Source organism: Chlorocebus sabaeus, chromosome 18 (assembly GCF_047675955.1).
Source record: "Chlorocebus sabaeus isolate Y175 chromosome 18, mChlSab1.0.hap1, whole genome shotgun sequence".
Taxonomy (NCBI): Eukaryota; Metazoa; Chordata; class Mammalia; order Primates; family Cercopithecidae; genus Chlorocebus; species Chlorocebus sabaeus.
The window spans coordinates 32140230-32204315 of record NC_132921.1 but is presented as its reverse complement, the minus strand read 5'-3'; the positions used below and the strand labels follow the sequence as shown (position 1 = coordinate 32204315).

The following is a 64086-nucleotide window of genomic DNA, read 5'->3' as shown; positions in this document are numbered from 1 at the left end:
AAACATTAAATGGGAAACTTCATAAATAAACAATTCATAAGTTTTAAAAAAACTTTCATTATAGTATAATTGTTCTATTTTATTATTAGTTATGGTTGTTAATCTCTTACAGTGCCTAATTAATATATAAACTTTATCATCCATATATATGTGTGTAGAAAAAACATAGAATATATAGGGTTCAGTATTATCCAAGGTTTCAGGCTCCCACGAAACGTCTTGGAACATATCTGCCTTGGATAAGAGGGGGACTACTGCATTTAACCCCCTTTTTAAGAACCCACTTTTCAGATGAACAGTGTAGAAAAGAATAATTTTCATATGATTTGAAGATACAACCGTAAATTTTTTTAGTCTTTAGGGATAGCTTTTGTGCATGAAAAATAATCTTCAGAATCTACTTTGGTATTTAAAGCTAATTATTACAGAAACAAATTCAAAGCCCTAGTTTTCCCTATGTTTTTAAGTTCAATTTAGAAATAATATTCAATTTATAAATCTTTCAAATTTCACAATAATTTTAAGAAGATTTGTATAACTTAATTCCTTAGAATATTTTATCTGTATTTATAAACCCAACATAATAAATTCCCTTTTTAAAATAATTCAGTTGTCTAGCTAGCCAACTTTCCCAAGTACTAAAGTGATTCTTACAAATCTACTAAATCAAGTTTATAAATACGATGAAGTTCTTTTAAATGTGCCAATGCTATTTATAGACTAAGATTCTCTTGCAGTTTTCAGCTTAAAATTTAAATTGATTGCTCGGGACTGTAATTAGCCACTTTCTCCAAATACTTTTGGACACCTGATAACGGTTTGGCTGTGTCCCCACCAAAATCTCATCTTAAATTCCCACATGTTGTGGGAGGGACCCAGTGGGAGGTAATTGAATCATGAGAGCAAGTCTCTCTCGTGCTGTTCTCATCACAGTGAATAAGATTCATGAGATCTGATGGTTTTAAAAAGAGGAGTTTCTCTGCACAAGCTCATCCTTTCTTTGCCTGCCACCATCCACATAAGATGTGACTTGCTCCTTGCCTTCTGATTGTGAGGCTTCCTCAGTCATGTGGAACTGTAAGTCCATTAAACCTCTTTCTGTAAATTACCCAGTCTCAGGTATGTCTTTAACAGCAGCGTGAAAATGGACTAATACACCACCACTTGGGTCCTACCTCACACCCTCACAGCCTACCTTTTGCTTTAATCATTCCTGTAGTAACCACAGGTGAGGCCTGACAGCACCTCTCAGCTTCAGTCTCTTGCTTTGTACCTGTGTAATTCTCAGACATTCAGATGCCATGGCAAAGGGTTCCTTGGGAACTGCTCTATGTTCATAGACACACACACACACAGAGAGGGAGAGACAGGAGGGAGGAGGAGAGAGAGAGAGAGAAAGAGAGAGAGAGAGAAAGAGAAAGAGAGAGAGAGAGAGAGAGAGAGAGACTGACCCCAGAAGTGTATGGGATATGACACCTTGTAGGGGAAATTCAGTGAGAGAAATGAAGCCAGTGGATAAAGGTTCTCCTCTAACATTTTTCTGACAAACAAACCTGAGGTTTATTCCACATGGTTCCTCAGAAGTGTCCAAAAGGATGGAGCATCAGTTGCCCGTAGCAATGACCAAGTCATTTATGCACCCAGTTTTATTGTTTTACTCCTGTTCCCTATATACCTTATCAGATAAACTACCTGCCCCTGAGCTTCCTCTCAGTTCTGCTTTCCAAGGTGAATGCTGGCTAAGACAAATGCTAATGCGCACAAATCATTCCCAGATTTTACACAATAGTCATACTAGGGGTTTGATTTGCTTCATAATCTCTGTTCTCAATTCTAAATCTCCCCAGGGTTAAAAGATTCGCCAGAGCTGCCGTAACAAAGTACCACACCTGGGTGGCTTCAAACAACTGAAATGTATTCTCTCAGCATTCTAGAGGCTGAAAGTCTTAATCAAGGTGTCAGTAGAGCCACGCTCCCTCGAGACTCTGGGTACAATGCTTCCTTGCCCCGCCCTGGCTCTGGTGATGGCCCACAATCCTTAGCGTCCCTTGGCTTGCAGCTGCGTCACTCCAGTCTCTGCCTCCATCTTCACATGGCTTTCTCCCTATGTGCGTCTTCACATCAACTTCCTTCTGTGTATGTTGGCTTCCAAATTTCCCGTTTTTATAAAGATACCACACGTACTGGATTGGGGCCTACTCTAATGACTTCATCTTAACTTGGTTCTCTGCAAAGACTTTATTTCCAAATAAGGTCACATTCTGCAGTACTGGGGATGAGGACTTCAGTGTATCTCTCTTTAGGGGGACACATAATGCCACAGTGCCCACTAAGGAAGCAATTAAGTAATTCTAATCGATTAGAGGGATTTCAAGCAAATTTTCCGGTTTTCTGTCAGCTGGGCCATTTTGCAAATTGGCTAGAGATTTTGACAGGATTTGAGATCAGAAAATGTGAAACGCCAGCCACCGTGGCTCACACCTACAATCCCAGCATCTTGGGAGGCTGAAGAGCGGGGATAGGATTACTTGAGCCCAAGAGCTGGAGACCAGCCTGGGTAAGATGGTGAGAGCCTATCTACAAACAAACAAACCAAAAAAATTAAAACTAGCTGGGCATAGTAGCATGCACCTGTAGTCCCAGCTACTCAGGAGGCTTAGGTGGAAGGATCCGTTGAGCACAGGAGATCAAGGCTGCAGTAAGCTATGATTGTGCCACTGCACTTCAGCCTCGGAAACAAAGCAAGACTCCATCTCTTTAAAAAAAAAAAAAAAAAAAAAAAAAAAGTTGAAAGAAAGAAAAGAAAAGAAAAACGGTGACAGAGCCATCTTCCGCAGTTACCGCACCAGTGGAAATCTAAGTTCGTGCCTTCCAGTGGAATTGTGGAAACAGAGATTACAAACTACAAAATCATGAATTAGCTTTGGCTAGAAAATGCGGAGAAAAGCAGAGTTTCCAAGGCCTGGTTAGCAACTGCTCAGGAACAACCCTAAAAAAATGAGAGACTGTTGATACAGGTGCCTTGAAAAAATAAGTCCTGATGTAGCCATTAAATCGTATTAGGTAGAAAAGGAAAATAAAGTGCATATTTACACAACTGTGAACAAAAACGTAAGCTAATTCTATCCACAGTCTGTATCTTGTCCTCAGAGTTGAAATCTCGTCTAGTTTGCTAGAAAGTCCAATAATCTTTGTTGTAAGATTTAAAGGTTTATTTTTGTAGTTCCAAAGATTTTGGCTTATAATCTTAAGACTAATATGTTTGCTTTATGTAAATACATTACAGAGGACGTTTATTGTAGAAAACAGTGTTTGTTCACTTGAAGTTCTAAGCTACATTTGTCATAGGAAGTTGATTTTTCCCAATAATCTTGGTGACAAATTAACTCACTGTGACATCACTTGTCTGGCTCAAATTAACTCACATAAAATGAAAAAACTAGCTTTCTTAACATTAGGAACAGAGATAAAGGAATATTACTTCTTACAATATGCATTTATTAGTAAAGTAGTGCTAACAGATTAACCTGAAGTACACCTGAGAGATGATCCTGAATTCAGATTATTTGACAGATGATGAAGTTGCTTGAATTCAAGTTACATATTACCTTGTTCTTAAGTCTAATGATTCTGTATCTAACCTAAAACCAGGATGGCAGACATTTGATGGGATTTGACTATCTATTCACCTGATGCTACTATGAATTCTTTTCATATACTCCCTACAATCTATGAATCCATTTAAATCCATGAAAATGACATTTGCTTGGATTCTGCAGCTCTTCCTGGCTTCATCTGGCTTGATAGTCAGAACTTCCAAGGTCTTATGAATGACAGGAGAGAGGTCAACTTCACAAAGACATATGGGGTGGACAACCACATTCACTGTTGCCATAAGAAACTTCCTGGTGAAAAATAAGCAATGAACAAAGAAGGCTGATCCTTCCAGTGCATAGTTAAAACCCTTTAAAGAGAATCAGTGGATCTTTAGCAAACATTATACATTCTAGCCTTTTTCATATTAAGAGGAAAACATAAATTATATCCAAATAAGTGATAATAAATGCATCAGAAAACTCCATGCTTCCAGAACACTTTGCACCAAAGGCTCCTCTCTGAGGTCTTGGGAAGGAATGAGGCAAAGAAGCTGCATATTAGATTCCAACTGATTGGTGCAAATGACTGCTAAATTAGTGTGAATTATCAGGGCTGTTCCATCTGGCCATCCCACCAAAGTACTGCCTGTACTGCAGAACTGCCAGAGAAGGCCTCCCGGCCTCTATTTTATTCTTCAACAACAAAATACAAAGTACCTCTTAGTTTCGGACATGAATCCAGACTAGTCAAAAGATCAAGCAGAGGGGCCGGGCACAGTGGCTCACACCAGTAATCCCATCACTTTAGGAGGCCAAGGTGGGCTGATCACTTGGGCTCAGGAGTTCAAGATCAGCCTGGACAACATGGTAAGAGCCCATCTCTACAAAAAATACAAAAATCATCCAGGAGTGGTGGCACAGAACTGTAGTCCCAACTACTTGGGAGGTTGAGGTGGGAGAATCGCTTGCGCCCAGGAGGCAAAGGTTGCAGTGAGCCAAGGTCAAAACACTACGCTCTAGTGTGGGTGACAGGGCAGGACTCTGTCTTTAAAAAAAAAAAAAAAAAAAAAAAAAAATCAAGCAGGGACAAAAAGTGGGCACTTACAAGACACAGAAAAACCACAAAGAAATGCTGGGGCTAGATGGAGGAGGGGGGATCTGAGCTATAAACTGGTCAATGAAGATGAATGATCTATCTTGATTTCTTTGAAACAAGGCAGGGTCTAAACGAAAAAATGGATACAGATGAAAGCACAGGGAGGTGAAGGGGAGCTGCTGCTTCTCCCTGGGGTCTTTCTGTTCCCCCAGCTTGGTCATTTGCCTCATCTTTTCCCATCCTGCCTTGCCAGTGCATGGAGCCCACAGCCCCTCCCTGTAAGGGCTATCTGGAGGCAAAGAGGCTGGATTGGGAGTTCTCTGTGGCTTGGGAGTGGGAACCAAACTCTTGGGTCTGGCACAGACTATCTAGTTGGTTCTGGAAGCTTCTCAGAGCACCTGGGCTTTATTTCCTGAACCAACCAGAGGTCCTCCAGGACTTTAAAGTCAGGTAGCACTCAACTTACCTCCCAATAGGGGAGTACAGCTCTCAGGCTACCCAAGGTACCCTACTCCCAACCCTTCCCACTTCTGGTGGCAGCTCTGGACACAATAGAACTGCCCCTTCGCTATCACATCCTAATTTTGCTTCTTCTGGCACATCTAAATTTTCCTTCTGCTCTCTTTTGGATCTGCTACTGATAGCCAGACATAGGCTCAAGGCTGCTATGATCTGAATGTTTTATCTCCTCTAATTCATATGTTGAAATCTAATCCCCAAGGTGATGATAGTAAGAGGATCAGCCTTTGGGAGGTGATTAGGTCATGAGAGCTCTGTCCTCATGAGTGGGATTATTGCCCTGAATAAAATAAGTCCAAGGGAGGGGTGTGTGTGTGTGTGTGTTTACCCCTTCTACCATGTCTACCATGTGAGGATACAGCAGAAGGTGCCATCCATGACGAACAGGACCCTCACAAAACACTGAATCTGCTTGCACCTTGATCTTGGACTTCGTATACTCCAGAACTCTAAGCAATCAATTCCTGTCATTTATAAATTACTCAGTCTAAGGTATTTTGTTAGAGAAGCCTAAATGAACTCAGAAAGGCTAACGCATTATCCACTTTCAGGACTCATTCAAGTTACTTGCTAGACATTGTAGGAGTTACAATCTTTCCTGCATTCTTTTTTTTTTTTTTTTTTTTTTTGAGACGAAGTCTCGATTCCTTAAGGATGACATTTGTTGGGCAGAATTGAAACTGAGCGGCAAACTTAATGTCATTTAACAGTGCCCTGTTCTAACATTTGTGGGTCACAGGGATGTGCGAGTTAACCTAGATAGTAGAACAGTGGCTATGACAGTGAAACTCTTGTAAAGAATGCATGAAAAGGGTGGGTGCAGGGGCTCACACCTATAATCCCAGTGCTTTGGGAGGCCAAGGCAGGCAGATCACTTGAGGTCAGGAGTTCGAGATCAGCCTGGCCAACATGGTGAAACCCCATCTCTATTAAAATTACAAAAATTAGCCGGGAGTGGTGGTGTGTGCCTGTAATCCCAGCTACTGGGGCGGCTGAGGCAGGAGAATCGCTTGAACCTGGGAGGCAGAGGTTGCAGTGAGCCAAGATCACACCACCGTACTCTAGCCTGGGCCACAGAGTGGGACTCCATACAAAAAAAAAAAAAAAACAGAAAAAGACAACACATTAGAATCTATTACTCTATGTTTATTATTGAGCTAAGTAATGTTCTCTGATTACATTTCCTTTCTTATAGTTTGTTTTTCCTGGAGTTAATAATTGTCTTTTTTTATTCCAATCATTTTCTTAAACTTATGGTTTTAAGACTTCCCACTACCTCCAACAGCTCTGTAAAATATCTTTCAATCAAAACTTATATACTGTCAGCCTGTCAAGTCTTCTGTCAGTTCCATTTCCCCTTGAGTTTCCCCCACAGAGTCCCTATTCTCTGGTCCACTCAGAACCAACATTCCTGACTCCCTAGACCTACTTTACTCTTGTCATGCACACCTTCACCCTTCTTCTCTCTCTGGAGCTAGATCCCAGGTTTACTGGATCACATCTGATTTGTTATACTTGCTAATTTTGATGAACTATCCTCCAAGAGCCTCCTGAGAGTGTGTGTGGAGGTGTATCAGGATGGAATGGTTTATGCTTCAGTGGCACACAACCTCAAGATCTTAGCAACTTTAATACTAAAGGTTTATTTCTCACTCCATGACATGATCACTGGGGATTACCAGCCAGAAGCAATGTTCCACATCTCCTCACTACAGAATCTAAGCTACCCAAAGAGTCATCATCACAAGCATTGTAGCTCACTGAGACCGATGAAAGGAAATAGCATAGTGAAGCTTCCACCTGGAGGTATCCCATGTCATTTCTGCTTATATTTGATATGGCCACACCAAGTCAAAGAGGAAAAAGGAGAATGGAAATACTTGTTGAATAGCACTAATGACTATTGCTGGAGACTAATTTTAAAAAATATTTTTCATGGCCAGGTGCAGGGACTCATGACTGTAATCCCAGCACTTTGGGAGGCAGAGGCAGGCAGATCACTTGAGATCAGGAGTTCGAGACCAGCCTGGCCAACATGGTGAAATCCCATCCTACTAAAATACAAAAATAAGCCGGGCATGGTGACACATATCTGTAATCCCAGCTACTTAGGAGGCTGAGGCACAAGAATTGCTTGAACCCAGGAAGTGGAGGTTGCAGAGAACTGAGATTGCACCACTGGGTGACAGAGCGAAACTCCGTCTCAAAAAAAAAAAATTCATATCTAAAATGTCTTGATTGTGTTTCATACTCAATTAATAATGTCTGGGAATAGAATTCAAGATTAGAAACATTTTTCTCCCAGAATTTTGAACAGAAAGCCTCCCGTGTCCCTTAGCTTCCAATGTTGCTGCTGGGAAGCCTCATCATGCCAGGCTCTTTCCTGAGGCCTTTGTATCTGACCTCTTCTCCCTGTTGTTGTTGTTTCCATATTTTTTCTCTTTCGCTTTCTAATAGATTTTAGGATTACATTTTTATTTCTGCTGTCATAAGATTTCACAATGACATGCCCTGATACGGATTTTTTTTTTCCCATTTATTGTGCTAGGTATTTTTAATCTGACACTTATGTACTTCCTTTCTGGTCAATATTCATGTACTAGTTGATAAGTTCCTTCTAAGTGTTTTCTCTTTTGTCGCTTTCTAGAGTGGCAAATAGATGTCAGCCGCCTGGAATAGTAATTTATTTTATCTCTACTTTCCTATTGTTCTTTTTGGGGTTATTCCTTCTAGGACATTTTTCAACTTTATCATCCCATCGCTTTACCTATGCACATAGTTTAATTTTTATTTCCATGAGCTTTTCCTTAACTGATTCTTCCTGCCATGCTGCATTCCACACCCTTTTCTTTTCATTCTAGCTCCTCACCGTCTAGTGTGTCTTGGTATATGACCCCATGACAATGTCATGGCTCTCTATAGTGTTCCTAGGGATTTGGGTACCTGGATGTAGGTTAAACTCCATTCCACCCTGACCCAGCCCCAGCTCTTCCTGGTTAGGATTAAGTTCCAGCCTAACTTCTCACATCTCCTATTTTTCAGCCTTTTAAGTTGTTCCACATTCAAGAAAATTGGAGTCAGAGGCACACTTAGCCAAAATTCACAATCACTATAAGGAGAACAGACAGAGGTAAAACAAAAAACAAAAACAAACCAAAAAAAAAAAAAAAACCTAATTCTTTAAAACACACATTTATTTTTGCCTGTCTTGAAAAAATTTAATGTTCCTGACTGTAAATTGAATCATACAAGTATTTATTTAATATCCAGCCCAGTTTTGTGTACTGAGGATATAGCAATAAAAAAAAAAAAAAAAATACACAAAGTTCCTGCTCTTCATTCTAATGAGGAGAGACAGATAATAAGCAAAATGTAATGTGCAGGAGGTGACAAATATTAGACAAAAATAAAGAAGACTGTGGGGCCAACAGTGCTGGCAACTGGAGATGGGAAGTGCTGCATTTTTTAAGACAGTCTTTCTGATCCATTCTCTTAATTGTCAGCTGTATGCTAAGTCCCTCCCTGTATTAGTTTGTTCTCACACTGATACAAAGAACTACTTTAGATTGGGTAATTTATGAATAAAATAGGTTTAATTGACTCACAGTTCCACAGCTGTAGAGTAATCATGGTTGGGAGGCCTCAGGAAACTTACGATCATGGCACAAGGCACATCTTCATATGGCAGCAGGAGAGACAGAAAGCAAAGGGGGAAGTACCACGCACTTTTAAACCATCAGATCTTGTGAGAACTCACTATCATGGAAACGGCAAGGAGGAAATCTGCCCCCATGATCCAATCACCTCCCACCAGGTCCCTCCCCCAACACTGGGAATAACAATTCACCATGAGATTTGGGCAGGGACACAGAGCCAAACCATGTCATTCCACACCAGCCGCTCCCAAATCTCATGTCTTTCTCACATTTCAAAACACACAATCATGTCTTCCCAATAGTCCCCCAAAGTGTTAAGTCAATCCAGCATTAACTCAAATGTCTGGGTCCAAAGTCTCATCTGAGACATGGTTCAAGTTCCTTTCACTTATGACCCTGTAAAACCAAAAACAAATTAGTTACTTCCAAGATACAACAGAGGTACAGGCATTGAGTAAATGATCCCATTCCAAATGGGAGAAATTGGCCAAAACAAAGGGGCTACAGGTCCCATGTAAGTCCGAAACTCAGCAGGGCAGTCATTAAATCTTAAAGCTCCAAAATGATCTCACCTTTATCCCAGTTCCTAAGAAGTTCCACATCTCCATCTGAGACTACCTCAACCTGGACTTCACTGTCTGTATCGCTATCAGTATTTTAAGCAAAGCCGTTCAACAAGTCTCTAGGAAGTTCTGAATTTTCCCACATCTTTCTATCTTCTTCTGAGCCCTCCAAACTGTACCAACCTCTGTCCATTACCCAATTCCAAAGCTGCTTCCACATTTCCAGGTATCTTTATAGCAATGCCCCCACTTCTCTGATACTAATTTTCTGTATTAGTTCATTCTCACACTACTATAAAGAACACCTAAGACTGGGTAACTTATGAAGAAAAGAGCTTTAATTGACTCACAGTTCCACAGGCTATCCAGGAAGCACGGTTGGGAGGCCTCAGGAAACTTACAGTCATGGTGGAAGGGTGAAGGGGAAGCAAGCACATCTTCACATGGCGGCAGGAGAGACAGAATGTGAAGGAGAAAGTCCCACACACTTTTAAACATCAGATCTCATGAGATGTCATTATCACAGGAACAACAAGGGAGAAATCTTCCCTCACAATTCAATCACCCCATCCCCACCAGGAACCTCCCCCAACATTGGGAATTACAATTCAATATGAGATTTTGGGAACACAGAGCCAAATCATATCATTCCCCAAAAGAAAGCACCTAAAGGTTCAACCAGTTGATTCATCCACCTCCAAATCCAGCATCTCTGAAAGATGAATAATTCCCCAATAGGTTTTGGCTAAAGAGGTCAGTGATTGAAAGCTGGAGAGTAAGTCAAGTATCTGAGCATGCCCAGCATGCTCATGTGAGGAAAACAGGATAATGACAATTCAAACTCCAGTTTGGGAAAGGAATAATGGACAACCACACATGGCAGTCACTGGAATAGAAATAGCAGGAACTCCTGCTATGGTTTGACTGTGCCCCCAAAATTCATGTGTTGGAAACTTAATCACCAATGTAGCAGTTATAGAAGATGAAGTTTTCTGAAAGGTGTTTAAGTCATGAGGCCTCTGCCTTCATGAATGGATTAATGCTGCTATAAAAAGGGCTTGCAGGAGTAGGCTTGCTCTCTTCTGTTCTTCTGCCATGCAAGGACACAAAGTTCATCCCTTTTTGCACTTCTGGTTTCTATTATGTGACAGTGTAGCAAAACGGTTCTCACTAGACACCAAATGCCAGTACCTTGATCTTAGACTTCTCAGCCTCCAGAACTCCAGGTTTAACATCCTATTCTCTGTAAGCAACTTAAAGATTGACCTAGGAATTATCTGCTAAGTCTGTAATATTTTTGGCAATAAAGCTTCCTTTGAATTTAATAGGCTTCAGGGGCCAAGGCACATACTTCCCAGAGTCTGAGAGCCACCTCCCTGGGACCACTCCCACTGACAGCAACCCCATCCCCCAACCCCAGCATCGGGGCTGCAGTGTGTGTGCACATACACTGAAGACAGACTCTCCCAGTCCACCATCATGGCTGCCACCACCACCTGAATGTGCCACTAGGGAGCCTGGGAATTGCCCCACCCTGCCCACCACAGCCTGTGCCCATGCACCCCACTAGAAGGCCAGATGACAGGCCCAGTTGGCCTAGCACCAGCCATCCCCACCTTTTGCCCAACCGTGATGCCCAGAAGCCTGAGGATCATCATGTCCCACCCCCCCAGAGTGCTGGCATCTATGCACTCCTCCCAGGGGCCAGAAGACAGGCCCATCCAGCCTGTTGCTACCATCACCACCATCACCCACCCATATGCACCACATGGGAACCTTGGGGCTGGCCTGCACAGCCCATCACAGCCACTGCTAACAACAGCACATGCTGCTTTGGAGCCCAAGGATTGTCCCACTGCCATTGCTCATCCCACACATCCTATCCAGAGGCCTAAGGAATAACTTACCTGCCCAGTCTAGCACTGCCATAGCCAGCACCTGAGCAAGCCACCTGGAGGCCTAAGAATCAGCCCCCCTGGACCTGCTAACACCAGTGTTAGCAGTGTTAACACCATGTACCCAGAATTCTTTACTAGTTTTAATCTTGTGCTCTAGCACTAGTCCTGGTAATTTGTTTTCCAGCAGTTTCCCTTAGCGTTGGTGTTCTGTCCACCTCGGTAGCCCTCAGTTTCATGGCATTCCACTTTTGAATAATGCATACTTGTAAGCTGGGGTGACCAGGCTAGGAAATGATGATCCTTACTGAGACAGCCAGGTGTGAGCGGGTCCCTGCAGAAACTCCAACCAGCCAGACCACTAAGGAAGAGCCTCAGGAAGTTCACGCCCTCTGCAGGGGGGAGGAGCCTGGCCCCTCCTCTTCCTGTGTGGAACTTGGGGTTCAAGAAGCACTCTAGTGGAGGGACTCTGACCTTGCCAGAGTCCCTGTTTCCCCACTTTTTCCCTTTTTACCCAATAAAACCCTGTTTTACTCACCCTTTAAGCCATCTGCGAGCCTAAGTCTTCATGGCCATGGGATGGACAAGAACCTCCCGTCTTCAGCTGAACTAAGGAGAATCCTGCAACATTTTTGGTGTGCAACGTGCGGGATCCAGAAGCAGTGACTGAAATGGGGACTCAAAACCTCTCACTATTGCTTCTACGCCTTTTCATCCTTGGACTTCTGAGGGTAGGGGGAAACCATGCCTCCACTCCCACCAGCCCCCACCCCCGTCGCTCCTGGACCTTTTCATGGCCTTTTCCTTCCTTTCTCAGGACCCACCAGGGAGCTCACCATGGCTCCCCCTCCCTGCTGGGGCTGGATGCATGGCCTAAGGGTCCTGCACAGCTGGCTCTCTGGTTCCCAGGAACGTGCATCCTTCCCCTTCCCTGGCCAAGGGGTTTAACAATATCGGACAGTAATTAAGCTTAAACTTGTCTCCTGGCCAGGCGCAGTGGCTCACGCCTGTAATCCCAGCACTTTGGGAGGCCAAGGCGGGCGGATCACGAGGTCAGGAGATAGAGACCATCCTGGCTAACACGGGGAAACCGTCTCTACTAAAAATCCAAAAAAAAAAAACATTAGCCGGGCGGGGTGGCCGGCGCCTGTAGTCCCAGCTACTCGGGAGGCTGAGGCAGAATAGCATGAACCCAGGAGGCGGAGCTTGCAGTGAGCGGAGATCGCGCCACTGCACTCCAGCCTGGGCGACAAGCGAGACTCCGTCTCAAAAAAAAAAAGAGTAAGACATTCTTCCCCAGGCATTTTTAAACTTTTTCTTTTCTTTCCCTTTCTCTACCCAGTCAGCAAATTAACTTTTGAAGTTTTTTTTTTTTTCTTTTAGAAGATGTTTTACTAGGCTAGGAACCCCTCCACCTCCTCACCACCGAGGCCCCACAGCCCCTCAACTATCACTGTATTATCTGCAAAGTTTTAGCTGTGAAATCAAGCCTCCATCTTGTTTTCTGTCCTGAGGGCATAGCTGGTAACCACTCTCAGGTTCAATAGCTGCATGTTTTTCTACCCCTGTCTCTTAAAGGCCCCCAGCCAGTGACAGGGTTCTCTTATACCTGTGTGTACTGTGTATGATGTCTGTAAAAAGAGCTCTAATTAATTTGGCGTAAAGAAGGACAGCGCTTGGATCAAATACTTTCTTAAGGCAAGGTAAAAGCTGTAGTACCTTTCAGTTCAGGTGACTTTAACCTTTAGGGAATAAAAACAGCCCTAAAGACTATTGGTAAAATGCAGGTCAGATGCAAAGTTTGTTAAGTATTTTGAGGTTACAAACTGCTTTTTGGGTTTTGAGAACTATTTGACTTGCCAGCTTCACAATTGGTAAGGCCTGGGGACATATGGACCTAAGCAAGCCCTTGACTAAGAAGGCAAACCTTGGCTGCAGTTAGCACACAAAGCAACTTACCAAGTTTTACCTTAAAGTTAAAAATTAGGAGGGGTTACCATTATAACTTGTAATTGTGGACTACTGGAAATAGATTTAGAATCAAGGGGTGTAAAAACAATAAAATGTGGGGGGTTTTTTTGTTGTTGTTGTTGTTTTGGAAAAGATTATAAGGCATGGAAATGTAAACTTTGGCCTAGGGTTAAAGGATCATTTTGAGTTAATAGGAAAAGCTGAAGGTTCAAAGAAGTGGTAGAAGAATTGTGGAAATTAATCAAGTGTTTTAAACCTCAAACATTTAACAGCCTTCCCAAAATCAAACTTCAATTTCAAAATTGTCTTCCCTGGCACCTAGCTTTTCAGATACTTAAGAGGGTGCCTGAAGTGTCCAGAAAAGAGAGGTAAACAGGATTATTTGACATGTTTAGGTACATGGGATCAATCTTCTTTAGTTTATATATTAGTGAATAATGCTAATATGTGTTCCAAAATTGTATGAGATTGCTAAAATTCAAATGTCTGAGTATATGCTATCAATTATAACTAAGATTGTTATGTTACCTTATTGTAAACCACAGAAGATAACCAAACTTCTTTGTCATTTGTGTTTCTAACTGTAACTGCCCTGGACATTTCGCTATTCACAGACAGTTGTTGTCTTGTTTTAAGCCTTTTCAAAAGGTGGTTCATAATAAGCTGTAGGACTTTGACAGGTGCTTTCAAATACAGGCTTCTGATAATTGGCTATTGTGACTTTGGAATACAGGAAAATGTACAGTACTCATGAGCTGAAATGCTCACGAATATCAAGCAAAACAAGAGTTAACTAAATGGACTGAACTCAGGAAGCTGAAGCAACCTTTTTGACTTTTGCTTGGAATGTTGCTGATCCTTGTTTTGTTTTTCAGAGTCAAGGAAATTTATTTTGAGCTATTTACAGCCTTTAATAATTAAGCAAGGTATAATCCTATGATCAAAATTTGGAGCATGTTTGTTTCTCTCTGCCTGGTTCCTCCAGAACTTAGAACCTATCTGTGAGTATTCTTAACCTGTGACAATATAGGTGTTTGCATCAGTGCGATAAGAATTCATTTTTCTTTTGCAACAGGACAGAATTGGAGAAAATGGTTATTTTACCAAGGCTTTGACTGGAAGGGTATGCTTCCCTTTAAGGAGTTAACCTCAAATTGCAGAGCCAATAAAAGCCCCACGGGAAAACTGGCCTCATACCCTCATCTTCACAGTCCTGGTACAGGGTTCCTGACCTGTGGTCAGTAAAGAATGTCACTTTCTAACAGGTCTAGGAGCTCCAAGTTTATCTTGGGACCTTAAGAGGAGAGGACCACCCAACTCAGAGGTATTTGAGGATACAAACCCACGGCTGGGCTGGGTTTTAAAAGATCTTTTTTAAGATTCCTTGGGGAACAGAGTTCCATCAAAGCCACTCTGAAGGCCTATGCAGAAATAATTATTCTTGCTGTACTTTATGCAAATAATCAAGCCAAGTATAAGACTGAAGTCTATTTTGGAAACCACTCAGTCCTATCATAATTTTTTTTTAAACAAACATGAAGACCAAAGAGAGAGAAATCATGTTCCAGAGCTTATCAAACTTATTGTACATCTGTCATTAAATTCTAAACTCATTAGCTGTGTTTAAGTTTTTGCCTACATTTTAGACTAACCCTGCTTGTTCCTGTGAACCTACCGGCAATCTCTGGTTGCAGGTCAGAAAGAACAAGAGGGATGGGTAATGTAAAAATATGGATCAATATTCTAGTTCCGAGCAATTATTCTGCAAATCCTGCCAGGTGGGAATAAATAGGATCACTTGGAGGTTCCTTTTTGGGAAAGTAAGACCAAGGGAACTAACCAAAGCCAAGCACCATATACCCAAATCCTAGCAAACATTAACTATAGCTACTAGTTATCTGGGTATGTCACAAGACATCCTTTCCTCTCCCTTGTTGGAGGAGGACTCAGTTCCACAGTTTCACCTTGGCATTTGGCTTATGATAAGGAGCCCATACAGCCCCTGCTGAGATATATTTTTTGTCCTAGACTTAATTCCAAGCTTCAGGTCAAAGGCCTAGAAAAGAAAACTGGATCTGAGGGATCCAGAGACAAATAACAAGAGAAGTTAAAAGGTACAGTGCAGGTGAGCATGGCTGATTCCTGCCGATTAAGCCAACCCCAAGCTTCCTGTTTCATGGATAAAGGCCACATTAACATCCATAGCATAAATGAGATCTAGGGAACTCCAAGGCTACTGACATGACAGTAGTAGGCTTAGGTGAGAGCGGATAATTCCTATTCTCTAGGTCTTCCCTGCTTCATGGGTACAAACCGTTTTGGCACTCATGGCGGGACCTGCCAAGGTTACTGGGACTCGGGAATGCAAGGATGGAACAGGGAAAGAGGACACTCTTCCCTGTCTCCCTCATGTACCCCAGGTATCTGCTAGGAAGAGAAGGGAATCAGGGATGCCTGCTCTCCTCTTTCTAGATGGGTAGCCATTCATCTTCAGTCTGTACCCCTTTCAATTGCATCCTGAACACTTGAGGCTCCTTTAAAAAAAACACCTTCTTTTTCCTTTCATCTCTTTAGTTCTCTCTTCGCTGATAGGTAATTGTGTTTCTGTACTATGGAACACTCCCCTCGGATGCATCCTCCAAGGAAGTTGGAAGACAGGAAATATTTATAACCCTGGAGCCAAATGAAAAAAACAATTTCTGTGCTAATCAGATTGACACAAGGTCTCAAGAAAGACGATTTAATTATGTTCTATTCATAAGACCTTGTTGTATTTTCCTGCAGCTCAAAGCAAAAAGATAAGAACTCTTGCTAGCTTCATTCCAGAACCATTGTTTACCCATCTAATATATAAGATCTGATATTTTATAAATGTCAGAATTTGTAAAACATAATTTAGATAATTGTGGAAAATCAAAATGTGGCTTGTGCAGAGGATAGTATATTCATTTTCTATTGCTGTGTAGCAAATTACTACAAATTTAGCAACTTAAAACATCATCCATTTATTATTTCACAATTTCTATATGTCAGGAGTCCAGGCATAGCTTAACTAGTCTTCTGCTTAGGGACAGAAGGCTGCACCCAGTGTGTTAGCCCGGCTGCCTCCTCATCTAGAGGCTTGAGTGGGAAAGAATCTGCTTCCAAACTCATTCTTGTTGCTGGCAGAATTCATTTCCTTGGACCCTATGACTGAAGTTCCAGGGTTTTTGTGTGCTATCTGCTGGAGGCCACCATCAGATCCTAGAAGTCCCCTGCAGTTCCTAGAGACTACCTACAGTTCTTTTTTTCTATGACATGGCCACTTACTTCATCAATCCAGCAATAAGAATGTCTCTAACACCTTTGTCATATTCTGTTGGCTAAAAGCAAGTCACATGTTCTGCCCACACATAAGAGAAGTGCACATTAGATTGAAAGACCGGACTGTCAGGAGGTAGGAAAACCAGGCTTGAATCACAGACTTTCTAGCTATATGTTCTTGGGCAAGTAGCTGAACTTCTAACCTCAGTTTACCTATGTATGAAATGGGCTAATTGTCATATTTTAATTAGTATGTTTTCAACTGCAGGCAAATGACCAATTAAACACAGTAATGAGAAATTCATTTTCTTTCTTTCTTTTCTTTTTTTTTTTTTTTTTTTTTTTTTTTTGAGGCAGAGTCTCACTCTGTCACCCAGGCTGGAGTGCAGTGGTGCGATCTCAGCTCTGCCTCCTAGTTTCAAGCGATTCTCCTGCCTCAGCTTCCAGAGTAGCTGGGACTACAGGTACCCACCACCACACGTGGCTGATTTTTGTATTTTTAGTACAGACGGGGTTTCACCATATTGGCCAGGCTTGTCTCGAACTCCTGACCTTGGGTGATCCACCTGCCTCGGCCTCCCAAAGTGTTGGGATTACAGGTGTGAGCCACCATGCCCGCTGAGAAATTTATTTTCTTACAGCAAGAAGTCTGGAGATAGGAGAGTTTCAGGGACAGTTAATCCAAACCTTCAATGTCTTTAAAAACAATTTTACTGTTGTTTTGTTTTGTTTAATTCTGCTCACCTCAAGGTGCTGAATTTTGTTCTCCACTTTGTGCCTTCATAGTTGCAAGATGGGATGGATACAGCAGTTCTCAGCATTATACTTTCAAGTAAACAACATTCAAAGACAGCAAAAAGGAACAGTGGCACAGAAAAAGTATTTGCTCTCTCTCTCTTTTTTTTTTTTTTTGGCTGAGGTTTAAATTTTTTTTTAAAGAGTTTTAGGTTTACAGAAGAATTGAACAAAAAATACAGAGAATTCCCATTCACTTCCTTCTTTCCCGTATCCGTTCCCCTATTATTAATATCTCGCCTTGGTGTGATACATCTGTTACAGTTGATGAACTAATATTGATACACTATTATTAGTTAAACTCCACAGTTTACATTAGGGTTCACATTTTGGTTTGTACAGTTCTGTGGTTTTGACTAATGTATAATGGCATCTATCCATCATTACTGTATCATTGAGAATAGCTTCACTGCCCTAAAAATTCTTTGTACTCTACAAGTTTACCCTTTTTCTGTCTTTGTTAGCCCCCGGCAACCACCAATCTTTCATAGTTTTGACTTTTCCAGAATGTTATATACTTAGAATAATATAGTATGTGGCTTTTCAGATTGGCTTCTTCCACTTAGCAATATGCATTTAAGATTCCTCCATATCTTTTCATGGCATCACAGCTCATTTTTAAATTACTAAATAATATTTCGTTGCATGATGTACTGTAGTTTGTTTATCCATTCATATATATTAGGGATATTCTGGTTGTTTCTAAATTTGGCAATTATGAATAAAGCTGCTATAAATATTTGTGTTAAGGTTTTTGTGTAGGCCTAAGTTTTCAACTCATGTGGGTTGAAAACTAGGAGTGTGATTGCTGGGTCATATGTTAAAACTATGTTAGCTATGTAAGAAAGTGCTAAATTGTCTTCCAAAGTACTTGCACTATTTTGCATTGTCACCAACAGTGAAGAAGAGTTCCTGTGGCTCCACATCTTCACCAGCATTTGGTGTTGTCAGTGTTTTGGATTTCAGCCATCCTAATAGGTATATAGTGATACCTTATTCTTTTAATTTGCAATTCCCTAGTGACATATGAGGTTGTGGTTGGAGCCTGGGGTTTCTGAAACTATGATTGTGGAAAGTGGAGTTATTGGTGATAAGGTAAAGGAAATACCAACGAAAGTAGGTGGCTGTCATGGGGTGGGGGAAATATTACTGGAGGAGAGGAGGCTTAAGAATTGAGAGGCAAACAAAGACCAATTAAAAGTAAGAAGCAGGCTGGGCGTGGTAGCTCACAACTGTAATCCTAGCACTTTTGGAGGCTAAGGCTGGCAGATCATGAGGTCAGGAATTCGAGACCAGCCAGACCAACATGGTGAAACCCCGTCTCTACTAAAAATACAAAAATTAGCTGAGTGTGGTGGCGCGTGCCTGTAATCCCAGCTATTCAGGAGGCTGAGGCAGGAGAACCTCTTGAACCTGGCAGTCGGAGGTTGCGGTGAGCCGAGATCGCGCCACTGCACTCCAGCCTGGGCAACGGAGTGAGACTCTGTCTCAACAACAACAACAAAAAGTAAGAAACAGTGAGAAATTTATTTTCTTAATAAAGTTCAGATTATCAAAGAACAAAATTTCCACCAATTGAGTTTCAAAGATCTAGCTGGCTTTTATTAGACCTCATCTCTACAAAAGAAAAAAAAAATCCAAAAATTAGCCAGGCATGGTGGTGTATGCCTACAGTCCCAGCTACTTGGGAGACTAAAGCGGGAGGATGGCTTGAGCCTGGGAGGCAGAGGTTGCAGACAGCTGAGATCATGCCATTGCACTCTAGCCTGGGCTATAGAGCCAGACCTTGTCTCACAAAAACAAAAATGTAAAACTTTGTTGCATCAAAAGATACTATCATGAAAGTGAAGAGACAGACCACAGAATGGGAGAAAATATTTAAAAATCATATATCTGATAAAAGTCTAGTATTGGGAATATATAAGGCACTCTTACAATTCAGTGACAAAAAGACAACCCAATATTTTAAATGGGCAAAGGACTTGAATAGATATTTTTCAAAAGAAGGTATACAAACAGCCAACAAGCACATAAAAAGATGCTCAATATCATTAGTCATTAGGAAAATGCAAATCAAAATCATAATTAAATACCACCTCATACTGACTAGAACGGACATAATTTTTTTAATGGAACATACATGTTTGTGAGGACATGGAGAAGTTGGAACACTTGTACATTGCTGGCAGGAATGAAAAATGGTGAACCACTGTGGAAAACAGTTTGGTGGTTAAACATAGACTTACAATTTGACCTGGCAATTCCACTCCTAGATATACACCCAAAAGACTTGAAAGCAGGGATTCAAACAGATACATGTATACTGATGTTCATAGCAGCTTTATCACAGCAGCCAAAAGTGAAAACGATCTAACTAGTGTTCATCAACAGGCAGATGGAGACAAAACGTGGTAAATCCATGCATGGAAATATTCTCTAGCATAAAAAGGAATGAAGTACTGATGCATGCTACAATGTGGATGAACCTTAAAAACATGTTCAGCAGAAGAAGTCAGACACAAAGGCCATATATTGTATGACTCCATTTATAAGAAATGTCCAGGACAGGGTAACCCATACAGACAGAAAGCAGATTAGTGGTTGCTAGGGACTAGGGGGAAGGGGAAATGGCGAGTGACTGAATAAAGGATACAGAATTTCCTTTTGAAGTGATAAAAATGTTCCTGAACTAGATAGTAGTAAAGGCTGCACTAAATTATGAATGTACTAATGTCATTGAATTGTATACTTTTTTTTTTTAGACAGTCTTGCTCTTTTGCCCAGGCTGGAGTGCAGTGGCATGATCTCAGCTCACTTGCAACCTCTGCCTCCCAGGTTCAAGCAATTCTTGTAGCTGGGATCACGGGTGTGTGCCACCATGCCTGGCTAATTTTTATAGTTTTAGTAGGGACGAGGTTTCACCATGTTGGTCAGGCTGGTCTCAAATTCCTAACCTCAAGTGATCCGCCCACCTTGGTCTCCCAAAGTGCTGGGATTACAGGTATGAGCCTGCAATCAGTGTACATTTCAGCCTGGCCTGAATTGTTGCTTTTAAATGGTTACATGATTAATTTTATATTATGTGAATTTCACACACCCCTCTTCCACACACACACACACACACACACACACACACGGAAGGGGCATGGCATGATTCTGAAACAGTGGGGGGAAATTAGCCAGCCCAAGAAAGCAGGGAGAGGTGCTTCCCTTGGAGTAGCCCAAGCCAAGGTGAGTGGACTGGCCTGGGGCACCTCAGCAGTGGAAAGATACACCTGTGGCCAGAGATACAAGAAGACAGAGGCTACTGCTCCCATATGACAAGGCAGTGTAATCCTTAGGCGATTAGCACAGAGCACATCAAAAAGCTTCCACAAATACCCATTTAAAGGCTGGAGATATGAATGAAAAGAAATTGCATGCCTTTGCTATGAAGAGTGGTTCTCTCTCCTTCCTCTGCAACAGAACAAAGCCTTCTTTGCTGTGAGAATTCCAAGTGTGGTCTGGAAAGTCTAAACCTGTCTGTTGAAAGAATGGTTCTTAGAGGGTGAAAAGAAGGGATATTGTCGCCCTCCTCTGGTCACTGAGCAGCTTTGGTGTCCCCCTTCTGACTGACACGGCCACCACTGCTGTGAGTGCACAACCCAGGGCTGGAGATGTTTGGCAGCCGAGGAACCAGGGCTGTGAAGGCAGCTGGCCCTCCACTCCCACCTCACCCCTCTACAAATGCTTTCTCAGTTACTCAGGAGGTTGAGGCGGGAAGGTGACTTGAGCCCAGGGGGTGGAGGCTATAGTAAGCCATAATAAAACCACTGCACTCCAACCTGGGTAACAGAATGAGATTCTGTCTCAAATTAATTAATGATATAAATAAATTTTAAAAAATTAAAAAGGCAGCATGTAGACCAGGCATGGTGGCTCACACCTGTAATCCCAGCACTTTGGGAGGTTGAGGCAGTGGATCACTTGAGGTCAGGAGTTCAAGACCAGCCTGGCTAACATGGTGAAACCTTGTCTCCACTAAAAATACAAAAATTAGCTGGGCATGGTGGTGCACACCTACTTGGGAGGCTGAAGCAGGAGAATCGCTTGAACCTGGGAGGCAGAGGTTGCAGTGAGCTGAGATCGTGCCATTACACTTCGGCCTGGGTGACAGAGTAAGACTCCATCAAAAAGAAAAAAAAAAAAAAGCATATATTCCAATGTGCTTATAAGTGCATAGAATATGTCTGGAAGGATAATGAAGAAACTAGGTAATGTGAAACTGGGTAATATGATTTTTCTGGGGAGAACTAAGGGACTAGGAAGACAAAGGCACACTTCAGTCAACACCCCCTTTTTGATTGTGGTAAAATATACATAATATAAAATTTACCATTTTAACTGTTTTTAAGCACACAGTTCAGTGGCATTGAGGACTGATATGGTTTGGGTGTGTGTCCCCACGCAAATCTTGCGTAATCCCCAATGTTGGAGGTGGGGCCTGGTGGGAGGTGATTGAATCATATTTCTTCTTTAGTGCTGTTCTTGTGATAGTGAGTGACTTATTGCGAGATCTGGTTATTTAAAAGTGTGTAGCACACCACCCCCCCACCCCCCGCCAATACCCGACTCTCTTTTCCTCCTGCCCTAGCCTTGTAATACAGGCCTGATTCCCCATCACCTTCTGCCGTGATAGGAAGTTTCCTGAGGCCTCCCCAGCCATGCTTCCTGTAGAGCCTGTGGAACTGTGAGTCAATTAAACCTCTTTTCTTTATAAATTACCCAGACAGGTATTTCTTTATAGCAGTGTGAGAACAAACTGACACAAGAACTTTCACATTGCTGTGTAAATATCACCACTCAGCTCCAGACTGTTTCATCTTCCCAAAGTGAAGCTCTGTACCTATTAAACAAGAACTCCCCATCCCCGCTCCCCCCAGCCCTGGAAACCACCATTCTATTTTCCATCTCTATGAATTTGACTACTCTAGGAATCTCGTTTAAGTGGCGTCATACAGTATTTGTCCTTTAGTTTCTGTTTTATTGTTTTTAGCATAATGTCTTTATCAATACACTTTGATAGATTTTTAAAGTTCTTGGGGAGCTTTTCTAAAAATATTGATACCCAGATCTTACATCTAGAAAGTCTGATTTTTGTTGTTGTTGTTTTTTTTTGTTGTTGTTGTTGTTTTTGAGACGGAGTCTCATTCTGTCACCCAGGCTGGAGTACAGTGGTGCAGTCTCGGCTCACTGCAACCTTCACCTCCCGGGTTCAAGCAATTCTCCTGTCTCAGCCTCCTGAGTAGCTGGGACTACAGGCACACGCCGCCACACCCAGCTAATTTTTTGTATTTTAGTAGAGACGAGGTTTCGCCGTGTTTCCCAGGCTGGTCACGAACTCCTGAGCTCAGGCAATCTGCCCACCTCGGCCTCCCAAAGTGCTGGGATTACAGGTGTGAACCACTGCGCCTGGCCGAAAGTCTGATTTTATAAGTCTGCGGGGCAGCTTGGGCTTGTGGATTTTTAGGTGATTCTAAGGTTTAGCCTGGGCTGTGAACCACTGCTCACTCCCAAACCAGGCTGTGCACCAAACTCACCAGGCGCTTTTCAAAGCTCACCCTCACAGACTCCCTTGTCCTACCTCTGACCTACTCATTCAGAATTTTCAGGAATGTGCAGTTTTAACCACCACTCTGAGGGATTCCTAAGCAACCAGCCTGGCCTGCGCTGCAGAGAAGGCCCCAGGAAGCCATGTCCTGGATAAAGCTCTGGCTTTGGATACACTTAAGTGCAGCCTTTCACTCCGCTGCAGTGATTGATACACATGGAGCCCTGTCCCCACCAAGTACTGAGGAAACAGAATAAAAACTAATTACTAATCAAAAGAGAAGTTCCTAACTTTAAAAATAGTAATAGGCCTGATGTGGTGCCTCACGCCTATAATCCCAGCATTTTGGAAGGCCGAGATGAGTGGATCACTGAAGGTCGGGAGCTCCAGACCAGCCTGGCCAACATTATGAAACCTGGTCTTTACTAAAAATACAAGAATTAGCTGGGCGTAGTGGCAGGAGCCTGTAATCCCAGCTACTCAGGAGGCTGAGACAGGAGAACCACTGGAACCCAGGAGGCGGAGGTTGCAGTGAGCCGAGATCACACCATTGCTCTCCCGCCTGGGCGACAGAGCAAGATTTCATCTCAAAAATAAAAATAAAAGTAGTAATAACGACTATTTTCACACTCACCTGTGATAGTCTTGGTTCTAGAATGATTCTACTGAGGGAGGGAGGTACAGGAAGGGACCGTCTGTTTCTGGTAACCTCACATTGAATGAGTGGGCAGAAGCAGACCCAGTAAGGACCTTACCCTCAACCATTCGGGCCTAGTGGGCTCCATACAGCAGCTGAGGGCTAGAAGAGGCATGTAAGTGCATTGCCAAGAACACACAGCTGTACGTCCTCTCCCCATCCATTCCTGCACCCATCAGTCATTCTAGAGACAGCTGCTACTCCACAGGCAGCTGAGGGAAGAAGAAAGAGGGGCGTTCCATTCTGCAGCTTCCCCACCAGTCCCCTCCTGTTCAACAACCCTCCCCGTTCCCCCACACACCATTCGGTAACTTCTTGGTTTCTAGTCCCAGTTCTGCCACTGGCCTTGTTCCAGTTTACCCAGGACTGTCCCAGTTTATTACTAAAACTCCTGTGACCCAGGAAAACCCTCAGTCCTGGGCAAACTAGGGTGATGGGTCCCTCAACCTGGAGGGGAACGTGGTTAAGTGTTCAGCTTTGTGAGAGGTGACACAATAATGCATGCCGAGTCGTGGGGTTGGGGGGGGGGGTTTGAACAGATTCAGCTCCCTCATTTTAAGATCCGCAAAATGAAGCCCAGGGAAGAAGAGCAACCTGTACAAGGTCACAGAGCTGGTGGCAGGGGCACAGTGCCCCAGCCTGGTTCTATCCCCACAGGTGCCAAAATGACTTAGCCGATATTTTCCCAGGGGCAGAGGGACAGATTAGTTGAGCTTTCAGGCGTTTTCTTGCACTACCAGCCCCGGCCCCCAGTTGATGAGACCCACCATGCGACAGGGCTATGACTGTCCCATCCAGGGGCAGGAATTTCTGCCTCTGCCAATGATTTAGCCTTCTGTTTTACCTCCTTCCTCCTTGCTCACCCCACACCTCATGTTACAGAAAGGAGACTACTGCAGTAGCTCTTGCCCACCAAATCCCCATCAGAGCCACCCTCATTCTTGGAGGGAGCCAGTAAGCATCGTAAAACAGCATTATGAAAATGTGCTTTCTCAGGATCCCTGCTCAAAATCTCTCCCCACCTGCCTGGCTATTTATTTATTTATTTATTTTGAGGTGGAGTCTCCCTCTGTCACCCAGGCTGGAGTGCAATGGCACGATCTCTGCTCACTGCAACCTCCACATCCCGGGTTCGAAAGGTTCCCGTGCCTCAGCCTCCGGAGTAGCTTGCCTGGCTTTTCAAACATACACTAGGGCAGCACTATATGAAAAGGAATATAATGCAAGCCACAAACATAATTTAAAATTTTCTAGAAGCCACATTAAGAAACACTAAAAAGAAACAGATGAAATTAACTTTGAATGTCTTTTATTTAACCTGATATATGTAAAATACTGTCATCTCAAAATGTAATCAATATAAAACATTATTAATAAGATATTTTTACATTCTTTTTTTGATACTAGGTGTCCAAAAACCAGTGTGTATTTCCTTTTTGAGATGGAGTCTTGCTCTTGTCGCCCAGGCCAGAGTATAGTGGTGCGCTCTCAGCTCACTTTCACCTCTGCCTCCCAGGTTCAAGTGATTCTTCTGTCTCAGCCTCCCAAGTAGTTGGGATAACATGCCCAGCTATTTTTTTTTTTCTTTTGTATTTTTAGTAGAGACAAGATTTCACTATATTGGCCAGGCTGGTCTCAAACTCCTGATCTCAGGTGATCCACCTGCCTTGGTCTCCCAAAGTGCTGGGATTACAGACATGAGCCACCATACCCAGTCTTCCAGTGTGTATTTCATATGCTTACAGTGCTTCTTAATTTAGACTAGCCATCTTTAAATTACTCAGCAGTCACAGGTGGCTGGAGACTACCATATTGGACAGCATACACTAGAGACCCAGGAAACTATGCAAATATCCCCTGGAAGGATCCTGCACAATCACTGCACACACACACACATATTCTAGAGACAGAGTCTTTTCTGTCTTCCAGGCTGGAATGCAGTGGTGCTATCATGGTTCACTGCAGCCCTTGACCTCCTGGGCTCAAGTGATCCTTCTACCTCAGCCTCCTAAGTAGTTTGAACCATAGGCATATGCCACTGGGCCTGGCTAATTATATATATATTTATTTATTTATTTTTATATTTATTAATTTTTTTTATATATTAACATATTATATATATTAATTTTTTATATATATATATTTAGACATAGGGTCTCACTGTGTTGCCCAGGCTGGTCTTGAACTCCTGGCCTCAAGAAATCCTCCTGCCTCAGCCTCCCAAAGTGCTGGGATTACAGGTATGAGCCACCACGCCCAGCTTCACTGCTCACATGTAATGATCCAACAACTCTGTCTCCTTGGAGGTCAGGGTGAACAGGGCCCTCAGAAAACAGGATGTGGAATTATTGGTTATTGACTACAGCAGAGAAAAGTCAAGGCCAGGCCAAAAAGAGCAGGTTCACAGAGGGCTGCTGCCACCCTCGACTCTGGGCAAGAGTCCCCCACGCTGGGAGCTCTCCGCCTGCTCCATGGTATAAGGCAGCAGGCTAAGGGGCTGCAAGGGGTACATGCGGGGCTAAGGGCCTCTGGTGAAAGGGAGTTTCAGAAGGGGGAAATGAGAAGGGGAGTCGCAGGGCTCTACTGAGAAACAAGGAGTGCCACATGCATGCGCCATCCCCATGAAGCAGAGGCCTCCTCTGGCTGACATCCCTGTCAGCCATAATCACAGCTAGAGCACCTGTCTCCCAAGGAACATTCCACAGCAGCTGAAGAGAGATGTTAGCTCATGCCGGGCCAACCGTGCAAGCGGAATCTTTCAGACAGTCCCAGGCCAAGATCAGCAGTTCTTAATATAGAATGCCTCCTCATGTAGGTCAAAAGAATGCAAAGGTCCTGGTGAGTCTCCAAGGCACTGAGTTCTTAAGAATGTAATTATGGATTGGAAGAAGCTAAGTCCCTAGAGTCCAAAAGTTAGTTGTCAAATTTTAAGTGCCGAGAGAGAGAGAAGAAAGAAAGGAATCCTGGCTAGATTGGACTATTTGTCATGGTGGGATGGAAGTGGTTTAATAGCTGCTTTGCTGGATTTTCTAGCACTCCTTGAAATACAGGTTCCTTGATAAGTAGTGTGTATTTGGAAGACTTGCTGTTTGTTACTCAAACCCTGTACACACACACACACACACACATAAATATGTACTCCCCAAATTTTTGCAATCAGTGACACCTAACAGTGTTGAAGACGTAAGCCAAAGAAATATGCGTAAATTTGGTAATAAATGAGTCTCATGGCAGGAGGGAGATGTACAACAATCCTAATTGACTATGTAAATACAACTCATGCTGTTAAATTGTTCTAGAGAGGGCACAACAGCATGAGGTACTTGCATTCTTCCAGCAGCCTTCAAACCTGCTGTAACAGGCTATGAGCAGATAATACCCCAGCGGCAGAGCATGAAGACTAAGCTGAATAGTACATGTTCACCTAACAGAGCTTACCCCAAGTGAAAGGGCTTTATTAAAAAGAGCAAGGGATATGCTCGATAGGCTCTGGGGGTGGCTATGTTCACAGTAGGGAAGGAGGGGTTATGTTTTGAGATGAGAAATGATTTCCACCCCCTCACCACACACACCCTGCATGAAATCCCATCCTATCCAAACCCTCCATTGGGAGAAACCAGCTGAGATATCTTGCCCACTGTCTCTTTCTGCAAGACTCCACATGTCACAAAGGCTGGATTTACTCCACTCAGTGGAGCCAGGGCAGGACCAGAAGTGGGGAAAGCAGAGGAGTGAACTAGAGACTAGGCAATGGCTTTGCCTGTCTGTTTGTTGCTTGTTTTTAATGATTTGTTTAAAGCCCATCCATGAAAATTACTGACAGTATTTCTTCAGTTAAGAAATCATCATGAACTGCTCTCTTATCTAAAGAACTTTGAAAGTAGAAGCTCTAAAGTTCAACTTTCTGCCACAGGCTGCCTGCCATTGGCCACACCACAGGCTCCAGCACCAGAAACACACAGAAGCAGAGAGGGCAAGATTTGAACACCCCTTAGAGGTGGATGAACCAACCCCACCAGCTCAGACTTCTCCCCATCCTATAGCCAGCTGGGGGCAGTCACACAGACAGTTGGAGACAGTCTTGCATCAATGCTGGGGAAACCGGAAGTTATAGGTTTTAATTTCTTAGGCAGACCTCATTTGTTCACATCTAAGTCTCCATCTTATTTAATGAAAAGCCTTGGGAAATCCAAAATGGGAGGCCAGCCCTTACTTTTCTTGGGAAAGGTAAGAGTGAGCAGGTTAATTGTCAAGTCCTGGAATAATCACAGATCCAGGTAGGGCAAAGGTCTGTTAAGATTAAACAGATTTAACTATGCAAATTCCATTACCTTCATAATAAAACCCTCTCTTTGTTTACTGATAGTTAATCGGAGGACACCAGACATAAATATAAATCATTTAACCATGTAAATAAGCAAACTGTGTTTACTATAGGAAATTGTGTTTGTTCCTTTAAGTCATAAAATTTTTATTTAGGAAATTGAATTTGTTCCCTTAAGTTGTAAAATAAGCTCACTAGCTTTGAATTAATTTAATCCACCAGTCCACACAGTGTGTACATCTTACTCATCAGAAAATCTCACATTCCTAGACTTCCTCTTCTCAGGCTTATTGGGAGCTAGTAAATCAGCTGTCACTCTAGTAGATTTAAATCCAAACATATAAAATTTTCATTTTTCCCTAATGGAGTTTAATTAGTTTTTGACTTAAACTTTTTTTTTTTTTTTTTTTGAGACAGAGTCTCGCTCTGTCACCAGGCTGGAGTGCAGTGGTACAGTCTCAGCTCATTGCAAGCTCCGCCTCCTGGGTTCACACCATTCTCCTGCCTCAGCCTCCTGAGTAGCTGGGACTACAGGCTTGCGCCACCACGCCCAGCTAACTTTTCTATTTTTAGTAGAGACGGGGTTTCACCATGTTGGCCAGGATGGTCTCCATCTCTTGACCTCGTGATCCACCCGCCTCGGCCTCCCAAAGTGCTGGGATTACAGGCGTGATCCACCACACCCAGGCTACTTCAACTTGATCTTACTATTAGAGTAACTTAAAGGAAAAGAGTCAGGTTTTCCACAATTTCTGAATGTTATTCTTTCTATCATACCAAAAAAGTTTGGATGTAACTAAATTGTACAGACTAGATAGATGTTAAACTTGTAAACTGAATCCTATTTGACATGTAATGGGTACTTAGTATCTGGAACAAACAACCTTATGTAAAATAATGTATCTACCTAATTTTATTGAGTTTATATTTTTAAGATATTTATGTGTAGTGATTACTTGGTGCTTTTGTTTTTTATTTATTTTTATTTATAGTATTTATTTATTTATATTATTTTATTATTATTTATTTTAAATTAAAATCTGTGGCACCTGGCCACAAGTAGGCTGGGCACAGTGGCTCACACCTGTAATTCCAGTACTTTGGGAGGCCGAGGTGGGCAGATAGCTTGAGGTCAGGAGTTCAAGACCAGCCTGATCGACACCCCGTCTCTACTAAAAATATAAAAATTAACGGGCATGGTGGCTTGTGCCTGTAATCCCAGCCACTTGGGAGGCTGAGGAAGGAGAATTGCTTGGACCGAGGAGGCGGAATTTGCAGTGAGCAGAGATGGCGCCACTGAACTCCAGCCTGGGCAACAGAGCAAGACTCTGTCTCAAATAAATAAATTGAGATCTGTGTTAACATCTTATTTCATTCTCTCCACCCTTCACCTTGTATAAATAGTCTCCAATCATGAGTGGCTATCATGCAAATAGGAACACTCCATTTGGGAGTAATGTTCCACAATTTACACAGACTTTCTCATCCGATCATCAGAGTCTGTTGTGCTGTGGGTTTTACCTCCACTTGACAAGTGAAGACCCTGAGGCTCTGAGAGGTTATGTGACTTGCTCAAGATAAGCAGCTAGTAAATGATAGAGTCAGAGTGTAAAGCCAGGTCTTCTGATACCAAATGTAGTGTCCTTTCGGCCGCCACGATGTCACATTTGAGATTGAGCTTCTCTCCTCTTCCAGCGTCTGGTCATATCTGCTGATGCAGTCAGGCCGGCATGTTAAAAACTTTGGATTTCTGATCGCAGTTTTGCTGTGGCAAAGGCATGTGCCTCTAGCAGTGTTGCTTAGGAAATGACATTTTTAACTCTCTGATCCGCATTTCTGAAAAACATTTTCTTCTTGCAGGGAGACATTTGGGCCATTACCTAGTTAACATTTGCAAACTGCTATAGGAAATTCATCTGCTTGAAAGGAACATGATTAATAGCATCACCCTCAGAAACAGAAGGTGAGGTGTTAATTATTAACAAGAGCTTGCTTAAAAGATACAATACGGAATTCTTAACAGAGCTGTTGGGAATATTAGGATGGAATGAACAGGATCTATTGAAACCACCTCAAGAGTGTGTAAAAAGGCACTGCTCCCACTCTGAGCGATCACACACCCGAAAGGGTGGAGTGGGAAAGAACCACTTGCTATTCTCATTGTTATGATTCTTATCTTTATAAAAATTCCAAAACCTATCAGGTGACAGATTCCTACTTGGTCAAAAAGCCAGCATTTGCAACTCAATGAATTCAACCAATCTTTACTGAACACCCATGTCAGGCAAGACTCACAGCCACATTCTTGGAGAACTAATAAAGGATACGGAGGCTATCTCCAGGACTGGTGGATCAGGGTAACGCTCAAATACCAATGGACCTGTCTGAAGACCTGGGCAGCTTCAAGAAGAGCAGAAATACTATCTGGAGAGTGTGTTAGGAATGAGGAACAAAAATAATTAACATTTCCTGAGCACCTTCTATGTACCAAGAGTGCTCAGTGTGACTTAATTGAATCTTTGCAGCCCAGCAATTCTATGCATTGGGTTATCGTCTCCATTTCACAGATCAGCACACTGAGGCTTGATGCGCTGATTTGCTCACACCTGGCTAAATGGTAGAGCCAGGCTGCATCCTCCTAGCAGCTCTGCTCTACCTCTGAAGAAAATGGCATTTGGAATCAGGCCAGGGAATGGCTGATAGAAACAAGGAACTGGAAAGTATTCCAGACAGTAGGAAATGAGGGAGCATCATGGGAAATTCTAGGTTAGTGTTTATTATAAGGAATCTTAGAAGTCTGGCTTGGGAGTCTGTGCTTAACTTGGTAAATAGTAGGTGTCTTTGCATATCAAATCATCTCTCCTCAGTAAATTAGGATGTGTTGGATTTATCTAGAACCCAGGGATTTTCTGAAACCATTTAACATGTAAATAAAGGAACAAAAGATTTACTCTACTGTGGTCAGACAGAATTAATGTAAGTTCAGTAACATAAATAAAATGATAATCATAAGTCACTTTATTTGTCATCAAGTTATATTATCAACAGGTTATTGTCATCAACAGATTAAAACAAAATGTCTCAAAAGGACAAAGGCAAACACATACTACCGAGGGTAAACAATGACCATCCCAGGCTTTCCAAGCATGTATATCACTTACACTCATGGACTTTTTTTCATTTTAAAAGGGCACTTTTGCATGTGTTTTATAACTATAAAAGTAATACATGCTCATTGCAGCAAACTTAGAAAATGCAGAAACGCACAAATATCTGTCTTCCATACAACACTAACTGCTACCTACCCTACATAGCTGTTGTTTCTCACTTTCCAAACACTCCAGTGCTTTTTTATAACGTGTAAAGCGTTCCCCCAATTAAGTAGTCTATTGACTGGAAGTTCACAGGCTTCTGCTCTCATTGATTAGCAGAATTGGTCACACCTGTTAGATTCTCAGCCACCTCCTTTGTCATTTTCTCTCCTCTCTCTCCACCACTTCCCTCTCCCCTTTAAGAAAGACCTATCTCAGCCTGATGCAGTGGCTCACGCCTGTAATTCCAGCACTTTGGGAAACCAAGGTGGGCAGATCACTTGAGGTCAGGAGTTCGAGACCAGCCTAGCCAACATAGTGAAACCCCGTCTCTACTAAAAATACAAAAATTAGCTGGGCATGGTGGCAGGCACCTGCAATCCTAGCTACTCAGGAGCCTGAGACAGGAGAATTGCTTGAACCTGGGAGGTGGAGGTTGCAGTGAGCCGAGATCATGCCATTGCACTCCAGCCTGGGTGACAGAGCGTGGCTCCATCTCAAAAATAAAAATAAAGAAAGAAAGACCCATCTCGTGAGTGCCAGAGACACAAGGGACCAAGCATAGGTCTACCCTCAGCACTTAGCATGGGGGGCGGGGCACTTGAACATTCCTTTTTTCTGTCTTTCATTCAACTGCTCAATAAGGTTCAAAATTAATATTCAAAATTAAGAAATGTCAAAACATTACCTTTGGGTTGGCATTCAGATAAACACGGGGAAGGGGAAACTTGAAATGCACAAGCATAAAAGTAACCTGTACATTGGTTATAAGGAATGAAATCGATGACTCTCACTTGTCAAAATGGGCTCCTCCCAGGAAGGAGTGACAGCTTCAGATGACTTTCTGACATTTTTCCCCCTTATCAACATTCATTTACAGAGTGCTTTTGCAGTCACCAGGGAGATACAAATGATGTACAAGATAGAGCCCTGCCTTCTTCCATAGTTTCAATCTTAACAGGAAAAAAAAAAAAAAAAAAACCATAAAAAGACATATAGGGAAACAAAAAAAAAACCTTTCAGATAAGATATAAGTGGTATAATATCGCTAGAATGTTCTGGGAATTCAGAGACTCGAGCTCTCCCCGACTGATCAGGACTTTGACCTAGGCGTTGGAGTACAGATAAGATATACATGTGAAATGTGTGTGTGTGTGAGTCCAGGTGGGTGTGCACAGGTGAGGGGACTCAACACAGAAATAGCAGATTGAGCCAAGGTGAGGGGGTGTAGGAGACCAAGACATGTTGAAAGAAGAGAAAAGAGCCAAACTTGGCTGAAGCAAAGAGAGTAACAGAAGAAAAGGAAGGTTGAAAGCCTGAAATGGCAGACTGAACGATGGACTTCATTCCCTCTGCAATTTGGAATCACTTAGTCATTGAGCAAATGTTCCTTAATCACGTGGCCAGGCCCTGTGATAGGTATGGTGAGAAACAGAAAAAAACAAACAAAACAAACAAACAAAAACAACATGGTCCCTTGCTCTTGCCACCAAATTTCATGATAACATAAATTTCTGGAAATAGAATTTAAACTCAAAGAGGACTTATGAAGAGCAAACCAAAATTAGCCAAGATAACAGTTAATAATAAGGAATCTTCTTTGGTTACTTATTGCTGTGTGACAAATTATCCCAAAGTTTAATGACTTAAAACAACAATCATTTGATTCTTTGTTCATGCTTCTGCAATTGAGACGGGCTTGACAGAGACGCTTGTCTCTTTTCCATATGGGGTCAACTGGAGTAGCTTCAATGGCTAGGGTCTGGCTGGAAGGGACAACTTGTGTCATGTGTCTGGGCTTCGGACTCTGCTGTGGGTTGGGTGTCTCCATTCTCCTTCACATGGTGATCTCAGGCACTCTCCTTTGTTCCTGGTAGTTCAACATCTTATGTGGCAGCTGGCTTCCCCCACAACTCAAACGAGGAAACTGCCAGGGTTCTAGGCCCAGCACAGTGCCATTTATCACAATCTCCTGATTAAAGCAAGTCACAAAGGCAGCCCAGATTCAAACAGAAGGGACTAAACAAGGACATGAGTATCAGGAGGCATGACTCATTGGGGGCCACCAAAATAAAAGGTTACTGTGGAATCTTAAAGTCAAATAATTCAACCACATCTTCCACAATTTTAACCAATACAGTGACGTTAACTGCATAGGTTTTTCTACTCTATACCACGTAACCCCACCCATCTCGCCTTATCCCCACCTTTTTGAATGCCAGCCACATGCAGTCATTTCTCAGACCACTCACTGATCACTTAATGGAACTGCATCAAGTTTAAACTAACCTTGCAACAAAATTTCGAAGAGGCCAACATCCAGGGAGCAGGTGCTGGGAGGGGCAGGGGGCTTACAGCTCAGAACCACCCACACCCCCTTGAGCCTGTGTCCCTCCTAAAATCTCTTGCTGTCATGTTCTTCAGATTCAAAACAGGAAGGAAGAAAATCCATTCCTGCCTGGCACTTGCCACTCCGTCTGCCATCTCCCACATCCTCATCTCGCCTAGGCCTTTCCTCACCCCCACATCTGTGTCACACCACCCTGTCCCTGGGAGCTACAGCAGAAAATTGAGTTCCTGGTTCTCAGAATGCTGTTTAAGATCCTGCTGTAGTTTTAATAATCTCTCGTGTTTTAAATTGTCTTGAACAAAACACTCTGGGTGTGGCCTGGATACTGAGTTCAGGGGTGGTACCAGAGTTTCTATAGAAGCCTGGGATGCAATCTGGTTGGAGGGAGGGTGAGCGGGACTAAGAGATTTTTCTTGTGATTTTTATGAGTGATATGACTCCTCAGATAACTAGGATTGATCACCAAAATAATTGGCATTAATAGCCAAAAAGTAATTAATAAAAACATACACTCAGCTCACATAAATTAATGAAAATGTATACTTAGTACATATAAAAGCAAAAGTTAAATGGGCTTAGTAGAGGAGCAGAAGCAGAGACGTTTGCGTTTGTTTTGTTTTTAACATTTCTAACCATCCATCAGTTATTCCACGGACAGGCAGGATGGCATGGTTATTGAGTATGGGCTCAAGAAATCAGACCGTACGCATTTGAATTCCAGCTCCACTGTTCACTGAGTTATCTGGGGCAAGTTACCTAATTTCCCCGTGTCTTAGCTTTCTATCTATAAAATGAGAACAATAGTAGTACTTACTATCTCATAGGGTTGTCGCAAGTATTAAATAGAACTTACAAAAAGCACTTTGACCGTGTCCACTAAATTGTAAGCACTCAGTAAGTGTTACCTACTATTGTTATCCCTTAAGTTATCATGAGCATGAGGATTTTCAACACATGCTTTATATATTTTTTCTCTCTATTAATTCTTGTTTCGGATGATCTTGAAAGCAATGACTGTTTACAATTATGAGACACTAAAGATACCCCTGCAAGCCACCTTCTTGGTATCTTGGCCAACTTTAAATAAATCTTGGCAAGAAAAGGTATCAATAGCAAATACACCAAAAACAAAAACAAAAACCAGAAAAAAAAAAAAAAACAGAAACAAAAAACAAAAACCTTAAGGTAACAAGTATTCTCCTAAGCCTCAGAAATTGAGTGTTAAAAATAAAAGCTAGGTGACAGAGATGAACCTAAGAAAGAAAAAGCTGAGAAATAAGCACTGAATCTATATACACTTGGAATGTTTTAAAGAAAGTGTGTACCTGCTCATCAAATTTGTATGGGGAGGAAATGAAACAAGTGAAAGCAGTCTAGAATTTTACTTTAGATATAATCATACAATTCCATGTATTATTTTTGCCTTTGATTGCTCTCCCAGCACCCTCTTTTCCATTACAATCCCAAGAGGCAAGAAGAGGCATCCAGTGAGATAAAACAGGGGAACACGATGGCTCAGCAATGCACTCACATAGAACCATTTCCCTGCTGCTCTGCGCTTACAGAATTTTATTTGCGTAGAAGAACTGCAGGATCTCTGGATGATAATGGCTCTGAAAGAAATTAGCAAAGGTACGCATGAGGGCGGGATTCAGCAAACTTCCTTGACTATGTAACTAGTAGGCAGTGGTCAGTGCAGGGCATGTGGATAAGCAGGACAGGTGGAGGCATCACCTGCGTCCAGCTAGTGACCTGAACTGGAACTGCCAATATATCACGTGCTTGATCCTCTAGGCGTTTTGTCATTTACGTTGTATGATGGGTCAATTACAATCAAAACATAGTTGGCTTGGCTGGGCATGCTGGCTCACACCTGTAATTCCAGCACTTTGAGAGGCCAAGGCAGGCAGATCACTTGAGATCAGAAGTTCAAGACCAGCCTGGGCAACATGGTGAAATACCATCTCTACTAAAAATACAAAAGTTAACCGGGTGTGGTGGCGCACGCCTGTAATCTCAGCTACTCAGGAAGCTGAGGCACGAGAATCGCTTGAACCTGGAGGTGAAGGCTGCAGTGAGCCGAGATGGTGCCACTGCACTTGCTCTGGGTGACAGACCAAGACTCTGCCCAGAAAAAAAAAAAAGAAAGAAAAAAAACATAGTTGGCCTGAGTCATTTTATGGGGGGTATCTCTTTCTTGTGCTTGGCCACCTTCCGTGTTAACCACCAGGAGGGCAGGGACCGGAAGAGAATTCTCTCCTACCCTGGCTCACTCACCAGCTGCCGGTAGAGCTTAGTGTTCCTTTGATCTTCTTCACTCTGGAAGCTGTATTCCTGCCTTAGTTTCAGATATGGAGAACAGGCTCGAAATGTTGTTTTGCAAGCCTGAGAAAAATAATGTTACTATTTTATTTATTAGAGCATTCTATAATCCCAAGCAAGGAAAAGTATCCCAGAGGTTGCACCCAATCTGTGGTCAGGGGGCCACTGAAGGTGTGAAAGTAACTTCCAGGTAGTTTCAACATTTGAATCTTAAAGGATGTATGCTTATAGGACGGCCATGTCTATAATTTGGGGACTGGCGGGAAGGGCATAGCTTTATAGTTTAGCACAGCCCTTGTTATTATCTCATCAAAAGTAGTACTGGATTCCGAAATTTAATTTCTCTCTCAGTAACTTAAAGAAGGCAAGTGGTTTGGTAGAAAGCTTTTCTCCCAAATGGTTTGAAACGTTCACCAAGTCCCACTCCAAAGCAGGCCTGAAGTTGATCCAACCTTGTTAGGACACATTTTCTCCAAGAATAAAACAAAACTACCAGAAGAAATTAATAAGTCATGGGTGGAGCCAGGCGAGGTGGCTCACGCCTGTAATCCCAATACTTTGGGAGGCTGAGGCGGGTGGATCACCTGAGGTCAGGAGTTCGAGACCAGCCTGGCCAACGTGGTGAAATCTCATTTCTACTAAAAATATAAAAAATTAGCAGGGTATGGTGGTGGGCACCTGTAATCCCAGCTACTCAGCAGGTTTAGGCAGGAGAATCACTTGAACCCCAGAGGCTGAAGTTGCAGTGAGCTGAGATCCCACCATTGCACTCTAGCCTGGGCATCAAGAGCAAAATTCTGTCTCAGGAAAAAAAAAAAAAAAAAAAAAAAGAAGAAGAAAGAAAGAGAGAAGGAAGGAAGGAAGGAACGAAGGAAGGAAGGAGAAAGAGAAAGAAAGAAGAAAGAGAGAGAGGAAGAAAGAGAAAGAAAGAAAGAAAGAGAGAGAGAGAGAGCGCGAGAGAGGGAGGGAGGGAGGGAGGGAGGGAAGAAAGGAAGGAAAGAAAAGAAACAAAAGAAAAGCAGCTATAGGTGGGAAATCTATACCAAGCACAATGACAAAAGCTAATTGGGCATGAATAAATATCCTCATTATGTGGGCTGCTGCACCACTGATTAAATCTGTGCCTCTCTGCCCCCAACCCCATTACCCTGAGCTTATCTAGCATTGACAGGTACTGGGCTTGGGCAGGTGGGGCAGATGGAAAATAACACTTTTGCTCAAAGAGAGATTACACACTGAAGAGGCACCTTGTCTAGGATGCATACAGAAATGCTGCTAAGTATCTACAGCAGTGCTAGCAGGAACCCCAGGGTCTGGCGTCTCAACTCGCAACTCCCTTTATGAATAGCATGGAGATGTCACTCTGTTGGTTGCAGAGTCAAGGCCTTACCTTGGCAACCTGGGGGTTTCTGTCCTGTAAATGGATCAGGAGGGAATCTCGTGTCTGCTTAACCTGACCGGTGAAAAATTTTTTCCATTTCCTCCCGGCAAAGGCAGCCAATTGCCCAAACAAAACAAAGGCCGAGTATCTCAGACTGTCATTCTCCTGTGGTCCCCGTCGACAAAACAATAAGAAAGCCAGGTCATTACCAAAAGGCAATTGCATCTGAACACATCACAGCTGTCAATCAGAACACATCACAGCCGTCAATCTTGGCTGTACATTACAGGGTGGGCGGTGAGATCTGGTCTAAAGCACTTAACTGGGTGGGTGGGGATGGCTTGAAGAGGGCCCAAAGCCTTCAATGAACCTCTTTTCCAGCAGATGAGAGGACTAGCCTGGGAAATCACTAGTGCTACTCCCACATTCCCAGATTTTTTGTTCATTATTTCGTGTTCTGGAGATAGAATACATTTATAAAGTTCCCAAAATTCAAAATAACCAAAAAGCTTTATAGAACAAGTAGATCTACTTCCTACTCCTCTCCATTGGCCACCAAATTTTCCTCCCCACAAGCTAATAAAGTTATGTTTTGTGTATATCTCGCCCAAAAATAAAGAAGAAAGATGTATATCATGTGATCCTTTCCCTCTTTTCTACATATATGGAAGCACACGCCACTGTTGTTATGCACCTTGAGTGTTCATCAGTCTGAGAGCTCTTTCTATGTCAATACACAAAGGAGTTTTCATTTTTCTTTTTCTTTTCTTCTTTCTCTTTTTCTTTTCTGCACCAAAATTCATTCAACCAGTTCCCTGCTTATTACTCCAGCATTTTTGCCAAGTCTCTTCTCTTTGCTTTTGGTCTGAGTTTCTCCTATCTGCAGTGGATATAATAATCATGTTTCTTCCCCCAACACCCTCCCACCTCTCCCTGATTCCAGTCTGATTGGTTGGTTTGTCCCTGAGTGCATTTCAGTGGACGCCACCCTCTCTTTCTTTCCAAGGTGAGCTATTTGGTCCAAGTATTACCTTTCCAGGTGAGGAGAACAAGGCCCAAGGCACTTAAGGAACTTGCCCAAAATCACACTGTCAGGTAACAGAGCCAGTATAGTAACCCAAACACCTGACTCCTGGTGCACAGGTTTTGTAGTCTAAGCCCTCCTCCAGGTAAACCAGAGGGAGGAGGGCTGGGGTGGGCCTTCACAGTGGGGAAGGAGCACCAAGAACTGGGGGTCACAGAGACCCAACAAGACTGAGGACCACTAATGGTATCGTGAAGTATATTTTTAAAATTTAGCACATGATACATACCGAAATTGCCTTAGGATTGCATTTTATTTTATTTTTTTTAGACACAGCATCTTGCTACATTGCCCAGGCTGGCCTCCAACTCCTGGGCTCAAGTGACCCTCCTGCCTCAGCCTCCTGAGTAGCTGGGATTACAGGCACACACCACCATGCCTGGCTTAGGGTTGTATTATCTTCACTGCTCTATCAGTGAGGGTGTGTGTGTGTGCGTGTGTGTGTGTGTGTGCGCGTGTGTTTAACTAACTTTAATGGATACTGTACCCATCCAAAGCCATACCCTAATGCTATAAGATGTATAGACATGTAAAACAGATGCCCGTCCTCCTACGGACGGGCCTCAGATAGTGAAGAGTGCTATCTGTAATCGAGATATAAACTGTCAGCAAACAGCTCTGCATAAGAATTTCTGTGTTTCTACGTGGCCAGGGATTTCTGCTCAAAAATTCCAGACAACTAGGGTTTTAAAAAAATGGTTGAAGGCCAGGCACATGTCTCATGCCTGAAATCCCAGCCCTTTGGGAGGCTGAGACAGAAGAATTGCTTAAACCCAGTTAGAGACCAGCCTGGGCAACACAGTGAGACCCCATCTCTACAAAAACTACAAAAATTAGCCAGGCACAGTGGCATGCACTTGTGGTCCCAGCCATTCAGGAGGCTGAGGTGGGAGGATCACTTGAGCCTGGGAGGTTGAGGCTGCAGTGAGTTGTGTTCCTAGGCCACTGCACTCCAGCCTGGGCAATAGAGCGAGATCCTGTCTCAAAAAAAAAAAGTGGTTGAACGACAAACACGTTCTGGAAGTTCAGATGGCACCTCCAAGAGATTTAGAGCCATTTCCCCAGAGACATCTGCTTACACTCCAGTGTGCTAAGTAGGGACCTTTCCTCGCTCCCTCCCCAGAGAGGACTGGCTTACATTCAAGAGCAAAAATCCCTCTGTGTCTCTGGAGCAGGTGGGACACATGTGCCCAGCTCCTATGTGAGCTCCAAGTTACATAAGGTCAAGGCCTCTTCTCCCCTCCTGTGCTGCTGACACATCTGGCTCTCGCCATGTGGCTCCAGAGAGAATTAGGGCTTGGGGACATGCTGCAAATCTCTCTGGGAGTAAATAAAAGGTCTGTTCGCTGTTCTGTAGGTCTTGTCTTTCAGGGACAGAATAACTGGCAGGCTAACTTGTTAGCTTGCAGTCAGGGTCTCTGACACTTCTCAGTTTCGGACTGAACAATGTGCCGGTGCACTTTTTGCTTAGCCTGACTTGTCATCTGAGAGTTAAGAGTGCAGCCCTATAGTCAGAGGAGCTGGTGACATGGCTACTTCCTGGCTCTGTGAACTTGGGCAAGTTCTAACCTTTCTGTGCTTTGGTTTCCTTGTCTACAAAGTGAAGATAATTTCAGTGCCCATCTCACAGGGTTATTGTGATGATTATATGAGATGATTCATGTAAACTGCCTAGCACTGTGCCTGGCACACAGTGAGGGCTCACTAAATGCTAATCATTGCTATTGCCACATTTATAAGAGAGCATTGACTACATGTTAGTCAATCAGTGTACATCATTATCAGTGTACATATACCCACTTCTCTGTTAAGATGAACACTCGCCAGGCGTAGTGGCTCACACCCGTTATCCCAACACTTTGGGAGGCCGAGGCAGGTGGGTCACTAGAGCCCAGGAGTTTGAGACTAGCCTGGGCAATATAGTGAAAACCCATCTTTACCAAAAATACAAAAATTAGCCAGGCGTGGTGGCATGTGCCTGTAGTCCCAGTTACTTGGGAGGCTGAGGTGGGAGGATCACTTGAGCCCAAAAGGTGGAGGTTGCAGTGAGCCGAGAGCACGCCATGGCACTCCAGCCTGGGCGACAGAGTGAGACCTTGTCTCAAACAAACAAAAAAACCCTTGAGGGGTAGAGATAAAATTCTATGCATCTTTATATGTCCTCCCAACCCTAGCACAGCACTAGTCTCTCAACAAGATGTGTTAATAAATAAGTAAATAATAGAGACCTTGTTCCTACAGCAACAAACCACCCACAGCTCACATTTCTTTTTTTTTTTTTTTTTTTTTTTTTTTGAGATGGAATCTTGCTCTATTGCCAGGCCGCAGTGCAGTGGTGCGATCTCAGCTCACTGCAACCTCTGCCTCCCAAGTTCAAGTGATGCTTCTGCCTCAGCCTTCTGAGTAGCTGGGACTACAGGCGTGTACCACCAGGCCCAGCTAGTTGTTTGTATTTTAGTAAAGACAGGGTTTCGCCATGTTGGCCAGGGTGGTCTCTGTCTCCTAACCTCGTGATCCACCCACCTTGGCCTCCAAAGTGTTGGGATTATAGGCATGAGCCACCGCGCCCGGCCCCACAGTCACATTTCTAATCCCACTTTGATTTCAATAAAGCAGAATTTTTCTAATTTACTTACATCATCTAACAAAGTCCTGGTCTGAAGTGTGATGTCTATGAAGAAGGAACCCAAACCTTTCCCCTGGATCTTGCCCAGAACGACGGTCAGAGTCTTCATACTCTCATGAATGACTTCCAAACTCACAGGGTCATACAATCCATACACCAGCAGGTCGAGGACAATTTTCTTATGCTTTCTCACCTGTCACCAATGTTTGAAAGCATTAATAGCACAGGAATTGCTCTCCATGGGTTGAAAAGCAACCCCACATCTAGGCTACTAATAACCTAGGACTTGAATTAAGAGACCAAGGCTTTTTTTCAAGATCTGCACAATTCTCATTAAAATAGAAAAGCTCCATTAACCCAACCTAAGAGCCCAACTCAGCCTAGGAAGGAAAACAGAAAGAGTGATCTGGAGTGTGGCATGTGAGTGGGTGAGGCTGGGTAGGGCTCTTCAAATAGGGCGGCAGACCTGGGCGATCTCAGGGCCTGGGGAGAACTAGGTACCTGTATAGTGGGGAGGAGACAAAATGAGCACTGAAGTTGACAGATGGTAAAGGAGGAGGTGGAAAAAACATCTTTTATGAAACAAACATACATTACTAGAAAAAAATCACTTAAATTTATCAGGAAGGGTAACAACTGTGAGTTTATCTTTCCTGCAGCTCTGTCTCCCACAACTGATATTGCTGAGGTGACATGAGCCTAGGATGACCCTGAATGAGTGACACCTTGAATGAGTCTCCTCCCTTAAGTGCAGAAGGAACCTGTGACTCGCTTCCAGACTACAGACATGACTTTATATTGCATAAGACTCTTTTTTTTTTTTTTTTTTTGAAATGGAGTCTCGCTCTGTTGCTCAGGCTGGAGTGCCTGGTGTGATCTCTGCTCACACCTCAGCCTCCCGAGTAGCTGAGATTGCAGGCATGCCTGGCTAATTTTTTGTATGTTTACAAAAATACAAAAGAGATGGGGTTTCATCATGTTGGCCAGGCTGGTCTTGAACTCCCGACCTCAAGTGGTCCGCCCGCCTTGGCCTCTCAAAGTGCTGGGACTGCAGGCGTGAGGCACCGCAGCCCAGCCCATAACACTCTATCTTAGCAGACAGGAGGAGGCGACACCCTCCTGCTGGCCTGGAGGAAGCAAGTACACATCTACACATCTACAAACATCTAGTACACATCTACAAACAAAGATCTAGTACACATCTACGAACATCTCATTTGGTCTACATAATGCTGTGAGAGAGTGGCTTCTAGGCATTGAAAGTGGCCCCCAGCACACAGCAGTCAAAAAAACAGAAACCTCTGTCCCGCAATGGGAAGTAACTGAATTCTGCCAACAACTGTGTAAGCGAACCCTGAGCTTCAGGAAGGAATGCAGTCTGGCAGACACTTGATTGCAGCCTGGTGAGATCCTGAGCAGAGGACCCAGCTGAGCTACACCTGGACTCCTGACCAGCGAAAACCGAGATAATCAACATGTGTTGCTGTAAGCTGCTAAGTGTGTGTGGTGGTTTGTTCCAGGGTGATAGATAACTAATACCTCAGAGACCATACTCCAGCCCTGGAGTCTCCACACCAAGAGGGTTGGAGAGGCTTGGGGGGCTGGCTGAGCCCCACTCTCCTTCCCTACCTTGTCAGGGGCTTCACAGGCCATGGTTCCCAGGCCTCTCATTGCCATGTGACGCTTTTTAGCATTGGGGTCCCGAGCTCTTTCTGCCAAGATGAAAAGCACATTCTTCAGGGGCTCCCGATTCTGGAACCTCAGTTTCCAAGAGACCTGGGTGATGGGTCAAAAATGTATTAATTTGGGAGTGTTCAGAGTCATACCCAATCCCAACCCCAATCCCTCCCTCTAAAGAAAATCCCGCGATTGTCTGCTCAATTTTACCCCTTCATTCTCCTACTAAAAATGCCTGAGTTTTGTTGGAAATGTACTCATTTGGTCTACATAATGAATAAATTGATGGAGAAAGAGGGCAATAAAGATAATGCAGGCTGGTGGTGAGGTAGGTTTAGGAGATTACGGGGAGCGGCTCTAGAGCAGCTATGGGCGTGACAGAAGTTGAAAGAAAGAAAGACTTGATCAGTGTTGATGTGACCTGGGAATAGGGGTCCGTTTCACAGGGAAAGGAGTGCCATTACTCCTCAAAGAGCTCCCTTTACCCCTTCTTTTCCAGCTCTTCCCCATTTTTCTGCTCTCCTTTGTAGCCAAATGCCTTGAAAGACTTCTATACTTGTTTTCTCCCATTTGTCTCCTCCCATTGCCTCTTGAACCCTCTGCAATCAGGCTAATGTCCCCTCACCCCTACCCTGCCATATGGCTAATTCCAAGGGTCAGTTCTCAGTAGTCACATTACTCAAACTCTCAATAGCACTTGACATAATTAGCAAAGCATATCTGCAAACATCTAGTACACATCTACAGACATTTCAGGACTGACCTAGTACACATCTACAGACATTTCAGGACTGATGTAGTACACATCTGCAAACATTTCAGGACTGATCTAGTACACATCTGCAAACATTTCAGGACTGATGTAGTACACATCTACAAACATTTCAGGACTGATGTAGTACACATCTACAGACATTTCAGGACTGATGTAGTACACATCTACAGACATTTCAGGACTGATGTAGTACACATCTACAGACATTTCAGGACTGACCTAGTACACATCTACAGACATTTCAGGACTGATCTACTACACATCTGCAAACATTTCAGGACTGATCTAGTACACATCTGCAAACATTTCAGGACTGATCTAGTACACTTCTACAAACATTTCAGGACTGATGTAGCACACATCTACAAACATTTCAGGACTGATCTAGCACACATCTGCGAACATTTCAGGACTGACCTAGTACACATCTACAAACATTTCAGGACTGACCTAGTACACATCTACAAACATTTCAGGACTGACCTAGCACACATCTACAAACATTTCAGGACTGACCTAGCACACATCTGCAAACATTTCAGGACTGACCTAGCACACATCTGCAAACATTTCAGGACTGACCTAGCACACATCTACGAACATTTCAGGACTGACCTAGCACACATCTGCAAACATTTCAGGACTGACCTAGCACACATCTGCGAACATTTCAGGACTGATCTAGCACACATCTGCGAACATTTCAGGACTGATCTAGCACACATCTGCGAACATTTCAGGACTGATCTAGCACACATCTGCGAACATTTCAGGACTGATCTAGCACACATCTGCGAACATTTCAGGACTGATCTAGCACACATCTGCGAACATTTCAGGACTGATCTAGCACACATCTGCGAACATTTCAGGACTGATCTAGCACACATCTGCGAACATTTCAGGACTGATCTAGCACACATCTGCGAACATTTCAGGACTGATCTAGCACACATCTGCGAACATTTCAGGACTGATCTAGCACACATCTGCGAACATTTCAGGACTGATCTAGTACACATCTGCGAACATTTCAGGACTGATCTAGTACACATCTGCGAACATTTCAGGACTGATCTAGTACACATCTGCAAACATTTCAGGGCACTTAAAGGATGTCCCAACTCCAGAATGCATGCATCTGAACATGCAATTAAGAGCAGGAAGAGAAATTCATGAATAATGCAAATTGGGGAACACTGTGTGTCTGATGCAGAAACCTGTACTTTAAGAACTAAACTCTATCACTCCTGTAATCCCAGCACTTTGGGAGGCCGAGGAAGGCGGATCGCCTGAGGTCAGGAGTTCGAGACTAGCCTGGCCAACAAGGCAAAACCCCGAAACCCCATCTCTATAAAAACACAAAAAGTTAGCTGGGCGTGGTGGCAGATGCCTGTAATCCCAGCTACTTGGAAGGCTGAGGCAGGGAGAATTGCTTGAACCTGGGAGGCAGAAGTTGCAGTCAGCTGAGATCACACCATTGCACTCCAGCCTGGACAACAGAGCAAGACTCCGTCTCAAAAACAAACAAACAAACAAAAATACTGAACTCGAAGTAATTGCAGGGCCAGGGATGGGGCAAGAGATAGGCTAGTCTCTGAGCCTTTGTAGTAAGCCTGTGAGCTCTCATGCAGGAAGACCCTGGTGTGCAGCAGGACCCAAAACACAGCAACAGGTACTAGAGTCAGAATCAAGATGTTGAAAGATCCGGACAAGATCAAAGAATACAAAAGCCACCTCCCCACCATCCTTAGAGAGGGGCCTAGAGCGGGAGACTGGCTTGAGATTCAGCTATCTCAGTAGTGCTATGGATGAGATTTGGTGATTTCCAAGCTTCATTAGTATTCCTGGATTTTCATTACAGCTCATTCCTTTTTTATCTAACATTTTTTTTAAAAAAAAGACAGTGTCTCACTCTGTTGCCCAGGCTGCAGTGCAGTGGCACGATCTCAACTCACTGCAACCCCTACCTCCCGGGCTCAAGCGATCCTCCCACCTCAGCCCTGAGTAGCTGGGACTACAGGTACCTGCCACCATGCCCAGCTAATTTTTGTATTTTTGGTAGAGACAGGGTTTTGTCATGTTGCCCAGGCTGGTTTAGAACTCCTGAGCTCAAGTGATCCACCTGCCTCAGCTTCCCAAAGTGCTGGGATTACAGGCATGAGCCACCACACCATATTTGTATTATTGAGTTAGCAGCAAGTTATTCTCAACTAATCTTCTTGTCATCCTGTAAACATCCTATCCATGTTAAAAGAACTGTCATCAAAGTTTTTTCAGAAGGAACTTCAGGGGAGCAGGACTAACTAACCGCAGACCAAGCAAACATACATCTTACAAAACAGCTGCTGGGAGGAGAAATGTGTTCATAATATTTTGTGTCAGACCTTGGAAAAGAAAGCTATCATTGATGTCCTTTTCTGCTTGGGCTGGGAAGTAGGGATGGAAAGGGGCTGGCCCAGGATTCTCCTCTGTCTTTGGTCCATGGAACTAAAAAAAAAAAAAAAAAATCACATGCGCCACAGACACTCAACATCAACAAACATTGTTGTACAATGCATTGTGCTGGGGTAAGAGCATAAGGAGGCAGCAATCCTGAGGCCTGTCTTTAGGAACCTTCCACCGTGGTGAGGAGATAGAACAGTCGCATAGATAAATAGCAACCCAAGGCAGCCCAAGAGGAATAGCAGCTTGGGGGTCAAGGGAGATCTGCCCTCTGGTTCCCCACTCCATTCTGCAGATTTCTTATATCACTATTACCAAAGAAGTAAAATGCAGATTCCCAGGCTCTGCCCACAGAGTTCTCATGAATTGAAATACAGAGTAGCCTCAAATTTTGTGTCTTTAAAAGTTCTCCAAGAATGTAAATTGGTACCTCTTTTTAGAGAGGATTCGGCACTCTCTCTTACCACTTTAAAGCACACATAATTGGCAATTCTTTAATCCTATAGAAATTAGCACATCATATGCTCAAAGATATACACAAAGGATAGCCACCATAGCGCCGTAATAAACAATATGGTGTTCTTTAATGGTTTGGGCAGGGGAACGGGGAGCGGGGCAGGGGTTTTTGAGACAGGGTTTTACTCTGTCTCCCAGGCTGGAGTGCAGTGGCAGGAACACAGCTCACTGCAGCTTCGACCTCCTAGGCTCAAGCAATCCCCCTGCCTCAGCCTTTGAGTGGCTGGGGCCACAGGTGCATGCCACCACACCCAATTAATTTTTTTTTTTTTTTTACATTGTCCAGTCTTGTCTCAAACTTCTGGGCTCATGCAATCCTTCTGCCTCAGTCTCCCAAAGTGTTGGGATTATAGGCTTGAGCCACTGTGCCCAGCCAATGGTTTGAACATAAATAAATTACATATATTATAACTATACAACTTTACAAAAACTGCTATGCAGTCACTAAGAAGAATATTGGGTAGATCAACATGTGCTAAAATAATCTCCATGATAAAATTTTGAGTGAAAAGTGCAAATCCATGTGTACAGTATTTTATCACTTGAGTAAAATCAAAATGAGGGCAGGAAATACATATGTACATATATGCTTGCATATGCATAGAAGGAGGAAGAATACCCAAGAAACATTAAGAGAGATGACTTCTGGGCTGGAAATCTGAGGAACTGAAATTGGAGGGAAACTTACTTTTTTCACCCTTTTTTGTATATGTACAGCTTATAATTTTACCATCTGCATGTATTATTGAAAGAGTATAATATACATAAGCATAGCTTACCAAGTGATTCTGATCCACAGCCTGACTTGGGGCCAACTAGTACAAACCAGCACTTCTCAAACTTTAATGTGCACTAAAATAATTTGAAGATCTTGTTCAGTGTGTCTGCAGCGGGAACTCGAATTTCCGCCTTTCTTCCAAGCTCCCAGAGGATGCCAAGCAGGTACTATGCTTTGAGTGGCAAGGGCATAAAGTTAAGAGCATTGGAGCCGAGAGAGGACCATGGGCTGGAACAGCTGGTGGAGACTTCCCAAAGCACACTGGTGAGCTTGGAAGCAGAGGCAGAGCATATATGACGCTTTGGGATTCAACGGGATCCCATGCAATATCATGGTGATGGTAGCAGTAACGATTAAAATAGTAGGAGAGAGGTAGAACATAGGCTACAGGGGCTAGTTAAAGGCCAGCTGTGGAAGACTCTGACTTCTAAAGAGCTTGATTTCAAATGTACTTTGTAGATATGAGTACCCTGATGATTTTCTTTTAATTTAGGTGAAATCCATGTAACATACAATTAGCCATTTAAACAATGTTCTGCAACCACCACCTCTGTCTAATACCAAAACTTTTTCATCACCCCAAAAGAAAACCCTGCACCCATTAGGCATTCATTCCCTATCCCATCCTCCTCCAGCCCTGGGCAATGTTAATCTGCCTTCTGTCTCAGTGGATTTACCTATTCTGAATATTTCACATATATGGAATCATACATTATTGTGATCATTTATAACTGGCTTCTTTTTCTTAGTATATTGTTTTTGAGGTTCATCCATGTTGTAGTATGTATCAATATTTTGTTCTTTTTTATGGCTGAATAATATTCCATTGTATGGTTATACCACAATTTGTTTATCCATTCACCTGTTGATAGATACTTGGGCTGTTTCCCTGTTTTGGCTATTTTGAATAATGCTACTATGAATATCTGTGCACAACTATCTGTTTGGGTATCTGCTTTCAGTTATTTGGGGTATATACTTAGGAGTAGAATTGCTGAGTCATATGGTAATTCTTTTTCTTTTCTTTTTTTTCTTTTTTTGAGACAGAGTCTTACTCTGTCTCCTAGGCTGGAGTGCAGTGGCTCACTGCAACCTCTGCCTCCTGGGTTCAAGGGATTCTCTTGCCTCAGCCTCCCTAGTTGCTGGGATTACAGGCGCACGCCACCATGCCTGGCTAATTTTTGTATTTTTAGTAGACACAGGGCTTTGCCATGTTGGCCAGGCTTGTATTGAACTCCTGACCTCAAGTGATCCCCTACCTCAGCCTCCCAAAGTGTCAGGATTACAGGCGTGAGTCACTGAGCCCAGCCATCCTATGGTAATTCTATGTTTAACTTTTTGAAGAACCACCAAACTGTTGGTTACATCATTTTTCATTCCCACCAGCAATGTATGAGGGTTCCAATTTCTCCACATCCTTACCAACTTCTATTTTCCATTATTATTGTTATTTATTATTAGATCCATCTTAGTAGGTATGAAGTGGTCTGTCCTTTGTGGTTTTTATTTGCATTCCCCTAATGACTAATGAGGCTAAGCATCTTTTCGTGTGCTTGTTGGTGATTTATATCTTCTTTGGAGAAATTTCTATTCAAATCCTTTGCTCATTTTCCATTGGGTTGTCTTTTTCTGAGTTGTAAGAATTCTTTATATATTCTGAATACTAGACCATTATCAGATATATGATTTACAAATATTCTAGCCCATTCTGTGGGCTATCTTTTCACTTTCTGGATAATGTCCTTTGTGCACAAAAGTTTTGACGAAGTCCAATTTGTGTATTCTTATTGTTCTTACTCATGCTTTTAGTGTTATATCTATGAATCTATTGCCACATCTAAGGTCATGAAGATTTACCCCTTTATGTTCTTTTAAGCATTTTATAGTTTTAGCCTTTCTATTTAGGTCATTGATCCATTTTGAGCTAATTTTTGTATATAATGTGTGGTAGGGGTTCAACCTCATTAGAACCATTGACTTGTATATGTTTTGTGTTTTATTTTTTTTAATAGGAGAAATGGCAGGCAAGCAGCTGCAGCCATTCTTAACCCCGGCTACCTTAGGATCACCTGAGGAACTTCTAAACATCCAGACCAAGTCTACCATTATCTCCAGAGAGAGGCCCAGGCATCAGTATTTTTTAAAGCCCACCAAGTAATTCCAGCAGGCAGTCACTGAACTACAGTGACCAGTGACCAACTGTCTTGGTTTTCCCAGGGCTGGGGAGCTTCCAGGGACATGGGACTTTCAGTCCTAAAGCTGGAAAAGTCCTGGCCAAACCAAGACACACTCCTCTCTGATACAACCTGACCCTTTTCAACAGCTGTACTTTGGAACATTCGACTTCCTTGATCTGGAGGTACACGGGGACTTGATTTCTCTGCCGTCCTTGCCCCCCAGGTAGATTTGGTCAATGAAACCCCAGGTGGATTTGCTCCATTCCGGAGAGGTCCATGAAAACACTCCCTCACCCCATAATTTCCAGGACCTATATCTCCTTCATATCTGGCCAACAGGAATCTTCTCACCACTGCAAGGGGGAACCAAAATAAGACCCCAGAAAATTGCATCCCCACCAATTAGCGAGAGTTTCTCTTTCCATCAGTTACCTGGCTGAACCAAGATTCTCTGTTTGCTTCAAGGTATTCCCACAGGCTTCCTCATTAAACCAGTGGCTCTCACACTTCAGTGTGCGTCGGAATCACCCAGCAGACTTGTTAAAACATTTTGATTGTTGAAACAGCAATCAAATTATGAACCCATGAAAGGGGGCAGTTTTGGTGGAAGGAGCTCAGGCAGTCCCTATGGTGATGGTTATGGATCTGGTAGTGGAAACAGTGGATATGGTAGCAGAAGATTCTAAAAACAGCAGAAAAGGAGGCTGGGCATGGTGGCTCACACCCTTAATCCCTTTGGGAAGCTGAGGTGAGTGGATCACCTGAGGTCAAGAGTTTAAGACCAGTCTGGTCAACATGGCGAAACCCCATCTCTGCTAAAAATACAAAAATTAGCTGGGCATGGTGGCGGGCGCCTGTAATTCCAGCTACTCGGGAGGCTGAGGCAGGAGAATCACTTGAACCAGGAGGCAGAGGTTGCAGTGAGCCGAGATTCCCAGGCCCAGGCCCCAGAGTTTCTCATTTTGGGCATCGGCAGCAGGGCCTAATAATTTCTATTTCTAACAAGCTCCCAGGTGACACTGGGATGTGACTGGTTTGGTGACCACACTTGGAGAACCACTGCATTAACAGAAACCACAGCAGTACACTGTTGCTTCTCTCAAGAATAAAGGGATTTTAAAATTCACACTGAGGATGGAGCTGGAGGTCATTATTCTAAGCAAACTAACACAGGAAGAGAAAACCAAGTACCACATGTTCTCACTTATAAGTGGGAGCCAAACGTTGAGTACCCGTGGACACACAAAAGGCAACAGACACCAGGGTGGAGGGCGGGAGGAGGGTGAAGAGCGAAAAACTACCTGTCAGGTACCATGCTTATTACCTGAGTGACAAAACAACCCATACTTCAAACCCCTGCAAGACACAATTTACCTTTATAACAAACCCACACATGTACCCCTGAAACTAAAATAAAATTTAAAAATTTAAAATTCGGTGCTGGAGAGGATGTGGAGAAATAGGAACACTTTTACACTGTTGGTGGGACTGTAAACTAGTTCAACCATTGTGGAAAGCAGTGTGGCGATTCCTCAAGGATCTAGAACTACCATTTGACCCAGCCATCCCATTACTGGGGATATACCCAAAGGAGTATAAGTCCTGCTGCTATAAAGACACATGCACACATATGTTTATTGCAGCACTATTCACAATAGCAAAGACTTGGAATCAACCCAAATGTCCATCAGTGACAGACTGGATTAAGAAAATGTGGCACACATACACCATGGAATACTATGCAGCCATAAAAAAGGATGAGTTCGTGTCCTTTGTAGGGACATGGATGCAGCTGGAAACCATCACTCTCAGCAAACTATCACAAGAACAGAAAACCAAACACCGCATGTTCTCACTCATAGGTGGGAATTGAACAATGAGATCACTTGGACACAGGAAGGGGATCATCACACACCAGGGCCTATTGTGGGGAGGGGGTGGTGGGGAGGGGTAGCATTAGGAGATATACCTAATGTAAATGACGAGTTAATGGGTGCAGCACACCAACATGGCACAGGTATACATATGTAACAAACCCACATGTTGTGCACATGTACCCTAGAACTTAAAGTATGATAAAAAAAAAAATTAAAATTCACATAGAGTCAAAAAACACGCTTGGTTGTTTCTTTCTGGGGCTTTTCTTTTAACAACTTTATGTTTCAATAGAACCTAAAGATTCTCAGGTCAGATGCTCCGGATCAGAGCCAACAGGTGCCTGACAATGGGTACAGGGAGCCTAAAAGAAGCAAAACTCCTGTCCCATGTTGAAGGAGGGGTTGAACACAATCTTACTTTAGACAAATAGGACTGGTGATTTATATTAGCATATTTGTGAATTTGAATAGCATTAAGATTACCTTCAAAAAAAAAAAAAAAAAGCTCAAAGTGGAGGTAAAGCTGTGACCCAGTTGCCCCCAGCCTGACTCAGGCCATCACCATCTGCCCCTGCAGCCAGTGACAGTGGGGGTGGGGAAGACCCATGGGAATCAGGGCAGTTGAGAAAACTGGTTCTTGGTGGCCTGAGCTTTGAAACTACAGAGGCCAGTTTAAGAGAGCATTTTGAGGAATGGGGCACACCCACAGATTGTGTGATAATGAGAAACTCCCAAACAAAACATCTCGGGGGCCTTGGTTTTGTGACTTACGCTGGTGCAGCAAAGTGTGCTCAAGCACACAAGGTTGATGGGCATGTAGCGAAACCAGAGACAGCTGTTTCTAGAGAGGATTCTGTAAAGCCTGGTGCTCATCCAACAGTACAGACAATGTTTGCCAGGCACGGTGGCTCACGCCTGTAATCCCAGCACTTTGGGAGGCCGAAGTGGGCGGATCATGAGCTCAGGAGATCGAAACCATCCTGGCTAACACGGTGAAACCCCGTCTCTACTAAAAATACAAAAAAATTAGCCGGGCATGGTGGCGGGCGCCTGTAGTCCCAGCTACCCTGGAGGCTGAGGCGGGAGAATGGCGTGAACCTGGGAGGCAGAGCTTGCAGTGAGCCGAGATCGTGCCACTGCACTCCAGCCTGGGCAACAGAGCGCGACTCCATCTCAAAAAAAAAAAAAGAAAAGAAAAGAAAAAAAAAGAAAATATTTGTTGAGAGTAATAAGGAAGAGACAGAAGAATATAATTTGAGAGACTCCTTCGAAAATTGTGACAAGATTGAAACGACAGAAGTTATGAACCAGGCACAGTGGCTCACGCCTGTAACTTCAGCATTTTGGGAGGCTGAGGCGGGCAGATGACTTGAGCTCAGGAGTTCGAGACCAGCCTGACCAACGTAGTGAAACCCCATCTCTACTACAAATACAAAAGTTAGCTGGGCATGGTGGTGCATGCCTGTAATCCCAGCTACTCAGGAGGTTAAGGCAGGAGAATTGCTTGAACCCAGGAGGTAGAGGTTGCAGTGAGCTAAGATCATGCCGCTGTACACCTAGGTAACAGAGCGAGACTCCGTCTCAAAAAATAATAATAATAAATTAAAAAGTTAGGGAAGCCAGGCAGAGTGGAAAACAGGATTTGCTCTTGTAACTTTTGATGATCATGAAACAACTGATAAAATTGTTTTTCAGATATACCATGCTATTAATGGGCATAACTGTGAAGTAAAAAGGGTCCTTTCTAAATGAGATGGAGTCTACTGGGTCATAAAGAGGTCATGGAAGTGGATCTGGCAACTTGGCTAGTCATGGAGGAAACTTTGGAGGTGGTGAAGGTCATTTTGGCCGTGGTGGGAACTTTGGTGGAAAGGAGGCTATGGTGATGAAGGTGATGGCAGCAGAGACAGTTATGCAGGAGATGACGGTGAATAGAATGGATTTGGAGGTGACGGTAGCCACTATGGGTGGTGATCCTGGTCATAATAGTAGAGGGGACCATGGTGGTGGTGGACCAGGATATGGAAACCAAGGTAGTCCATATGGTGGCAGTGGTGGATGATATGGTGGTTACAATGAAGAAGGAAATTTTGGTGGTGGTAACTATGGTGGTGGTGGGAACTATAATGATCTTGGAAACAGCAATCAAATTATGAACCCATGAAAGGGGGCAGTTTTGGTGGAAGAAGCTCAGACAGTCCCTATGGTGATGGTTATGGATCTGGTAGTGGAAACAGTGGATATGGTAGCAGAAGGTTCTAAAAACAGCAGAAAAGGAGGCTGGGCATGGTGGCTCACACCTGTAATCCCAGCACTTTGGGAAGCCGAGGTGAGTGGATCACCTGAGGTCAGGAGTTCGAGACCAGTCTGGTCAACATGGTGAAACCCCATCTCTACTAAAAATACAAAAATTAGCTGGGCATGGTGGCAGGTGTCTGTAATCCCAGCTACTCGGGAGGCTGAGGCATGATAATCACTTGAACCCGGGAGGCAGAGGTTGCAGTGAGCCGAGATCATGCCTCTGCACTCTAGCCTGGGGGATAGAGCGAGACTCTGTCTCCAAAAAAATAAAAAATAAAAACAGTAGTAAAGGGCTACAGTTCTTAGCAGGAGAAAGAATGAGAAGTTTTGGGAAAGCAGCAAGTTACCTTGAAACAGTCATCCCAAATGCATTAGAGGAACTGTAAAAATCTGCCATGGAAGGAATGATGACACATAGTTAGAAAACTTACTGTAGCTTAAACAGAAAACCCTTCTTGTTCAGGACTGTCATAGTCACAGTTTGCAAAAAGTGCAGCTATTGATAATGCAATGTAGCATTGGCTAGATGCACATCCCTATGTTCTGTTATCTGCTGTAGCTTTTTCTTTTTCTTTTCATTACATCAGGTATATTGCCCTGTAAATTGTGGTAGTGGTTCCAAGAATAAAAAATTAAGGAATTTTTAACTTTTCAATATTTATATAGTTCAGTTTTTCCACATTTCTGAACACTTTAACAAAATACAGTTTTGAGGGTGTTTCCTTGTGAGTTAACAAATAAAGAAGACCATTGTGAATTACTATTTTGCATAAATTTTGCTAACGTTAACTGTAAAGAAACACCAGCTGACTTGCAGTTTAAGGGAATTCTATTCTCCCCATTTCCAAACCATGACCTGAATGGGTGCTGACATGTGGAGAGAATAGATATTTGTATGCTTGCAATGTCTGTTTTAGAAAAATAGGATTGGATATTTAAATTAGCATATTTATGAATTTAATAGCATTAAGATTACCTTCAAATGAAAAAAAATCTCATATTTCAAAATCAAAATAAAAGAAGCAAAACTCCCTCAAGCTGAGGGCCCACTCACCCAGGAGAGCACGGGCCTCATTATAAAACAGCTGGTATCTCTGTTCCAAGGCATAAGAAAATCATGCTTGAAGCTCCTTTCCATTGGGAAGGAAAACAAACCTGCTCCCCTGTTCTTTCCGCTTGACTTCTCTTCCAAGATTAGCATAACAGCCAAGGGCTTTAGCCAGCCAAGGCAGCTTCCCCAGGCTTCAGAAATCAAGCAGCCAGCCTCGCCTTCATAGGCGTAAGTAGAACTCAAGGTCATGCTCCCGTTCGGGGCAAAGTAAATGAGAACTGAGTGGCTCCACCTGGAAGATTCGATATGTGGTTAGAGAAACTCACACAGAGTTCCATCTTGAGCTCACTACCTCTTCTAGCAAACCCTGCCTCCCCAACACAAGAGAAAAACCGTGATGTCGTTTAATCTCACAGGTTGTCAGGGATCATCTCAATCTTGGGTGCGGGAAAAGTAAAGCATTTCTCAGTGTTGGCTGCGCCTTCTATATCAGAATTCCCCGGGGTACGTGTTATAAATTCCAAGCCAGAGGTGGGTGCAGTGGCTCACACCTGTAATCCCAGCACTTTGGGAGGCTGAGCATCCCTTGAGCCCAGGAGTCCGAGGCTGCCATAAGCCATGATTGCGCCACTGCACTCCAGCTGGGTTGACAGACCAAGATCCTGTCTCTAAAAAATAAAAATAAATAATAATAATAATAAACTCCAGACCTGCCCCAGAACTATTGGATCCAAATCTCAGGGAGTGTTGGGCCTGAGCATTGCACTTTTTGTATATGGTGTCTGGCAATGCTACACACATGCTGATATAGAAGAACCTCTATCCTGGAAATTAAATAAACTCCGCTAGGCTGAGTCCATGCAGTAGTAGAAACCATGGAAGTCAGGGAGGGAGCTGGGGCTGAGGGATGAGAAAGGGAAGGAGGTCAGTGTCTATGCAGAGAACAAGAGATTGATACCATATGTTTGTGAAGCACTTTGAATTTCACTTTAAAAATAAAATTAAAATCACAGCAGCTGTTTGTCTATGATTTATGCAACTTTTCCAAGATGCTATTCTTCAGTTAAAAGTTTCCTTAAAAAATAAAACAAATTAGGAGTTAAATCAAGGTCACAAGGCCCCTCGCCAGAGCCTTGTGTTTCCTGTACTCGCAGCTTCTTAAAGGACTCCCCCCACCCCCACGCCCTCCTTCTTGCCTGCAGTGCCTCCCTCCTTTCTAAAACATTAAGTCCTTTACACCCAATCCAACAAAAACAAAAGGATCATTCTCATCTGTTGCAACACAGGATCTCAGAGAGGATCGTTTTAAACACACTGTGAATTAAGGTAGTATACAGATTCCAAGACTTCTTAGGGTGTTCTAACTCCTCCTCCAAGCCCACTCACCCGTACACGACAGGCATTCTTTCCTAGGAGAATTACATTTTCTGGTGGGTTTCTGTGGTCACCACACATGCCTAGCCTTGTATAACCAAGACCAGGAGGTCACCTGGCCATTTGGAAGCCAAAGACACAGCTAGCTCTGCTTCTAGTTTTACTCATCTCTGCACACATTCTTCAACCAATTCTTCTTCCTCTGGAACATACTCCTGAGTGAGCTATGTGCAGACCCCCTGGTTTTCACCAACCCCAAGACCCCAGCTGGGACTTGTGTTCACTGCCATGTTGTGCTTATACCTGATCTCACTGAAGATATGTGGATTTGGGGTAACTTAAAAGACTGTTTTATGCTTTACACTGACTCCCATCTGCTTTTGCAAACTTGAATCATTCTGACTCAAAATATTAGATTTTTGGTCAATAATCCTTCTATTTATTGAAGCCAAAAGGTATATTATGAAGGCCAAAATTATAAAACACTTTGATTTTATCTCCTCATCTGTAAAATGAGCAGAAGAAACTGTTGGATTGCTTAAAAATCCTTCCAACACTGAACTTATAAATCACAATAGTAGGCTGAGTGTGGTGGCTCATGCCTATAAATCCCAGCATTTTGGGAGGCTGAGGTAGGCAGATTGCTTGAGATCAGGAGATCAAGACCAGCCTAGGCAACACCGTGAAACCCCGCCTCTACTAAAAATACAAAAATTAGCCAGACATGGTGGTGCACACCTGTAGTCCCAGCTACTCAGGAGGCTGAGGCAGGAGAATCACTTGAACCCAGGAATCAGAGGTTGCAGTGAGCCAAGATTGTGCCACTGCACCCCGGCTTGGGCAACAGAACAAGATCCTGTCTCAAAAAATAAAAATAAAAATAAATCGTCTTCATTTTAGAAAAGAAGAAACTGGGGCTTAAAGTAATGTTGAACAATTAACTCAAAGTCAAATAGTAGTGGCAGAGCAGATTTCAGGACTCTGAAAGCTATCCTTTCAGTCACTGTACTATAAGCCTAGGTTCAGCTCCCAGGCAATGTCCTGTGTGCTGAACCAGGGAAGACAGACCGCATAGACATTTCAGTTTAAAGCGTCAATATCTTCCCTGCGTCCCTGCCATTCTATTATATTGCTGACAGTAGAATGATCTATAATCCATCTACTGATAATTAACATAGTTTGTGAAAAGCAAACAAAATCAGCTTCCTGGTCAACATTGCCCACTTCAGTTTTACAAAGAGAACATTGCCAAACAGCTATCCCCTAAAGGTTGAACTCCCTCTGACACCGGTGACCAGAGTGACATTCCAGAAAGGTTTTGGGAACCCAAGTGCAGCCAGGACGCCTCCCGCTGCATCTGGGCTGCCCCGGCCAACAGTGTCCCTTACCTGCGGCTCCTGCAGGCGGCTGCCCGTTCCTGACTCGGGAGGGCTGCTTTTCCCGGCAGTGGCCAAATGTGATGACTCGGCTAAATTTTCCCAGCCCTGAATTCCTAACATACAAGAAGCGAAATTAGGAGGTGACGCAGGGTCTGTTCAGGATAGCGGGTGGGCACAGAGTGATGGAAAGTGAGAATCAAAAAAGAGGGGAAAGTTAAAGTTTATAGAGTATTGGGGCGGGAGTGGGAATTGTTCTGGAATGAAACCGACAAGAATACTGTGGGCTGGCACAAGCATCACTTGCGCCCTTTGCTTCCCCACGCCCTGCTGAGGTGTTTTTCCTTCTCCTTGCTGTGATATCCCCCGTCATTCTTCCCTCATATCAGCCTGACCGACACTTTCTGCAGAAATTCTGTAGACGGCAATTCTGGGGACCTTCCCTCCGCACCAAACAAAACGGCCCCGTCAAGGCCCGTTCCCCCTGCAGCCGCGAGATGGCGGCATGACTCAAAGGACGGGTTCCAGGCGGCCTCTGCACAGAGATGCCGCCGTGGCTGCCTCCTTCCTTACATAATCCTGTTAAGAGCGCATTTAATCTAAGGATGGGACACTGTGTTCCATGCCAGGCAGACTCATCGTGACTGACTGTTGCACCAACAACAAGAGCTTTAACCGCTGATGTCCCTTCCTGCTCAAGAAACACCATATGTCCTGAAAGGAGCGATTTAAGCTCTCAAAATGATTTATTGGTAAAAAGCAAAGCAAAATTAAAATCAGGGAATTACAGCACCTGCAGAATTTAGGAGCCTCTCTCCCTCATTATCCCTCCTTCCCCGGACTCTCCAACCATGTGCATAAATCTATTTATCAATAATTAGTTATCGTCTCGCTCTGCCTTGGGTCATATGGAAAATATGTCCTAACAGAAAAAAAGAACAGTTATATTTTCCAAGATGGAGGAGCTTATTGTTATGCTAATAGATAACATTCAATGAAAACTTCTATGTGCCAAATGTTGGGATAAATATTACATAGACTATCTCATTCAATTGTTACATCAAACCAAAAGTTAATACTCCTACTATAGTCTCCATTTTAAGGCTGGAGAAACTGAGGCACAGGGAGATTACCTTGACAAAGGTCATGCAGTTAATTCATGGCAGAGTTAAAATTCAGCCACAGGCAGGCTAATGTGAGAGCCTGGACTTAGCCATGATGCTATGCAGTGGACTGGTCTAGAAAACCCAATGAGGAGATAAACAGAAAAATATAAACCAGAGAACTATGTCAGAGTGGAATATGAAAGAAAAAAGGCAGAAAGAAAGAAAATCGATGCTGCTGAGAAAATAAGAAGAATGAGGCTAAAACATCACCCTTTTCAGATTAAGTTACAAGGGCACCACTGTGACATTTGAGGACACAATTTCAATAGAGTGATAGAGAAAGGAAGCTAGACTGCAAAACTAAGGGGCTATGAGGAAAGAGGAAATTGAGATGTCTTGCTGCAAAAGGAAAGCAATAAATAGACTAGAAGAGACAGCAAGGTCAGGCAAAAGCATTTTGGTTTTCTTGTGTGCTTTTTAAAATGGAATAAAGCCTGGCCTTGTTTGAAAGTGGTTGCAAGGGAGCCCTAATATGTGGGTGGTGCCGAGTAGTGGTAATAGGAAGAGGTGGAGGGGGGCATCAAGGGCACAAAGGAAAGGGTTAGCTCTGGAGGAGGAAGAAAGGTGGCTGCCTCTGTCTGCAACTGGGAGACAGCCACAAAGATGAAGATACATCAACACGAAACTGAGAGGAATGGGCGAGTTCAATTCTTCCAAAATAGCTTTAATCTTTTCAGTGAAACCAGAGTGAGGTTATCGGCCAAGAGTGAGAATGAGGTTTATATGGCCATAATCTATATACTGAACTAATCCATGTAGTGCTTAGAATGACCAAAAAGGTAATAAGATTATCCAAAGAACAGAGGAGACTAGAGAAGGGAAGTCTGAAGTATGACTGTAAAGATTCTCTGCAGAATCTCCTTTGTGAATCAAAACTGAAATTTACATCCCCTCCTCCCCTCGAACAGAAACACAACAGGCACACTATTAATAATCCCTTGTGTCTAAAGTTTCTTTGTATTCAAGTTTTAAGACATTTCACAGAGAAATAGTATCTTCTCTACTGCTAAATAGGAGAACTAATATGCAGATAAATTTTCCTGTTTGGCTTAAAACTACAAAGAAAATCAGGGCCAGAACTGGAATTGATGTCCAGGAGCCTCTCTGATACTTGCACAGTGCTGCCTTCAGCTCTTCTAAACAATTCTCATAAAGGGCCTGGATGCAGCTAACTGCCCCTAGAGAATCCCAGACACGGCACAAACATGGGAAGCATCAAAATCAACTCATGATGCCCACAAGAGTCTAAGATTCTCCTTATGTGGCCCTGGGTCACAGTACTGTTCTTTGGAAATTAGAGGGCAAGTTTGATAATTTGATTGCAACATATTTGTATACCGATAACACGATGTCTTTAACAGAACACACCATAATTATTTAATGTAAGGGTTTAATGACTCTATTTTCATTCTCAATTAACATTTCCTTATTGCCAGAAGTACATTGGGGCTGACACGATTGGAAAAAGCAAAGAGGGCAATTATTTCGCCTGCATTACTGATGAAAAGGGCAACAGGCAAAGCTAAAGCAATCCACAATCCACCTTCTGTTTAGACGCAGATAAGGACAAAAGAGAGTCACCAGTCAAAATGGTTTATCTGCAGTTTCAAGACTTTCAGAAGCACTTCCCTGTGTGTGTGCATGCACAATGTGGAATCAGGAAATTTATCTTTTTTATTTCATTTCTTTTTTTTTTAAATGAGACAGATTCTCACCCAGGCTGGAGTGCAGTGGGGGGATCTTGGCTCACTGCAACCTCCTCCTCCCAGGTTCAAGTGATTCTCATGCTTCAGCCTACCGAGTAGCTGGGACTACAGGCGCCTGCCACCACCCCAGCTAATTTTTGTATTTTTGAAAGAGACGAGGTTTCGCCATGTTGGCCAGACTGGTCTCCAACCCTTGACCTCAGGTTATCTGCCCGCCTCTGGGATTACAGGCATGAGCCACCGCGCCCTGCCAGGAAATTTATCTTAAAGGGTGAGATTTAAATTTCCTCCCTCTCATCTTCTTTCAGGAAATACATCCCCCGCAACCCGCCCTCCAGCTAAGCGAAACCCTCTCTTGATTTTCACTTCTAAAAACAAATAAAATCAGCCACCTCCTTAGCCACAGGTTGTGATTACCAGCTTCTCATTCTTTCTTTCTTTCTTCCAGTGTTTACTGAGATCCTGCTTCCATGGAGGCAGAGTGCTCGGCAGGTGGGGCCAACACTCACACTGCGCTCTCGAGGAGAATCGACCAGCAGCGGACTTGGGACTGGGGCTTATGTACCCACAGCGCAAGGCAGGAATTGATAAGAGCCAAGGAGAGGAGGTGATAATGAGTCAAAGGGCAGTCACTAGGGAAAACCCTTCGTAGAGGATGGAGCATCCACTCCTGTGCTTAGTGAAACCAGTTAGACAGAGATGAGAAACGCCTCCGAGGAGGCAGGCCCAGCGAGAACACGAGGCCATGAAAGCACGCAAGCCAGCCACCCCGATGAGCCACCTAACCTGACTCCTCCACAATCCACTCGCCTCCAAGGTGGACAACCTTGGGAGACTCTTCCCAAACTTCATGCCACATTTGCTTCCCACTCCTCTACCTATGCGTTATAATCTAAAAACACAGGTATTTTGGCTGCTAGTCTTTGCATGAAATAGATGCTGCAGGAAGAAGTTTTGGGGTTTATCCCTCGGCTTCAAATACCCTCCAGCACATGGAGACAGGAGTGCCCCATGGCCCAGGTCTCCTCACGCCCAGATGCAAACTCTGTAAACAGTAAGCTGTCTCATCCAACCCTCCATCTGGCTGTTATGCCTTCCGTTTTCTCTATTTTATTACTTGGTAGTTACTATTGGTGCCAGAATGCGAGAAAAAATTCAAGCTCTTTCTGTAGCCTCTTGGCCTGGGGTAGTCTCTGAAAATGATTTGCCTATCCCTTGACTCAGAAAACTCCACAAAATCATGCAAACCAAGGCGTTCAAATCTTTATGTTACCTTTAAGAACACCCATGTAACTGTGCAGGCCATCAAGGTATACATACCCCAAAAAACACCAAGTACCTGAAAGATGTCACTTTTCAGAGGCACTGTGTGCCTTTCCATCATTACAAAGGTGGAGCTGGCATGTGTGCCCAGGCCAAACAATGGGGCTGGACGCAGGCTTGGTGACCCAAAAAAAGTGTCGAATTTTTGCTGCATGTGCTTAAAAATGCAGAGAGCAATGCTGAACTGCAGGGTTTAGATGTAGATTCTTGGATCATCGAACACATTCAGTGGAACAAAGCCAAGATGTACACCATATTTACAGAGCTCATGGTCAGATTAACCCATATGAGAGATCCCTCTGCTGTATGGAGATGATCTTCGCTGAAAAGGAACAAATTGTTTCTAAACCAGAAGAGATATTTACACACAAGAAAAAGGCATCCCACAAGAAACTGAAGAAACAACACAGCCTAGGAATACATTCAGTATAAGATAATTGCAAATAATAGTTTAGCCAGGCATGGTGGCTCACGCCTGTAATCGAAACACTTTGGGAGACTGAGGCGGGAAGATCACTTGAGCCTAGGAGTTTGAGACCAGCCTAGGCAGCATAGGGAGACCCTCATCTCTATAGTTAAAAAAAAAATTTGTAATTACCCAGGCAAGGTGGCATGTACCTGTGGTCCTAGCTACTTAGGAAGCTAAGGCAGGAGGATTGCTTGAGCTCAGGAGATCAAAGCTAAAGTGAGCCATGATTGTGTCACTGCACTCCAGCCTGGGTGACAGAACTTTTCTTTTCTTTTTTTCTTTTCTTGTTTTTCTTGAGACAGAGTCTTGCTCTGTCACCCAGGCTGGAGTGCAGTGGTGTGCTGTCGGCTCACTGTAACCTCTGTGTCCCAGGTTCAAGCAATTCTCCTGCCTTAGCCTCCCGTGTAGCTGGGACTACAGGTGCGTGCCACCATGCTTGGCTAATTTTTTGTATTTTTAGTAGAGGTGGGGTTTCACCATGTTGACCGGGCTGGTCTCAATCTCCTAACTTTGTGATCCGGCCACCTTGGCCTACCAAAGTGCTGGGATTATAGGCGTGAGCCACCACATTCAGCCAAGACACTGTCTTTTAAAAAAAATTTTTTTTAAAAAAAAAGGCCAGGAGTAGTGGCTCACGCCTATAATCCCCACACTTTGGGAGGCCGACACAGGAGGATCACCTGAGGTCAGGAGTTCAAGACCAGCCTGGCCAATGTGGTGAAACCCCATCTCTGCTAAAAATACAAAAATTAGTCAGGTGTGATGGTGCATGCCTGTTATTCCAGTTACTTCGGAGGCTGAGGCAGGAGAATCACTTGAACCTGGGAGGCAGAGGTCGCAGTGAACCAAGATCACACCACTGCACTCCACTCCAGCCTGGGCCAAAGAGTGAGACTCCATCTCAAAAAATAAAAAATAAATAAATAAAAATTAAATTAAATGAAAATTTTTTAAAAAGTTCAAGTTTAAATGCCTTTCCTACCTGAGATATTAATTACTCCCATACCATCACCAACACCCCACTTCCAAAAGGTAATTGTGAACTTCTGTAAACATTTTTCAGTTGAACTGGTTAAGTCTTTAGCAATCAATCAACTGTGTTGAACTACAATGTCTAGCAGAATCAGTTGAATCCTGAAACTGTTCTGTGCTGTCTTACCTGAGCTAGGCAATGAGGAGCACAGCGTGGCTAGCTTCTCGCTCTGTGCTTATCCTGATGAAGGGTGAATATGAATCAGCCTAGAAGCATCTCTGTCCTTTAAACAAGCTTGCAGTGAACAATAAACCACATTTTGTCCTTGAGGATGAAACATAGGCCAGATTAGAGTTTTATCACAAGAAAGAAATACATAATAAGGCCTCTGCTATCTGCCCCTGATAATTGCTAACGATACATTCTAAATGATGCAGTTTTGCAAACTTCTAAGATTCTCACGTTACATTTCCTATTTGTGCAAGGACCCAGTGAGAAAGCTATACATGTTTTATTGTGGAAGAGAACAGAATCAGTAAACAGCACCATGAGACGTCAAACCAATCCTGCAGACAACACTGCCTATGATCTCTGCTCTTAACACCTCAAAGCGTTCTTAGGCTATTTGTCATTTTCTCCTCTCAACCTTGGAAAGGGGGTCATTCTTGTGCTTCTTTGACATATGGGGAAACTTGGGGGAGTGGGGAAGAGTGAGTGGGGAACTTCCCCCAAAGTCTCAAAGCTAGGTGAAAGGGTTGGGATCTAAATGTTTGGCTTCCTCTCGAGCTTTGTCCAGCCAGAGGTATTCTATGGATTCTGCCTTTCGCCTCTAAAGGCAGAGTTCTTATTCCCATGGGCTTCCTTCCTCCCACTTTTTAAAAAATCTTTCCTCAACTTGTTTTCTTCTCTGCCCCCCCCCCCCACCCCCACCTGCCTTGTTTCTATTTTAAGTTTGTTTTGAGCATTGCTTAACATATTCCTTCCTCCTGAACTAACCATAGTCTTAACATTCCACGGCTTGTC

General features: G+C 43.4%; 1 protein-coding gene across 6 annotated transcripts; it reads right to left on the bottom strand.

Moving 5' to 3' along the window:
* Positions 1 to 31000: 31000 nt before the first annotated feature.
* On the bottom strand, positions 31001 to 63336 carry MRO (maestro). 6 transcript variants are annotated; one of them, XM_073006289.1, is made up of 11 exons: positions 63250 to 63308; positions 57439 to 57542; positions 55228 to 55344; positions 54781 to 54968; positions 53973 to 54015; positions 45919 to 46021; positions 42709 to 42855; positions 41090 to 41272; positions 37379 to 37534; positions 35944 to 36051; positions 31001 to 35279 (listed from the first exon to the last, which is right to left on the bottom strand). In XM_073006289.1, the coding sequence occupies exons 3-11, from the start codon at positions 55287 to 55289 to the stop codon at positions 35226 to 35228; spliced, it is 1044 nt and encodes a 347-aa protein (XP_072862390.1). In that variant the 5' UTR covers positions 55290 to 55344; positions 57439 to 57542; positions 63250 to 63308; the 3' UTR covers positions 31001 to 35225. The 6 variants fall into 6 exon arrangements, with proteins under 6 accessions (XP_072862390.1, XP_072862391.1, XP_007972190.1 ...); XM_073006290.1 differs by lacking the exon at positions 63250 to 63308 and adding an exon at positions 57700 to 57931; XM_007973999.3 differs by lacking the exons at positions 53973 to 54015; positions 54781 to 54968; positions 55228 to 55344 and having other exon boundaries at positions 63250 to 63321.
* Positions 63337 to 64086: the final 750 nt, after the last annotated feature.

Coding starts and splice junctions, on each gene's coding strand:
- MRO (XM_073006289.1), bottom strand. CDS start 55,289: ATGGCAGCCTCGGACTCCTGGGCTCAAGGGATGCTCAGCCTCCCAAAG. Junction 54,016..54,780: donor CGGAAAGAACAGGGGAGCAG/GTTTGTTTTCCT, acceptor CTTCCATGGCAG/ATTTTTACAGTTCCTCTAAT. Junction 42,856..45,918: donor TGATAGCTTTCTTTTCCAAG/GTCTGACACAAA, acceptor CCCATCACCCAG/GTCTCTTGGAAACTGAGGTT.